The sequence below is a fragment of the Polypterus senegalus genome, chromosome 3 (assembly GCF_016835505.1).
Source record: "Polypterus senegalus isolate Bchr_013 chromosome 3, ASM1683550v1, whole genome shotgun sequence".
NCBI classification, from domain to species: domain Eukaryota; kingdom Metazoa; phylum Chordata; class Cladistia; order Polypteriformes; family Polypteridae; genus Polypterus; species Polypterus senegalus.
In genome coordinates, this window is record NC_053156.1 from 247,770,595 (window position 1) to 247,842,683 (window position 72,089).

General features: G+C 38.8%; 1 protein-coding gene across 1 annotated transcript; it reads left to right on the forward strand.

Annotated features, from left to right (window-relative positions):
* The first annotated feature begins 33,338 nt into the window (after window positions 1-33,338).
* LOC120526045 (ribonucleoside-diphosphate reductase subunit M2) lies at window positions 33,339-37,841 on the forward strand. Its single transcript, XM_039748893.1, has 10 exons — window positions 33,339-33,662; window positions 33,807-33,881; window positions 34,897-35,043; window positions 35,132-35,248; window positions 35,344-35,477; window positions 36,066-36,160; window positions 36,412-36,545; window positions 36,751-36,855; window positions 37,191-37,304; window positions 37,448-37,841. Exons 1-10 carry the CDS (start codon window positions 33,573-33,575, stop codon window positions 37,598-37,600), a joined length of 1,164 nt encoding a protein of 387 aa, XP_039604827.1. The 5' UTR covers window positions 33,339-33,572; the 3' UTR covers window positions 37,601-37,841.
* Window positions 37,842-72,089: the final 34,248 nt, after the last annotated feature.

Below are 72,089 nucleotides of genomic sequence, written 5' to 3' on the forward strand. Positions count from 1 at the left end.
CATAAAAGCAAGTGCAAGCCACAGTCCTTTGTGGTTCATTCAAATGCACTTGGGAGTTGGTGAGTTTATATTGTGATTGGCTGTACTTTTGATTATTTTGTGTATTTCTGGATTCTTTGACTTGTGCTTTGACTTTTTTAAGTTTGTTTGCTGGATTTCCATTTTGGACTTGTTTGTCTTAGAATTCCTTTCCTCTCATGGTCTTCAGAGCTTCACTGTTAATTGAGCTTTTTTTTTAAAAACTCCTTTATTTTTAAAGATTCTCCATTGCCCTCTATGGTACTGGCTGTGGTTTGTGACAGGTCTTCCCAATCTAGTGGACATTTTTGGGATTGTTCAAGGCTTGTGTGCTTGGGAACTCTCAAGTTTTATAGCAACTATTTTAGTGGACAGGTAATCTAAAGGTTGTCAAACCATTTGTGGCAAATGGCATTGTTAGAAAATATGGAAAGTGCTAAAGAAGTGTTAGTAAGATGGCCCCAAGAGGTCCAGGGACCATAGCCAACCCCAGAGGTAGTTGATACAATATCCCAAAATTAGTTCCTGCTCAGAGGTTAAGTCACTATGGGCGTATTGAATGTGGAGTTGGAATTGGGAACTAATGGTAAAGACTTGATTGGCAGCAGGAAGGAATCCCCCAGGAAGAAGAGGAAATGGATAGAAAGAGCAGGAGGAGACATTAATCAAGGTGCTGTTGAACAAGATAAAGATGAGACTCTTTGCTTGGCAGAAAGTGACAGAACTTGCTTTAACTCTTTGAGGGTTGAATATTTTTTCCAAAAAAAAAAAAGTTTCTGAAAAGCAGTGGTTTCACATAGAAATCAACATAAAACATCTGTTGCTGCATGCTGTGGCTGCCAGTTTGCCAAGAATGTGCGGCAGGCTTGCTGCCAGGCTGTCTTTGCATGGCTGGGACACGGTCGCAATGCATTGCAATCTGGTTTCTACCTCTTATCATTGTTAAGTGGCAGTCCTCACTGGCGAACAATGCCAGTACAACGATTAGCTGGTGACCAATCGGCTGAAGCTGGAACCTCACATTTGTTTTCAATCACTTGTATCAAAATCGGAGCCTGACAAGTCATAGTCCAGTTCAGAGGTAAGAGGCACACAGAGTCATCCACAGAGTATTTTGCTTTACGCATTTGCTTTGTTCTCTCGCCAGATGTCAGTGCCATTTTTGCTGTTGTTTGTGCCTTGCTACTCATGTGAGCACTGGAAATCTCCGTCAAATCAACGAATCTAACTTTCCTTCTAGCAACGAGAGCCCAACTAAAACATAACGGTTGCTTTTGTCTCAGTTTACAGTCGATTACCATCATCAACTCCTCCTTTTGACGAAAGTCGACATCAGCCCTGAAAGAGTTAAGATGGCTTAGAGTGATTGAAGGGTTTTGTTCATTTATTTGTATTGTGTTTGTACATTCTGCTTCCTGTAATTTGTATCCATCCTTTATTTTTATTTAGTCATTACCTCATCTTATTAGTTACTTTTTGCTTCCTTGGCATCATCTAAGTCTTGGGAGAAAGAGGTGAAGACACCTAAATCCCACCTAGAGAACTAGGGTTTATTTTCCTTTTAATCTTCCTTCCTTTGTGTGCATTTTGGGGAATAAAGCCATTACACAATAAAAACTCATTTAAATTAAAAGTATGTATGATATAAAATAATATGAATAAATGGAAATGAGGCAAAATGTATAAATACAGTGGTTTCACTAACAAAAAAATTTAAAACACAAGACAAAGACAATTCAGGACATACAATAGTTATGTGGCTGTTAGGCTGATTTATGGGACTGCATATTTAAAGTTAGCACTTATAGCACCGTCCTTCCTCATCTCCAGACCTCAGCTTTATTTCCTCAGTGCAGGCAAACTCTTATCATAATTTACATCCTAACTCCAACAAGAAACTTTCAAGTGCCTGTTTTGTGATTCCTACCCTAACAAGCTCATACAAGTGGTGGAGTCATCTAAAAACCACAAGTCTGGCTCCCCAGAGAAGGCCTCGTTACAGGCAGCCTGGCCCCACAGTCAAATGACAGGCTTCCTGACAGCACAGGCTCCAAAATGGGACTAAGGCAGGCAGTGTGGTATAATGATTAAGGATTTGAACTAAAACCTTGGGGGTTCAAATCCCATTAATGATAATGTGTGATGAAGAGTGTGTTATTTTATCTGTCTGTGCTAAAACTGGAAAAACAAAGCAAATGTAACCAATTATATCTCAAATGTTGTAAGTTACCTTGGATAAAGGCCTCAGCCAAATAATTGAATGTAAATGTAAGGGTTTTAGCAAGCAAAATACAAAAAGTCCACAAAAATGAGAGAGGAAAACAGTAAAACATCTAGCTCCTAGATAAATAATCATAGTATATTTGTATTCAACATTTATTTAAGGAATTCTAAAAGAAAATTCTGGTTTCCATTTTTCATCCCTTCACAATATAACAACATTTATTTGCAAATTTTCATACACAGGATGTAGCTCAAAGTGCATTACAAGATGTCTGTAAGAGCCAATCTTAGAAAGTTAAAGTTTTGAGTCAAACTCATATTAATGTTTGCTTAATTTGAATAGAATATGAATTTCTTTCATAGTCATAACTTATGGTATAGTCTTTTCCCCCTATAAGTTAGCAAGAGATAGAACCTTCTTACTATAACTGAATAACAGTGTGATAATAAGCTCAGATGTTTTTTAGAACAGGTCCCAGTACATAGGGACTTAAAAGACTCATTTTAAACTTAGAAATGGGAAAAGCATACAGTTTTCTGACCGTTTTGAAATGGTTCAGAAATGTTAAGTAAATAGTAACAATTTGAGATATAACAAGATTAAGCTTAGAATTGAACTTTTCTTAACATTAATTTTCCCTTTTTTCCTATTTTAATTTTCCTTTTTTTGTGTGAACTGTTTTACTTTAAAACTTAACTAAACTTTTAAAAAACGAAGATATTTGGTCTGTGGAATAATTTCTGCACGTCAGGATTTTGTTGAATCCCATTTTTTGAGTTGAAGCTGCTGAACTTTGGTAATTTTGGGAAAATGCAGCTACAATGTCAAAGAAATAATGTACACAGTACTGAAGTCGTATATGGAATTTGAAGTGTTTTGCTGCTAACATTTAATACATGTGGTACATTTTGCATTTCTCGTTCTGGGTTAAGGTGACACACAGAAGCAATCCTTTTGTGTACACTTCACTTTTATATATTTAGACAGTGCCACCTCTCCAGTTTTACACTGTGTGCACAGATTAGAACAAAGTTTGTCTTTGTATCATTAGTTTGAGTGTTTCAAGAATTTGATTTTGTATCTGAAGCAATTCACAAAAATAACTTACTCTTTACCACAAACTGCTGGTGTTACAGGAATTGTGGTCATAAGATGCTTTTCTTGTGCATAATGATGTTATGTACATGGAGAAGCCAAAGTGCCAATGATCTCCCTGGTGATGCCAATGGCAGGACATTCACCCTCACTACTGAGTGTAAAAGAGAAAGAACATAATGGTTAAATGTATACACCAAATAGTTGAAAAGCAGAAATCTGCTTCCTAATATTTAGTAGGGCAAACAAACAGTACAAAGACACCGAGTGTCACTGCTATCCATTCAAGTAGTGGCTGATGTGACAGTTGTGATCTTTTATGTTATAAAGTCAACAAAGGGCTAAAGGTAGAATCATAGGGATGTAAATATTGCCCTTAGTAATTTTTAAAATATTGTAAAGCGTGCATTAAAACTTAAATATGTAACATGCAATTTCAGCTTATTCACTGCATGCCAGTTTACATAATTTTTTAAGAGCAGCATCATTACGTCACAGGATGCCATTTTCTGAATATCATCACAAAAAAAAATATAATATTACAGGAAACTGAAGATTATCCTGGCAGCACAAAATGCTGCCATGACTAGAATTACTTTAGAATTTTTTATAGCGGCTCCTCGGGGTCTAAAAATAATTGAAACTTTATTTTGGAGAGGTTAAGAAGGGAAGGAATCTAGTTGTCACTTTGTTTTTTGTATCTGATGCATTTGTAATGATGTTGAATAGTAAATATGTTCTCCCATGGCTCTGTCTTGTTTTCGTTAGGTATGAATTCATGGGTTGCTAGGCCACACCTCCAGGAAGTCACACCGAATGACATTATATGTGTGATGACTCAAAAGCAAGCAGCACACAACATTCAACGTCCAAGTTTGTGGATACAGCCTAATACCTAACATCTTTTGTTTCAGCATTTAATAGAATCTATAGTTCCCTTTTTCCCTGCCCCTTGACTAAGACTTACATCTAGGTTTTGGCTTTGGCGCTATTCATTATTTTTGCTTTTAGACATTCTCGCTACGGTTCTCTACTAAAGATTTTTGTCTCATGAATTAGACTGAGTTACTAAATACTATCTTACTGGTTTTATCTTTGACTAGTTCATTTTTACAATCCTTCTTCTGATTCCATTTCTGTTCAAGAACAACTGCTGCTCTGTCCAGTCAGCACAACAACCAACCTTGGATTGGATGCCAGATTTTTGCAATATACTTATTCATGGCACAAAAATTCTTAGTGGTCAGTCTAGCTAGTCTTTGCAAAGGGTCAGGGGCTGAGGGCAAAGTAACCTGCATGAAACAGAAAACATTGAGCTGCCTTTTCACATCACAACAAACAAGCCTGCATTTTTATGTGTGTGCAACTTGTGATTTGTAAAGTTTGTAACAGTATTTTACCTGTGAAGTTGTTACAGCGCTCTGAGCACGCACCCTGTGAATAGTGCTAGACAAAAATAAATTGATTTGACGTGACCTGACTTAAGCTTTTTCTGGCTGCTGAGTAACTACATGCTCCTTTCACTCGTCATAAAATGGCTTACTTAGGCTGAGGCTGGCTGGCAGGCTACGTGGACTGGAGTACCACTTCAAAAATGTCACATCTCCAGTAAGACTATACTGTTTGCTTTGCTAGAGGGTTACACAATTTTAGCCACCAGAGCTAGGCCTCCCTCTTTTATGACAGGGATAAGCATGGCCTGGAAAAAGGCCTGTTATGAACAAGAAGCTTTAAATATTTTTGTATTTTTAATACTATTTATAGCAGTGAAACATTAGACAAACAGCAGTCTAGTTGAATATTCACTATTCATCTACATGATATATTTATGTTTTCTAATTAAACAGTTCAAAAACTGTAGTTCATTTTAATTTGTGTGGCTGACAAATTGCACCATCTCTTCTGCATGTGGATTTGTGCTGAAGCTCAGACTTTTGAAATATTGCTACTCAATATTTTAAAGTACATTTAGCAAAATCAATTTAAAGTGTGAAATAATAATTAGATCCTCTGCTTGATGAAACAAAACAATTTTTAAACATGGCTTTAAACAAAATAAATCAAAATAAAAACAGATTTTCATACTTGTGCAAAACTTTGCCAAACAACATATTAAAAAAGCACAAAGACCTTATTGTAGGATCACAATTCTGTTGCTCTGTTCTGGTCAAAGACATTAACTTCTTTCCACATGAGCTGGCTGAATGTATTATATATTATGTAGAGTTTAGGGTCAGTCTGGTACACCCCACCCACCCACTGTTGAAGTTGTTGGTGGTCCAATAGAAGGCCTAATTTACACCTCATAGGCCACAGTAACCACCCACCTATAAAGGCCTCTGGTAACCAAATGATTATTGCCTTTATCTTTGTGGTGAATATTAATGAGAATTTTAGTGATGTGAACAAAGAGTAGGCACTTCACCCATTTATTGCCTCTTTTAAGCTTCTGTGTTTTGTAATTGTAATGCCCACCCTTATTTCTTAAATAATAGGTGCTTTAGTAATTGAAGGAACCACAGAATCCATTGAGACATTTTCCCATTGCTTTATTACTGTTAAAGCACCCTATTTTTGTGGAATACAATTCTACCTCCTTCACAACTCTAATGCTGGATTAAGATGTTTAGCAAACACATTGATGGATGGAGGTAATAATTAGTATAAACTAAGATCCTGTGACAGTTTGGTCTGGGATATCTAAGCATATTAATTCAGAATACTGTCTACTTACTTCTAGTGCTTCCATTCAAAATCCAAACAACTCTTAAAAGTCCGCAAGAAAGGAAATTCATCGTCATTGTCTGAAGTAGGAGGTTATTTCAAACTTTGTAGATCAGAATTCACAACTGTTGTGCACCTATTGAACATGTCAAATAAAAATGTCCTGTTCGCATAAGAAGTGTTCTAAACATTTGCTATGCAATTAAATTTTATTTAAACTACAGGAAGCCCGTATTTCCCTCAAGAAAATAGTCCTTTTAGGAAATCTTTGTGGACTGCAAAGTCAGCAAGTCTGTTACAGCACTCCTGGGAAACATGTCACCTCTTCAGCTGCTGAGAAGACTTCATCTCAATTCAAGTTCTAAGCACCAACTACATTCACAGCTCAAACAGGAAGAAAAAGAGAGGGAACACTGTCAAATAAGATACTGGTAGGCCAGCTAAAATCAATATTACAGATACATTGAAGAAAAAGAATCTCACTTTTAACACCTACACAAATGACGCTAAAATCTTAAAATGTGCATACTATGTAGAATCAGGTACATTAGTGAAATCTTGGACACCTGCTCATCACAATAGAAGAACCACATAGTACACACATTGATGTCACCAATTGAGCACTGACGACAAAAAACAAGACAATTCAGTATATTTAGTTACCATACCACCCACAGTGGAATCAAATGAGTTGACTCAAATCTTCTTATGTAATACTCTACCATGGCTGTCCGTTTGTCTGTCCAGGATTTTAAATCACCTGCAGCTCGCGAACCGTTTGAACCATTGACCTGAAATTTGGTACGCATATAGTACATTTCATGGTGATAATTGACTTCCAAGACTATTCATCTTTTTATTTTTATTTTATTGTAGAATCAACTCTTGGCAGTGGCCAGCAGGGTGGCCGAGCGTTGCATGCGTATGGGCGTCGTTCTCATCCCTACCACCTTCGCTGTCACTTCCCCTACCTCTTCATATCTTAAATCATTCTTGAGGCAGATTGAAGTTTTGAGTGCCAGCTTAAGTGAAAAATTAAGGAAAACGTACTAAGTAATTACAATACAAACACTGACTTAATCAGTTTTTACGATAAAAGTTGCAGACAAAAGAAGAGAACAAGCAGGCCGCTAGGGTGGTGAAAAGAAGCGAGGCTCAGGAAGCAGCAAGCGCATCAACCTCTGAGCAAACGAATGTGGAACTTACATAGAAAGAGCATGGAAACTATGAATGTTCAAGCCAAGTGTATTCATTGCATGTTATCATGCAGTGCACCGCTATTGGTGAGGATAATGATGCAGAATACTGCCCCTAAGAGATGGAGTCTAATGCTGAATGCTCCTCTATGTGTTATGCATGTTTTCTTCCTCTTTTTAACAGAATGCATTCTTCAAAATAGGCAGATGCTGGAAAATCATTAACATTTTATAAATGTAGTCAAGCCATTCGCGCATGCAATAACTTCTCATGTAATTATTATATACCCAATTACCAGTTTTGTTTATAAAAAAAAACTAATAGGTCAGAAGGCAGTATTTGAAGAATGTGTTTAGAAAAATACAATTCTTTCTTTGTGAAATGGCCGTGGAGGCTTCAATGAACTTCAATAACTTCTAATAACAAACTGCAACACATTACAACACATGCACTTGACTGTGCACCATGCAGCGTAACAACATGTAATTTTTCTCCCCTAGATTTTACATGCCTATATGCCTTATGCCCCCACCTTGAGTCCGTCCTTTAATCACCTCTCCCAATCTGCTGCTTAGTGAATGCACAGTGTTGGTTTTAACTATTATATATGACATTCTTTAAGGATACTCTCCATAAAATCTAAGTTTGATCATGAGTCTGTCTAGAACCCAGGTTCTCATACTCAATTCTGGAGGATGAAAGTGGCTGATTTTTTAACCTATGTATTATTCACCAGCAAATGTATACATTGAATTTATGTTTTCCTTATCAGCCACTTTGTTTCTAGTCAGAAGTCAGAAAAATGATCCAAGGTATGTGTGTGTGTGTGTGAAACGTGCAAAATGTCAAGAAAGGAGAATTTTCTCTTATCACTTTAAGCATGATAAGCATTCTAAATTTCTTTATGCTCTTCATTCTTACATATTACATACATGTTTGGAGAGTCTTATCCATAAATTAATTTCAGTGGGGGAAAAGAGACCTGAATCATAACACTGTCTACAATCAATTGATTAGAATTGTTATAAATATGTGTCAGTCATTCTGAAATTCACACTGTTGGCTATGGCTTTGTTTGATTCTGCCTAATGAGGTGGTGTTTCCAGCAGAAATTCAGTATGAAATGAACTTGTGACAATTGTTATTAATAAAATGATTTTGGTGAGATGTATGAACACACTGTACCAAACCTTTATCAAAAGGTGAATATTTTACTTGCATGAGTTAGGTTTTTTATGTTATTTTTTTAAAGTAAGGCCCACAATAGTTCAAACAGTTCAGATACACGGGATACCATACATAGTAAAATTACGCCTTTGCTTGCCTCTCTGAAACCACTTAGAGAAGTTGCTCTTCTGACTTTCTCTTATTTAATCTCTTAATTAAACCAAGTAAAGGGGGTGTAATCACATTCAGGACTTTACATGGGATTTAATCATACTGTACTGTATACCAAATATGTCAAAATGTCTGTGGCAATAAACGTAAAATGAATGGGTGGAGAAGTCAGTGGGCATGTTTGATTTATAAACAAAACTCACAATATATACCTTCTTCATCAGTCCATACTGGTGTGGTGTCATTGACAAAAAAGATATTACTGTTAATAGGTTATGATCTTTCAATGAACAATGTGGCCTGAAATTAGCAATATGAACATAATCTTGAAAAGTTGCTTTATTCATCAATCAATAAATCATTAAATCAATTAATTTTCAGGTCATATAGCTCTCTACATTGAACACATCATTGATGGTGCTATACAAAGCAATTCAAAGTATCAATATATAAAATGAGATTATTTAGTCAATGATAAATTACAATATATGGATATAAACGTTGGAAGGGCTGCATAAGTAAATGTGAACTGAGAGGACATGGGATTATGAGCAAACAATAATGTACAACTGGTTTCAGGTTATTTGGCACAGAAGACTCACATTAGGGAATGCCATTGATAGGCACTGCTTATTAAAATTTAGCAGAATATTTTTAAGGTTGAGTTTTAGTAAATTTGGCCACTGATATAGCTTTCTTTACAGACCTGTAGAGAGTATTACCAACAGAAGGACAAAAAAACTAAATGTGAGCATTCATATTTATGGTAAAGTCTCAGATCAAATCAAATTTTATTTGTAATATACAATTATAAACACAATACAATATATAGTTAAATGCTTAGCTGCTAACCTCCAAGGCTATGTATTAAAGAAGAAGAATAAAAGGAGAAAAACAATAATACGCATCTTTACAAATGTCAATAGAAATCATTATGCTAAATGAATGCAATAGTATGCCTTGCACCAGAATTACAAAAAATGTGACAAACAAATGATAATTAATAAATAACAACTTAAATAACTCAGTATAAGAGAAATAACAAAAGGAACCATGTAGTTTTCTCATTCAGGATGTGGATGGACTGTGGAAAGAAGCTCCTGTCGAATTTGTATGAGCTGGTCTTCAGAGATAAGTGTCGTTTGCCTGACGTCAGTGTAGAGAAGCGGCTGCTGTTGGGATGGCTGGTATTACTGATAATTTTCTTTGCCCTGGTCTGACATCTCTTGTTGTATGTCCTAGAGGTTAGAAAGAGTACACCCAGTGGTGCATTCAGCTGACCACACCACTGCCTATATAGCCTTGTGGTCCTTCTGCATGCTGTTTCCAAACCAGGCAGTAATACTTCCTGTTAGAATACTTTCAATGGTGCAGGGTTTGGGGCAGCCTGAAATCTTGCATTCTTTATCAAGGTTTCAATGTATTTGGACCAAATGTATTTCGACCAGATAAGGTTCTCTGTGTGGCTCACACCATATGTCCTTACCTGGCCCTGTGCAAATACAGTGCCATTTCCAATAATGTCTTACAACAACATTTCTCAACCTTTAAGTATTTGTGACCCGAGTTTTCATAACAGTTTTAATCGCACTCCCGCTAACATTTTTTTGAAATGTAGATGTATATTTTATTATACCTACTTAACTTTTATCGACATTTATCTAACTCTATATTTATTGTTCTAGTATCAGAATGTAGTTTAAGTTAGTTTTTTTGGTTTCAACAGATGTTTTTTTCATATTTTTGATTCTTGTTTTCTTTTTTTCACATCTTCTTGCCCCCGTTTTTGTTACTTCACGCCCCCCTAGGGGGGCCCGCCCCACAGGTTGAGAACCACTGTCTTACAATAAATACATGAACTTCAGACTTTACAATATTTGTTGCAAAGTTCATTGTATAACACAAATGAAGCCACACATGTAAGAACAAATTAGGCATTGCCCATTCTACTAGACCTTTGTAGCACACCAGGTCTGTTTAGAAAGCAGATTTAACAGGGATGCAGGCATCCAGCTGTGCCTTCCCCCACCTACATTCCAAATTAAGTGACTGATCTCCAGCTTGTCAAAGGATCTGTCTGTACCTCAGCTCATAACAAAGGTGTAAATCAGAGTTGCACTGACATCTCTCCAGAAGTCCCTCTGCAGACCCTCTTAAGCCAGAAGATGCAAAATGGACTTAAACAAAGACCTATTATTCAAGGGATGACGACTAAGATAGTCAGAAGAACTTTCCTATTAGAAGACACTGGTTTTGTAACTGGAAGTGACTTTAATCCAAGCAGGAGAAAATCCAACCTTCCTTTAAAACCACATGTATCCCATCTCTCAGTAAGAAGAAGCAAAGAATTCTAGAGAATAGGGTGAAACAAAGAGAAGCTTTTAGAATTGTGAATTGCATACACTCACTGAAATTCTCTTGGGAATCCTAGAGAACTCTGTGACTCTTCCCAGGTGCACTCTGGGCACATTCTCCAAAATTACTTTCTAAAATCTTTTTTCAAACTAAAAGCTATGAGGTGCTTTTCCTAGGAGAGCAGAATTTGACAGACTTTTTTTCCTTTGTAAACCTGAAGCTGAGACCCTATTTGTCAAGCCAAAGCTGTGTGCTAATAGTCTGTCAAGGCTGAGGGGCCATCACTTCAAGAAGGGAATTTCAGCATCAAAACTCTTGGGTCAGAATAAGTAATGTCTTTTATCTATGGAGTGGTAAAAGACAGCAGAAGGTGAGTTAATTTAGCAGCACCATAGCACTGACAAAGATCATGCAGCAAAGAGAAAGTGTACTCCAATGTATGAAGAACCTTCCACTTTAACTCAGAGCATCAAGAAAGCAACAGCTCCAAGCAACATTATTTACCTGTGCCAAGATAAAGTGTAACTCTAAATACCAATAAACAGCCTATCTATAGGTTATATGTTTGTCTGTTTAGTCTGTCTGTCTGTGTCCAGTCTTACATGTCAATATACAGTTTGCATGCATTTATCATACTTCTATAACCATTGTGTTTCTCAATAAATTGTATTACTATTTTTTAAAAACAAGTGTGCCTCAGGTACCTTCATACAAGTCTAAAAGCCGAAGACCCACATCCTACAACCGAGAAATGTAAGGTAAAGAAAGTAGAAGCCTTGCTGAATTATTGCATTAAATCTGTATTGCCAATGGCAAAACTGATAATTAATTAGCCAGGTTAAAAATTTCTTTTCCAAATCCTATATTATTATGGTGTCCTCCTGGGTGACATCTTTATTGATTAGTAATCATCATAAATCCTAAATATATCATATACATCATATTAAGAGTCCTGAGTTAGAATCCAATATCGTGTCATTGCCCATGTGGAGTTTGAGTTTTCACTCTGTGTCTGTATGAGTTTTTCTCAAGGTATTCAGTTTTCCTTTCATGTCCTAAAGATGTGCAGATTAAGGCAACTCTAAATTAGTTCCAGTGTGAAAATGGCTGCATGAGTGGCAGCCTGTCCAGCAATTTTTCCTGCCTAGTGCTCTGTGCTACTGGAACAAACTCCAGCCCTCTGCAAACCTGAATTAGATTAGGCAGGCTTTATCATAGGTAGAGGGATAGGAAGATTAAACAGAAACAGCATATACTTTATATATAGTTATTTTCAATCAAATTACACTTGTTCACTGTTATTCACATTTTTCAAACTTTCAAAGTGAGAAATATTTACACTTTTATTACAGGTTCATTTAAAAATGTTGGGAAGTCTTCTATTATTGCTTCAGTACAAAGATTTAGACTCTTTGCTTGTAAAACGCTTCAATGGCCATTGGGAGTATGTTTAGTTTTACTTAAACTTGATCTCTGCATTCACAAATGTCTGAAACACTACAAGGTTCCGGGAATCCATATTTGCTCTCCACGTGTAATGACTAACGACTAACGTCTGCATGCTTACATTCAGGATAGCAATGTCTTCAAAGACTGTGGCTAAGGTAACCTTTTTTATAAGCGAGTAAACTAAAAAGGTTTTCTGAAACGGTTAACTTGCAAGGAATTTCCCTCATAAACTCTACTGGTGCGGAAACTAACATAGGTCACCCGACAGAAACATCAGGGTTGCCATGGTTATGTTTTGCCAGGCTATAAGGACACAATCCTGTGTTTTTTGCAGTATGCGTGAACTGTCATGTGGGTTTCTAAACATTGAGGTTTATCAATTGCTGTTTTTTTTTTTGGTCAGGGAATTCATATAATTATGAACAAAAAATATTTTTATTTGTTGAGCCTTGACAAATTAACCACTACATCTGCCCCCAGACCAAGTCAAAGGAAGAATTAAAACAAGCCCCAGCCATTGCCTATATTCAATTAGATAAATGTAGTAATCAGACAAAATGCACTGTTTATTTTTTCTTTTTTTATTGCTTTTCACTGATCTAATGTTGATCAACCAGAGAAGAATGTGGTGTGACTAGTAGGAAGCGTTACAGCAACCTAAACCCCATACACAAGTCCCAGGGACATATGCAAGGTTTATTAAACAAATTCCTTATATAGATGTCCTTCTGATGGTGGCACAAGCACAAAACAATTCTTTTTTTTCTCTTTCTTTCTTCTCCTCCACACCTCCCAGGTATGTTTTGTCCATCCTCCACACCCTACTCCATATCTCTCTTAAGTGTAGTCGAGTGCTCTCTTTTAACTCCAAACCCAGGAGTACTTTTGGTGCTTAATCTATTGCCCCCGGGAAGCACTTCTGCATCAGGCAGGACCACCACAGTGTTTGTAACATCAGTATCTGAGAGCTCCCCCGGTGATCCCTACAGAATCCAATAGGGCAGGCCCATGGGACCACAGCTCCCATGCTGCCCTGCCAGCATCCACAGTGGGGTTACCAGACAGGATGCTGACCTTTCAGGTTTGCGAGTCCAGCACAGATGCCACACAGTGATTGTTAGGATACCACTCCCGGTGTAGCCAATGTAACATCCTTGCACCTCTGCATTCAGGCTTGGAATGGAGATATCGCTCCCGCCCTGGCCTTCCATTATCAAGGCCTCCTGGCCAGTTAAGGAAGTGGTGTCCATACTGGCTGGAGACACCAGTTTGTCCTTTACAATGGTATTTAACCTTCTCGCATCCCAAGTCATTTATTGATATTATTACTGAATTGTTGCCAATTTAAATATATAATTGTTTCCTAACTGGAAAAGGGTATTGCTTAATAGACAGCCCACAACATGGTGGAATTGTTGGATACTGGACTTTAAATCAAAAGTTTTAGTCCCCACTTCCCAAACTTTTTTAATGTTAAGTGAGCCTGCCTCCTAATTTGCCTACGCTTCAATGTTGTTGGAGAAATTAGCAGGACTTTCCTTATGTTTAAAAAGTGGACCTTTACAAAGAGTTTATTTTTCAAAGATGCTTCATTTTTATCTTAAAGCAGCTGGTTATTTTAATTGACTACTAAAAATGTACCTTGTTCATTAATGCTTTGGTGTTTGCTTAAGACTTACCTGAATGTTAGATAGTTAGTTTACGCAGAAAGTATAGCTGTTGTGAACGCTGGCCCCAGCACAGACAGACGGACGACATATTTTGCTCCACACACTGTTTATTTACACTATATACAAGTTATGCACTCACGCAACCCCAGTGCCTTCAGCACCGAATCCCCCCAAAAGTCCAGGGCCCACAGTCACTGTGCCTTTCCACTGGCCGCCTCCTGTCCTCTCTCCAGCTCCGTCTGCTTCCTCCCGACTTCCACCAACTGACTGGATGGAGGCGGCCCCTTAAATAATGCCCCGGATGAGCCCCAGGTGTTTCCGGCCTCTTCTCTTTAGCCACGCCCCAGCGTGGCGGAAGTGTCGGCTGCTTTCCTGGCGGCTCTCCGGGCGCCACCCAAAGTCTTCCCCTCGGCACTTCCTGGTGTGGCGGAAGTGCCGGGCTCCCGGGATAATTAGGCACCGGGGCGCCGCCTGGCGGTGGCCACGGGTCCCTACAGGGCTGGGCTTCCAAGCCCTGTACCCGAGGCCCCCTGCCTAACCAGGACGGACGCCCCCACTCAGTCTGGAGGAGGCACACGCCCTCCTCCGGTCTTCAAGCGTCCGGCGGGCTCCATCCCCGGCCAAAGACCACACAGGGTAAACCGGCATCGGGGCGCCGCCCGGCGGTGTCCACGGGTCCCTACAGGGCTGGGCTTCCAAGCCCTGTACCCGTGGTCCCCTACACAACCAAGACGGACGCCCCCTCGCGGTCTGGAGGAGGCACAAGCCCTCCTCTCCTCCTCCTGGGCGTCCCGGCCAGGCTCCAGCCCCGGCCGGGGACCACACTGTTCTATATTGTCAATGGTTATAGAAACATGCTATGGTGTTGGCTCCTATTTACTATGTTAGAACAAGGAGCTGAATAAGATGATTTTAGAAACATGACTTTAGTTTTATGAAATATGAATGTACACTGTTCCTGGGTATCCAAGCACACCTCACTATAGCCCCCTTGATTCTAATGGCAGAAGCATATGAGCTGTGAGAGTACTTTTCAGAGATGAGATTGGCAAAATTGTCTTGGAGACAAGATGACCACATCATACCTAGATTAGCTTTATAAGATCAGTAAAAGCTAATCGGAAAGGAAGACAGAAAAACCAATCCAAGAATGCTCTGACTTACAGCTGACACTTGAAGCAATGCAGGAAAAGTGCCACCTAGAAAAGACTTAACATCTAGCAGTACCACGTTGTATGGTGGCAACAATTTATTTTGTTTTATGGCACTATCTATTTGATCTATAATGCATGAATAAAAGTGTAACTTTCTTTTGTTCGTTATGGTGATCTATCATATTGTGTGAGGTTACAGGAAGGGAGAAGTGCTGAACTACACCACTGGACTGTGTGGTTAGAGTATGAGATTGGTGGCATTCTGTTAAGGTGTACAAAATAAAGACTGTAAAGGAGAATAGGGTCACCCTAGGACCCTCCAACAGCAAAACAAATCTAAATAAAATTTGTTTAAACATCTTGTCCAAGTGTCCATTAATGTTGCAAGCTAACTTATCTAAAGTTATCTCTCCAGTATGCAACGATTATAATAATAGAAATAATCACCCATCAATCTCCAGAGACACACTGCATGTGCCTGCTGAAAGTGAGTTTACATTTCAGCAGCGGTTCTTACACTTTTTTTTTCTCATGACCCAATTTTGCCTTTTTTGTGTCTTTAAGGCCCAGAATTGCTACTGACACTTATCCCCCGAGGGGATGCTTGTTTTCATGGAACACTGCCAACACAAGTCGTAGCGGAGTGACGGGGTTTGCTTAAATGGCCCAAGGAAACCCAACACAAGGCACTCTGCAAACTGTACATAACCCTTGCCCATTAAGTACTTTTGTGAATCAACATTCTGGCTGACCCAAATTCATACAACAAATGACCCATAGTTTAAAAACCTATGCATTACAGTATTAAACTGAATGCTAAAGCTCTATCTATAAACTACAGAATACTTAGAATAACATTTAACACAACATTCCCAAACTCATGTAATCCACTTCAGGGCCATGGAGAACTGGATCCTATCCTAGCAGCACAAAGTATAATGCAGAACAGAGCATCAATCTATTGTAAAGAGATTCTAAGAACAGGATTCAGCAGCATCAACCACTAAACCATTATATTGTACAGATGCGGTGCCAGTTTAGCATCACTTAATAACTTAACACTTATCTTTGGGTGTAAGAGGATAACCAGAATACCTGGGAGAAAAAAAACAAACCAAATGCAGGGAAAACAGGAAATCTCCATACTGGCATTGAGAACGTTGGGGATGAAACCCAGAACGTTCATATTGTGACATTGTAGTATTAATCACTATGCCATCATGCCACTCTATTCATGTAAAACTACACAGCTGTGAGCATTTTAGGTTTGTAAAAATGCAGAAAGATTTGTTTTGCTATAGCAGCTTTTAGCACAAAGGAGTCTATTCATTGAAAGTTTCTTAATTACAGCATGGTTTGTTTACATAGCAATTATAGGAAATCTGCCTTCATATGAAATTTTCTTATGTATTTAACATGCAAAACCACATGCGTAGTAGTGGATGAGATAGGGGAGCTCCAGAAAAAGAGAAACAAATTGTTTTTCCATTGCTACTTTACACTGATTACAGTGAAAGCATATTAAGCAGGCCATTCTATGATAGTCAACATAGTATGAAACCCAATAACTCAATGAATTATTCATTGGATAAATTAGAAGGCTCCTGTTTGGTGTTTGCATGTTCTCCTATCATTTACTTGGAATTTTATCCACAAACCAAAGAAAGGCTAATAGGCTAACCAGTTTCAAAACAATGGTTCAACATTGTGTACAATGAGTGTACTCCATGATGAACCAGTGTTCTTAAAGAGTTGGTACCTGCCTAGAGTCCAGTGCCTCTTGGGTAGGCATAAGAAGGGATGGCTCTGACTTTTTTGCTTCCATAAGCAAAAGTGAAAATGTCACACCTAAACTATAGAAGGCAATTTCTATACATATTATTGCAGATCATAGTATGGTTTCTTCTTTAGTGTTTTACATGAGTTGCATATAGATGTTTGATCAAATAGCAAGACATACATGCAAGTCTTTAAGTACATGGATGTCATATTGTCAAGAATGGGGGAGGGATGGTCCCCTGTTGGAGATACAAATGAGTTGCATATGGAAGTGAATTGCACATACTGTATAGCAAGGGGTGAGGAGGCAGGAGGGAAAAATCAGGGGCTAGGTTCTTAACATCTGAAGCCACCCTCTCGTGATAGCAACTGATACATCTGCTTTACTTAACAAAATGCCTCCCCTCCCGCCAAAACCCTGGAAGAACACCTAGTTCACATACGTAAATGGGCATAAGCACTGAAACTTTACACAGATTAACAAGGGGCCAAAATGGATGGAAAAAAGAATTAATTTACGTGTTTTCAATAGCATATTATTAACAATACAGAAATATGATTGCTTTAAATTATGGTAGCTATCCATCAGATTATTTGAAACCAATAAAAGCAAAATCTTATGCAAACTTAAATTAACAAGAAACATTCTGTTGTATAAAAAAGTAGATATTTACAATATTTCTTTGTTCCTGGCTCAGTAGGATACAGTCACTTCAGCTTTAAACAAACTCAGTTAAGTAAAGGACTTTGGTGTTGGTTACAGCGGCATTTCTCATTAAAAGCAAATACAATACAGTCCTATCAGATGTTGTGCAAAATAAGTAATAAGGTTCGCTTAGCATTTTAACTTATTATTAAAATGATTATAACAACCCTTTGTATTCAGAAGCTTATTCTCCAATTTTCTATAATATGTCCAATGTAATTATCTAGGAAAAGATTCCTTTTTGCAGTTTGTGAGATTGTCTTCATGCTACAAGCCACTTTTGACTGAGTAGGTGGACCAGTTGGCCCTGCAGTGTCCTCTACACCCTTGAGTGTGTGTATCCACATATCCAACCTGAAATTTCCATTCAAGTGATGGGGAATAAAGTTCATGACCTGTATTAAAATGAAAAGTGCCTATTATTCTTGAAAGAGTTATTGAAGGAACAGGTATGTATGTAGAAAATTGTTGTTGCTGACCAGGAAACACCTGGCCACATGACAATTTGCACTGCTACTGGTCATCCAGTGTGAATATTCTACATATTCTTTCTGTCATGTTGTTGCATATCCCTTTTCACCTTCTGATACTAAACTTGATGTGTTACTGTTTCAAATTAGGCAGTCCATGGTCTGTATTTTTCATAGTGTGTAGTAAGTGGTTGCAAAGCCTCATTCATTATTTAGCGTTTAAATTGTTCTTCTTGTATTTTGTCCAATGATGACAGTATCAGAGGGAATCACAATGATGAGATGCAGATCAAGAAAGGCCAGGTGCTGGCATTGTACTGCTTGATAAATTTTTTGTGTCACAAAAGGCGAGTGAATTTGCATGTATCGTTAAGCCACTAGCAAAAGTGGGACAGTTATTACTTAGGTAAGTTAATAATAATACATTTTATTTATATAGTGCTTTTTCCCATTCTCAAGGCACTTATTTAAACAGCAGGGTATATTTAACATTGGGCACAAATATTTCTGCATAAAAAACTAAACAGATAATAAGGAGATACAAAGCATTAAATAGAATAAAAGACAATAAACCAGAGTAAAATACTAAATCCAATACTAAAAGAAAAGCCTGAACAAATACCATCATTTGTGATATAACACACACACACACACACACAAATTATCCTGAGCATCTGGACAGAGAGGTAAACTGACAGAAGGGGCAGAATGTCAGGTTAAGTTAAAAGCCTTCCTGAACAGATGAGTTTTAAGTTGTTTTTTAAAGGAATGAATGGAGTCAGCTGATCGAATTAATTTAGAGGCGTCATTCCAAAGTCTGAGTGCTATACAACTAAAGGCCCTGTCATTCATAAAGTGCAGGTTGGTGTGGGACACAACAAGATTGCCAGAATCAGAGGAGCATAGTGATGGAGAAGGTCACTGATGTAGTCTGGTGCAAGGCCATTTAAAGCTTTGTAGGTTATAATAGAATTTTATTTTCAATTCTATAAGACACAGGAAGCCAGAGAAGGTGAAGCAGGATGAATGTTATGTTCTTGCTGTTGATGGTCTGTTTTAGGACTCTTCTAGCAGAGCTTTGAATCAGCTAGAGCTGTGATATAAGATTAGAAGTGGCACCTGCCAGTAAGGAGTTACAATAATCAATGTGGGATGTGATAAAAACATGGACAAGTTTCTCAGCATTAGAAAAGGAGGGGGATTAGTGAACATGGGATATGTTATAGAGGTTAAAGTAGGAAAGTTTCTTAATGTGGTTTATGTGAGTAGAATAAGAAAGGGAGGAATCAAAAATGACGCTAAAATTCTTTGCATTAAAAGAAGGTCTGAGAGCACCGCCAAGAGTGACTGAAAAGGAACTCATTTTCTTAAGTTGCACTTTAGTGCCAATTTGCAGGACTTCTGTTTTGTTCCAGTTTAATTTTAAAGAGCTATGCTCCATCCTGGTATTAATTTCACTGAGGCAAGTTGTGAACTGAGAAAGCTCTGATGAAGTTTCACTTTTAACATTGAAACAGAGTTGAGTATCATCTGCATAAAAATTGCAATTCAGTCCAAAGCTATGAATAATATGGTCAAGGGGAAGCATATAGACATAGAAGAGCAGAGGACCGAGGACAGAGCCCTGAGGAACCCCTTGTGTGACTGGCACTGTGCTGGATCTGCTGTTGCTAAGATTAACAAACTCTTGCCTGTCAGTCAGATAGGACTTAAACCACTGGAGGGCAGTGCCAGAGATACCCAGCAGGATCTCCATCCTGGACAGTAGAATGTCACCCCTAAAGGTGTCAAATGCCGCTGTAAGATCTAACAATATTAATATGCTGGTTTGTCCAGAGTCAGCTGCCATAAGCGATTGATTAGTTACCTGAAGCAGAGCAGTTGTACAGCTGTTCTGCACTCTGAAACCAGATTGAAAGGGTTCCATCAGATTATTAGAGGTTAAGTAATTGGTGAGTGGGAAATAGGCTGAAAATCAGCATCAAGACTAGACTTCTTTAACATTGGGGTTACAAAAGTGATGTTTAAAGTGGCTGGGACAAAGCTAGTACCAAGGGATGTATTTATTCTTGCTGTAACAGTCGGGATTATGGCATGAAGGCAGGATTTAAGAAGTGTGGTGTGGATGATGTCCAGTACACAAGTAGTCAGCCTCATTTTACAAAGCAGGTCATTAACAAATGCAGATATGACTGGTGAAAATTAAGAAAAGGAGCTGGATGGAGTGGGAAGACCAGGAAAGATATAAACAGAAGATGGATTTATGTTAGTTGAATTTTTTATATCTTTAATTTTATCACAGAAAAAGGAGAGGAATTTTTCACAGACTTCAGTAGAAGAGGTGACTGGAACAGATGCAGGTTGAAGTAGTTTATTAACTACAAAGAACAAAACCCTTGGGTTATCATGGTCACTTTCTATTATTCTGCCAAAATGCACGTTCTTGGCTGCAGTTAGTGCATCCCTGTAAGCCCTTTGGTGGTCAAAGAAAGCCTGGATGTGCATAGTGAGGCCAGTCTTAAGTGATATTCTCTCAAGGCGTCAACCAACTGCTTTTATAGACTAATTCTGAATTGTACCATGAAGAAGAACGTTTAAAAGAAACCTCCTTATGTTTTAAAGGAGATGTTTTATCTAGTGCTGAATGAAGGGCTGAGTTATAATAGTTAACAAGGTGACTATCTAGTTTTGATTTAATGTTCACCTAAGTAAATTCTGCACACATTTAGGGAAATTCTGAATTTTCATGCCTGAAATGCCACTGGCTGGAACCATGGTTAAAGGCATTTGAGAGCTTCCTTGTTCTATGAACTTATATCTAATTGATAATGTCTCTGATTGGCTCTTGTAATGAATGAAGTGTGACTAGCTTCCATTTTGTTCAGAGCTCTTCACTTGTCACTTTTGTAACCCTGAGCTGTAACACTAACGATAACTGCAATGAATTGGACAGCCTGATTTAGCTGTAATCGTAAACCATCAAAACAAGCTTAAACGTAGACGACTAGATGGGTGGAATGGAATAGCATGTTATGCTGATGAGTTAGCAAACTTTGGTTTGTAACGGGAGAACATGATGTTTTCTAGGAAACCTTCTGGCGTACAGTACAAGAAACTGAAATGTCTAATCCTGAGGAGTGTGAGGTTATTTAGGTAAACTGAACTACAAATTTAGTCTGAAAGCATAGTTCAAAAATTTACTAAACCAAAAAAGTTAATGGAAGCCACACAACTTGCCTGCATGTCAGAGTGTCCTATCTGTTTGTGTTCATACCAATAAGGAATATCTACAGTAGCTGAGGCACCAAACTCTAAATGGAACTCATTTTGAGATAAAAAGTCACAGTGGCTGCTGTTTCTGTCAAGTTTTCTTCCTTTTTATTGAAATTATATATTTATTAATCTATTTTCTTTGATTTGGAACTAATATAAAGTATGGTGTTAGAAACAGTCTGCAGTGTTACTGAGCATGTGGCTTTACACATTTCATTTCAACACTCAGACTGTATTTTTTCTCTCCTGTGCTTCTGTCAACAAGGCCTTTCTCTGATTTATGACTGGATCCTCCTGTTCCTAACAATAAAGCTAGTTTCTGATATGCAGACACAAGTGCACATGATGTGATATTTGGAATCAGCAACTAACATGAAGTAATGTACACCAGTCTTCGCTCTTCAAGAATTGATGGATTTTCTGGAACGATTTCTGTATAAATAATGAAACTCATTGTCTCAAATGAAGGAACAAAACAACACCATGTACAGTCCTCATGTGGGAAAATTCGCGATATCATGATACATCCATCCATTTTCTAACCCGCTGAATCCAAATACAGGGTCACGGAGGTCTGCTGGAGCCAATCCCAGCCAACACAGGGCAGGAACCAATCCTGGGCAGGGTGCCAACCCACCGCAGGACACACACAAACACACCAAGCACACACTAGGGCCAATTTAGAATCGCCAATCCACCTAACCTGCATGTCTTTGGATTGTGGGAGGAAACCCACGCAGACACGGGGAGAACATGCAAACTCCACGCAGGGAGGACCCGGGAAGCGAACCTGGGTCTCCTAACTGCGAGGCAGCAGCGCTACCACTGCGCCACCGTGCGGCCCACATCATGATACAAGTTTATGAAATTAAGTAAAAATGGTGATCATCTAGTATATTGTTATAGAATAATTACTTCACTCATTCATTTTCCATAGAATTTACCCAGTTTAGGGTCATGAAGGATCAATACCTAACTTGGTGGTACTTAGCAGAATGTGAGAACCAAACCTGGAGAGAATGCCAATGCACCACAGGGTAAACACACCCACATACACACACACACATGCATGAGGTCAAGGTAAATTTTTCAGTCTTTGCAGTGTGGGAAGAAAACCTACACAGAAATACAGCAGAGAGGATATGAAAACTCTACACTGGTAATGCCTGTGCCCGGGATTCAAACTCAGGTCTCAGTCCTATGCATGCCACCATACAAAGAACTGAGAATCTCAGCCAAACAAACAGTATACTTAAAAAACTGCAGGAGTGATAGAAAATGAAATCAATCTGCTTGAGTGGATGCTTTATCATTACAGGATCACAGACAGCAAAGTTCTAACCTTTGCAGTAGAAGGTGCACCACATAAACCAGTATTGGATGGGACAGAAGACCGGCACAGAGTATAATTCATATGGTCATTCGACATTTACTCATACTAGGTCATTTTAAAGTCACTAGATACCTTACTGTGAAATACTTGTCTTTGAGATTTGAGAAGAAATTTGAGTAACTGTACAATTCCCTTCAATTGTCACAGTCAGAATTATCAGATTTTCTAGCAAATTAGATAAAAGGTTCTGTGTGGATAAATAATACACACAATTTTAAAAAATAATTAAAAAAAAAAGTTATACAACACCCAATATCCTGTTTGAATAAGTAATTGCCCAATTGCACTCACAAGCTGGTCATGTCAACATTAAGAACAATAGCTCCAACTGAATATTTCTTATAGTTCATAAGTGATGAGTTGATGTCAGTGCTTTGGAGGGGTTTGATTGACTCCTCTTTGGTGAACTGCTTCTGCTCAATAACTTGTGAGGTTTTAATTATTTTTCATTTCGGGTCTTTTTACAACAACTCACAGGGTTTTAATGTAGACATCCTTGTGTGATTTGGACATTTTTATCTTTACTTCATGACCTACCTATGATATTCATATTTGGCTCATAGTTGAATGGCCAGTAGTAGAGTCCAATTTTCATTACTCCTTTAATGATTGCAAATCTCCAGATGATATACAGTATGCTCATCATCATGCTTGTCCACTGGAATGAGCTTCATATTGTGGAACAGATAATTCACTTTTACTTAATGATATAAGATGATCTATATTAGCTACATATCTGACTTTTCACCCATCTGTCCACAGAATATCCTGCCAGAACTTAAAAGGATCATCAAGCTGCATTATGTCTGTGTGGAGTTTACTCACTTTTCCTTACTTTCACCTGAATTTTCTTTCGGTATTTCAGTTTCATCTGACATTCTAAAAATATGACTTAATGTCTTAAAGTGGCTTCATGTGTTAAAGTGTGAGTGTATGGATGAATGTGCCCAGTGATGGACTGGCATCCTTCCTTGCATTTGGCAGCACTAACCCCTCATCCTTACACTGAAATAAATAGGTTCAGAAATGTATGGTTAGCTGCATCTGCAAAATTGATACCTACAATTTTTATTTTACCATAACATATTTATTATTTTTCATTCCTAAATCGGTATGTGTTCATATAGCCTGTGTCGACACAGCTCTTAATAAGTGTTCTACTGCATTATTTCATTCAAAGCTGCAGAAAGTAGTATTTGTATGGTGGAACCTTCCCAACCTTTTAAAAATATATTTATGACTGAATGCCAAAATGTTGACAGTGTTAAGTTTAAAGATGCCATGATAAGCTTCTGCTGTATGTGAACCTGAACTGGATTAAGTGGGGTTGGGAGAATACAATCCAATCCATTTTTTATTTCAAATTTCATGATCCTATTACTATTTAACTATGTTTGCTATCAAAATGGTTACTTCTGTTCATCCCCACTGTAATACTGTATTGTATACAGTATGTACATTTCCTTTATTGTTTTACATTCTGACTTTAGGCCAATATATTTGTAGCATATACCTATAGTGTACATAACATCCTACATTTTTTCATAGTTTTGCCTTTAATAGTACCACTACAGCCTGCCTTTATGTTTAAGTATTGACTTATACAGTTTGCTTTTTAGAACATCTTGACAACAATCAACAACATCTCAACAAAAGACACATAAAAACACAGGTAAGAGTGGGCTATTTGACTTGCCCACTACTAGCTGCTGTAAAAAATTGAACTGAATGAGAATTACCCAGAAGAAAGTCAACAGTCAACACCAACTCTCCATTGGAATAAAAAAAAAAAAAACATGTCCAGTGTTTTCTTTACAAAAGTCTAGTGAGGAGTTGGCAAGGTCGGTCCTGGATAACCGCAGTGGCTGCAGGTTTTTGTTCCAAACCAGTTTCTTAATGAGAAAAAAATTATTGCTGATGAAACACTTATTGCTTAAGTGACATTTTGATGCTTCATTTTAGTGGTCTTGTTTGTTAAGGTTCCCTACCCTTGATTGCTTATTTCAATCTTAAACAGCTGCATTCATTGTTTTAATGGCTCCTTATTAGCAATAAAATGTAAATGACAAAGCAGCCAGCATTTCATCTAACTTGTTTTCAATTACAACTGTGTATGTTCAACATGCACTGTTTGATTTAATAGAACATGTAGTAGAAAATGTGACAGGCTGAAAATTCTGTTTTAGGTTTCAAATCATTTGGATGATATCCTTGGAGAGGAAAATATTTACGATATAAGAAGCTTACATTTCAGGCTAACAAGCCACAAAATTAAATAAGGTGTGAGACTGGCAAGGATTGCTTTCTAATTCAGCAGTTGGGTTGGAATGAAAACCTGTAGCCACTGTGGCTCTCCAGGACTGACATTGCCCACTTCTGGTCTAGTCGATTAGTACTGATATAGTTTCCTGGCCTTGAATTGCATGGATTAAAAGTTTATGCTGACTCCCTGGCCAAAATATATCCTTCCTCGACTACATAACACCAGTCCAGGTACAGATTCCCAGTTTTCTAACAGAACAAGTTTGACCATGATATCATGTTTGTCACTTTGTCCTCAGTCTTTACTATTTTTTCTTAGAATTTATGCCCTCGAATTAACAGTGAAGCCACTTTTTGAACTCTCCTGGTGATGTCTTTGCAGTATATTGGTTAAGCTTGGCATTTCTTCTTTCAGTTTATATTATACTGGGATGCAGCCTATTTGCTGACATGGACCAATGCACACTAATTTGTAGGTCTTTAAAAGTCTGGGCCTTTAGAAACTCAGTGTCTTTCAACACATTTTTACAATCTACATGTTTTTTTCACGTATTCACATTAACCCCCATTTCACAGAGTTTAACCACTGACATATTCTTTTCTGGTAATACTAATTGCCTCCATTTTAAACAGAAGCCTCTTGTTCGGAATTACATTTTGAAAATCCAACTAAGTAATAAATGTGTACCTCTATCCAATTCACTTTATTTGTTACCTCCTTAAAGAAATCAATGACATTAGTCGGTGGAGCAGCAACTGCTCTTAAACCTCTGCCGGTGTCTTTCAAAGAATGCCCTTGGTCAGTAGGCATCTCTATACTTAAACTCCTTATTCTTTTCTGAATAACATTTGCCAAAAATAACATAAACATCCCTTTTTCAACAGAAAGGTAATATTTCGTATATTCCATTTAATGAATTATCTCTAATGTCCTAATGGATGGCATCGCACTGATTGATATCCATGTGTCCACTCCTCTTTAAAAGCCAACATTTTAGTGAAACAGATGGCTGATCAGTTGTTCCTCCCTTTATGACAGCTAAGGTATATTGAGGTGTTGTCACTTCTTACACATTTCTGTTAACAACTGACATACCCAGAAGTATTTTATCACATTCCTGCGTCTCATTTCATCTTGCACTTAAAACATGAGTATTTTGATTAATATTATTTTTCTTCTTGTCTTATATAAATCTGTACATTACTCCTAGACCCACCAATTCCTGTCTGCATTTATGGATATTTCCTTACATCGTTTTTTAAATTATTTTTGATCTCAAGTCTTTGTTATCCACAGCTGTGATGACCTCATCAGCTAACCCTGAGATGTTTCCTGTATGCTTGCTCTGTACATAGTTTAATTTTTAACCTACCTAACATTATATCTACAATCCTTGTTTCAGCATAACTACTCTCCCCATTTCCAAATAACTTCAGTTCAAGCTTCAATAATTAGCTTGTCTCCAATCACAAACCAGACACTATCCACCTTATTAAAAAGATAAGTGTCTGTGTGTCTGTCCAGTTATTATGTCTATTATTCCAAAAGATGGCACATCACAAACACGAACACTGCTTTTACGAATCCCATACCAAATGGCATATAACCAAGATATGTGTATTGCATGGTGCAGTGCAAATGTTAATGCTGTGGTCTAGTTTGATTACTTTGATACATTTTTGAAGGGTAGCACAGCTAGTACTGAATATAACTGTGAGTGACATTATATTGAATAATACTGATTGATTGAAAACCTAAACAGTTATAATTTGATTTTCACTCACTGCTCAGTGAAACAGCCAATCTCTGTCTGTTTAGAAATCTCCTGTTCTCCCCATGCCTTTCTGAGTTTCTCTGATTCTCCTGTCCCACCCCTGTACCCCCACAACATCCTAAAGACTTACATGTTACAATGTGTTAACTAGCAACTGTAAATTGCCCTGGGGTGGATGTAACAATATACTAACAATCTGTGGATGGTTGATTCCTTCCTTGAATTTAATGCCACCAGGATAAATTTCTCTGAGAACTTGAACTGGACTATGCATGTGTGGATAAGGAATTAATATTCTCTGGTTCAGGATTGATGCAAGAGGCAAGAGGTATATTATGACTGTTCAGCAGTGACATCTAGTGGCAGATTGATGTTTTAATATTTACTCTGAGGTTATCTCTGTCTTTCCATGACACCCCATATATTCCAGTGCTCAGATCATGCATAAAACAAACTCTTTACCTGTTTTAAAACTAACAGTCATAACAATCCTGACCAGGCTATGCCCTCTGTTAATCCTTACTGTATTTTGACATCTATTTACATTTCATTCAGGATATTGTTCTAAATTCTAACTAAACATCAAGACACTTGCATGCTCTTCTTAATTTTTTAATATTTTCTTGAAATTTACTTTGATGTTATTTTGTAATGTAATTTGTACTTTTGTTTCTCAGTGTTGCATTTTTGTGTGGTTTGTCAAGTATTATGGAATAGTGACAAATATAAAAGATGTAATTTGAGATGAGTGACACTGCCAGTCAAAAGTTTGAACACACCTAGAAATTTTCATGTACCTTATTTTTATCAAGATATCATTAAACTGATTTTAAAATATAGCTTAGATGCTACTAGTGTTTTGAATGTCTATTACTGCTTGTAATAATTTAATGCTATTTAATAACATAATTATATTTATTTATTATTCATATAGGACTGCATTTTTAGCCAAGTTTTAGTGGAGTGTCCTGATGGTAAATTCCCTTAGCGTATCCTTAATTAGTCTAATGGTAATTGGATATTAGAGAAAACTGCTGAAGCCTGCTATTCTGTTCACTTGGGTTGAAAGTGAACTCAACTAAGGCTGAATAGGCAATGGCCTGAGGCACCACGACTCTGGGGGGCACCAAGGCAAATCCACGCTCTCCCTGCCCCTGTTCTTCAATTGAATGATTGAATGTCAGTGTATTGCATTGTGTGTAACTTAAAGGGGACCCAGCAAATTTCAATTAACCAATATCAATTTCCTCATACCTTCAAGGTGGGCCCCCCACTTGACTAATATGTCAGGTAAAAGTAATTATGCATCATGAACAGGAAAAAGACGCCAACAACAATGAGTGCCATCAGTGATTTTGTTCTACTGCAATATTTTTTAGAAAATTATTTTAAAGAGGCTGCGGTGGGCTGGCTCCCTGCCCGGGGTTTGTTTCCTGCCTTGCGCCCTGTGTTGGCTGGGATTGACTCCAGCAGACCCCCGTGACCCTGTAGTTAGGATATAACAGGTTGGATAATGGATGGATGAATTTTAAAGAGGCAAATTTCTCAGAGTGGGTATCATTAGTTGATGTTTACAATTGAGCTGACCCTTGGTACTGGAAATCCTAAAGTTCAGTTCTGGGTTTAAAAATGGCTAAAATGAAATGGCTTTCTCAAGAATCATGTCTGCCTATTGTTTTTTTTGCAGATTGTAGGACATTCCATGTGACAGACTGCCATACAAAGGTGTCTATTACACTCTTGAGAGAAGAGGGCAAACTGAAAAAAGAAGGGCATGACACAGATGGACAACTGCATGGGAGGATAAGAACATCAAAGTGTGTAGTAAGAGAAACAAAACACCTGACAGAATGTCAGTTGACTTCTTCATTAAATGCATGCCAAATATCAGTGTCCCCTGTGACAGAGAAAAGATTTATCTAGGATGCTGGCTGATTAGACGTAGAATCTCAAAGAAAAAGCCATATCTGAAACTGGCAAATAAAAATAAAAGGTGAAAATGGGTAAAAGAACACATGAATTGTATGGAAGAAAACTGAAAAAGCATATTATTGTCAGAATCTTTGCCATCCATCCATTATCCATCCCGCTATATCTTAACTACAGGGTCACGGGGGTCTGCTGGAGCCAATCCCAGCCAACACAGGGTGCAAGACAGGGAACAAACCTTGGTCGGGTGCCAGCCAACCAAAGGGGGCACACACACCAAGCACACACTAGGGACAATTTAGGATTGCCAATACACCTAACCTGCATGTCTTTGGACTGTGGGAGGAAACTGGAGTACCCGGAGGAAACCCACACAGACACGGGGAGGACATGCAAACTCCATGCAGGGAGTGGAGTGAACCCGGGTCTCCTAACTGCGAGGCATCAGCGATACCACTGCGCCACCGTGCCGCCTTAAGGGAGATCAACATTATTAATATTATTTAAGTAATTGGACTAATTGTGCAAGGTGGTACTGTGAATTCTTGTGCAGTTCCTTTTGTAGTTTTCATGAAGACACAATTTTTCTATTAACATGAAGGAGAAATAAAGTATTCTTAAAATAATGAAACACAAAGCAGGGTTCTGAGCAGAGATTAATTAGAAATGTACATTATGAAACAGTTTGGTGAAAGAGAACATTACAAAACCTAAAAAAGGAAAACAAAACAGGAAAATAATGGACATGTAATAGTACCTGAAATAGGTAAGAATGAAGCAAAATCTTTAGGGATTTTTATAGATATACTGTAGATACTGTGGTGCACTTGGAGGACAATAAATGAGTTTGGGAAGGTGTAGAGAATTACAAAGCCACCTCTGCCAGGAAGTGGTAAACGGCTCTTAGCTGTCAAGAGAACGTGTGATAACTCTGGAGGAAGCTACTTTACTAAACTGCTTTCAACAGGAAGAACTGACTAACAAAACTAAATGACTTAAACCACAATGATCTGCTTTAGTGCAAATCATTTAAAGGTAACATAATGCAAATATTAACCTTTAAATGTAGAAAAAATCTATTACAAGTCACTAACTTATTTACAAAAATGTAATAAATGGCATGAATTGCATATGTTAAGAAAGGAATAAGACACTACTTAAGTACTTAATAGTACATATAATATAACAAAGCCTTTGAATGTTCCAAGACTTAAGTCAGGAAAACAATCAAATCTAGTTTTTCAAACAAGACAACTTCTGAGAGACACTAGAATTAGGAAGTGATATAAAAGGGTATTGGGCTTCCTCCTAAAAGAGGAAGATGGGGGAAGGGAATTTATAAGATGCTAAAAAGATGCAAGTGAGAATGAAAAAAAACAGAAATTAATACCCGGGGAGATGAAAGGCAGAGGAAATGAGGGCTGCATTAAGAAAAAACAAAAGGCATGACGGAAAGATCATCCTCATGCGCGCTTTTTGGAGAAGTGTCTCATGGCCTTAGAAGAAGCAGAAAGGTTTACTGATTAGATCCTTTACAGATCAAGGGCAGTTAATGCATACATATATATTAATCTAATTGGATAAATTACTCTTCTGCAGTGACCTCCATTCAAAAGCTCTTTATACCCACAAAATTGTTTAAATGTAACTGTACCAATAGACCACCATGCCTACTATAAAATGATACATTTTAAAAAGGAAAATCTAAACTGACAAACAACATATTTTGTTGATCTGTTGCATATCATCAGTGGCATACTGGTAACACTGCTGCCTTTCAGTAAGGAGAACAGGGTTTGTGTCCTGAGTCCACCCTGTGTGGAGTTTGTATGTTCTCCCGTGTCTGCCTGGGTTTCCTCCCACTGTCCAAAGACATGTAGGTTAGGAGAATTGGCAACACCCTAGTGGTGTGTGTTCACAATGCAATGGTTTGTTCCTGCCTTGACCACTATGATAGCCTGGGATAGGCTCCAGCACCCCCAACTGCAACCCTGGTCTGGATTCAGCAGTAAGGAGACCTGGGTTCGCTTCCCCGGTCTTCCTAGCATGGAGTTTGCACGTTCTCCCCGTGTCAGCGTGGGTTTCCTCCAGGTGCACTGGTTTCCTCCCACAGTTCAAAGACATGCAGGTTAGGTGCATTGGCAATCCTAGATTGTCCCTAGTGTGTGCTTGGTGTGTGGGTGTGTGTGCCCTGCTGTGGGCTGGTGCCCTGCCTGGGATTTGTTTCTTGCCTTGCACCCTGTGTTGGTTGGGATTGGCTCCAACAGACCCCCGTGACCCTGTAGTTAGAATATAGCTGGTTGTATAATGGATGGATGGATGGATGTTAGACGATACGGAATCGTGGGAAATAGTCGCTTACCCGTAATATTCAAGCATTGTGACAGAGTTGTGTGGCACCTTACTTATGATAAACTTTATTTCAAGCGTACTTGGATGGATGTTACCTGTTTCTATCGTTACATCCTCATTGTCTTCAACACTACTGATACTATACATGTTGCTAATGCTATGATGCTTTCTGTATGGAACCTGCTTGGAGTTCTCCGTTTAACGTCCCGTAGTTTCCTGACTCTAAGTGTGCCCGGATGGACCTTGTTTCCCGTCTTGCACCAGATCCTGCAGGGTGTAGGCTTTGAAACCCGTAATCTAGAACTTGAATTCAAAGAACGTGAATGTCTGTACATTACAAAGAAAATCCACTATTTTCGTGTACTTCTATTCTTTCGAATTGCCACGTTTAGAAATAGAAAAAGAAGCGTTATCTGTGCTGTTCCTGCACACCTCCCACCGAAAGAGGGAGATGTCGATCACATGGTGCTGCTGCCAAAAGCTGCTGTTTCAAAGCAGTCCTTTCATGATCAGTCTTCTTGTTGTCAGTTAAATGGCCAGTTGGCGCTTTTGTTAAAATAAGAAAAGAACAGTTGCCTAATAAATATATATGAATACTTATATACTTAAAAAGGACAATACAGATATTTGCAATGTATGCTACTGTCACTATTCCCTAAAGAGAAGAACAGGGGCGCTGCCTGAACTTGTTCTTTTTGGACGAATGTTTTGCTGCCTTTGTTCCAATCAGGAAATGGAAGCCTGCTCTATAAAAGAATGCCGTTTACGCGGTCTTTACTGTATATGGGATGTCACCTGCAAATTCAACCCCAATATTTATTCGCAGATACACCTGGGGACAAGTATAACCACTTGCATGTTTGGATTTTCTTGATGATCGTCAGTTGCAGTTACCCCAGTAAGTTATCCTTTAATTCTGAAGTTCTTTGAATGGGGTGGATATTAGTGCTCGCCTTGTGGGAGAGACCGCACTGGTTTTATCGCAGTACATGTTATTAGAAAAACTAGAACAAGTTCCTTCTCCTCGATCTATTAAAGGTTTGATGGGTTTTATTTATAAATGAGAGGTTGTGTCCGCCTTAAGCAATAATTCTGGCGGCAAAAAACTACTACCCTACCCCCATCATACCCCCTCCCCCACGTTAGTATAACTATAAACGCACAGCTGCACACAATAACAAAAAAAAATCACCGATTATTTGATGAAAATAAAAAATAAAACCCCAAAAGATTATTATTGTATACAGACGGCTGAGAATCATGTTGAATAATTTCTACGAGGAAATCTTGACCAGAAATGCTTTATTTTGCAACTAGTGAATAGCCTTAAGGATTGATACTTCATAATTAGCAACTGAGCTCAAATAAAAAAAAAAAAAATCAAAGTCGCAAATCCTATTACTTTGTGGATAGTGCAATTTATGTATTTATTTTAACTTTCTCTTATAACCAAGAAACGGATGGACTACACAAACAATTAGATCAAAGGGAAAATCCAGATGCAGTGTTTTAATAAATCATATTTTGAAAACGGCTATTTTTCAGCGAATACTGCCTGCCTTTGTATTTCTATCATTTATTTTATATGGTGCATTATTATCAAAGCACCCAGCCTTTGATTTGGTGAGAGGGGGTGAAAAGTGTGTCAGCACGTTTCGCGCCGACTACTCTTAATTATACAGATCAGGAATAACTTCGCCTTATTTTACCTCTTATTTTAGAAAACGTACATTAAATAACAATAGGACTTATAATGTTACAAAAATCCTTATTATGCAGTATTTCATTTGCAATTTTATCCATTCTCTTCACCGCGCTTTAAAAATTATATAATGTAAGTGTAGTCGTGTTAGTGTGACAAAGATGAAAAAGAAAATATATCCCGTCATTAAAGTAAGGACTAAACACAGTGATGTGGATTATTAAGTAGTAGTTTTGGGCGGACAGCACTGTCCAGCTTTACCTTTGAGTTCAGTATTTCCTTAATTTTGAGGCGATATTTTAATTTTGCACATAAAATATTTCGCAGTGTGAATGTCTTCTTCATTTTATTTATGTAAAATGACAGTCAGCAAGGCAGTTGTTTTCCTCGGCTAATTTCATTTAGCGCGTAAAATGCAGCTTTCTCACAAAAGTCCTCGAATTTCCCGCAATCTTGATGCTGCCTTCTGATTGGATATTTGTGAATCCTGAGTGTGATTGGTCGGAGAAATCCGGCGCCAAGAGTTTGAGTTATAAATAAGCGCTCACCAGAGCGTCTTTATTTCAGTTGCCGGTTTTGCTGACAGTAGGCTACACTGCCAGGACTTCAGTGTCATAAATACTTTACTCCCGCTTTTTTTTTTCCTCCGTTTATATTTTTTCTGCGTAGCAGTTCTGTTCAGCATCTTTAATTCACGTAGTCAAAAAATGCTCTCTGCTCGCTCACCTCTTTCTACAAAGAACGGCAACCTGTCTTCCAAACTTGAGAAAATCGCACTCGTCGATAAAGAAAACACGGTAAGATCATTTTTATTTAAATTATCTGAAGCCAGTTTGTGATATAGGGCGATAGTTAAATTACGAAGAGTGGTTGACCGCGCGCGTTAGCGAGCTTTGCCAAGAGGGTAACTTTTTTTTTTTTAACCTTGTTTTGTCTTTTAGCCCCCCAGTTTAAACAGTTCACGAATTCTAGCATCGAAAACTGCAAGAAAGATCTTCGAAGAAGCAGAGAGCACGGTAAGTGTTTTTATTTTTGGCGGGGATTAAAGTAAATGTGTATATAACTAGATTAAAAAAAATCTTTCAAATGATGACGGAATCCTGAAGCCGCAGTTAGTAAAAGCCCTCGCCCCGATATATAAACTTTAAATGTGGGCCTTCCATCTGTATCTGAAAGCGCGTGAGGCAGGCGGGGAACTGGGGTTGCAAGCTTTTCCCAGACTTCTTATCAAACTTCCGGGAACATGGTGCTATTCGGGTGGCTCGGATGAACACTAACTAGGGCAGGTAAAAAAGAATGTTCTGGGTGAAGTATGTTTTAAATCTTGTGCAACATCCATTCTTTTTCTTAACCCGCTTTTTCGGGATAGTGTCGAGGGGCAGACATTAGGCGTTGTAATAGATTTATACTCAAATTGCCTTGCACTAGGAGGTAAATAATTTCAAAGCACCAGGCATCCTGCAGGTTACCATATCATTCATGAAGCAGGTTTTGTTTAATTTTCTTTCAAGCATTTTGGTATCGGATTTTTCCAGTTATTGCTCTAATGCTAAATAGCAGCAGAATCTGCAGTAGGAAATTTGCCAAGTTTTATTTTGTTCTGCATTTAAGGACAATGTTCGTCCTAACACATTTTATGTTGCAGTAATGCACCCTTCCTATATTTCACGAAGCCTTGGCAAATTGGCCTGCAGTTCCATTAGACATTTGCTTTCATAATTGCGATTGATTTTGTTTTAATTGCCAGCTGTTAACTTGAAGGTACTTAAGCTGTTAAATAGCAAGGTATTAATTCCGCTGCTCATGAGTGAGGCAGAATATATTTGATCCAGGCATATAGCTTTGAACACTGGTAACTGTATAAGTTATGAATGCAATCCCTTGAATTTTTCTTGAATCTGTTGATCTGGGCTATTGTGTAGCTGGGACCTGTCTGTTTAGACTGCCTAGAATTTGTAGACGCCTTATTGAAATTAATGCAACATAGTTTGCCTTGGCTATTACATTAATTTAGGTTTTTTTTTGTTTCAGGTGAAATCTAGAAATCTGAAAAGCTCTGTTCAAGAGGAGCCCTTGCTGAAAGACAATCCTCGACGATTTGTTATTTTTCCCATTCAATATCATGATATTTGGCAGATGTACAAGAAAGCAGAAGCTTCTTTCTGGACTGCAGAGGAGGTGTGTTGACTTGTGTCCAAATAGTAAACAAATGATGATTGGTAAAAGTGTACAGGGTGTTTTTTAAAAAAAATAAATTTACCTTTAGGTGGATCTTTCAAAAGATGTTGCACACTGGGAATCCTTGAAACCGGATGAAAGATATTTCATTTCTCATGTCTTGGCGTTCTTTGCTGCTAGTGATGGTATCGTTAATGAGAATTTGGTACGTATATATATATATGTATATATTTCTGCATGTGTGTTGTATGAAAGTGCGTGTTTCATTTTAAGTTTTTAACCCAAATTGACTATCATCAGGTGGAGCGCTTCAGCCAGGAGGTGCAAGTGACTGAAGCTCGTTGTTTTTATGGCTTTCAAATTGCTATGGAAAACATCCATTCTGAAATGTACAGTCTGTTAATTGATACCTACATTAAAGACCCTGTTGAACGGTAAGGACTGTGTTTTGTCAGATTGTATTGGAGTAATTTTCCTTTAAAAGAATGTTATGGGTTGTTCTTGATTGTCTAAGGTAGTGTTGTACCTTACTTTTAATTATCCCATTTGTGCTCTTTTGAGGTCTGTGGTGGCAACTGAATAACCTTTTTCTCAACCAGCATTCAACCTGGTACTTTTTAGGAAATCCCAGACCAGTTAAGGGATTGAGTTTCTTGCACACCCAGGGTCTTCTGCTGTGCAGTGTTTGGAACATATGTAATTCCCAACCGATATTGACCATACCCAGATCAATAATACTTAGACCCACTCCTGGAGCCAGACCCAAGATTTAACATTTGAGTAGTATTTGATGGTTAAGTCAACTTGGTCTAAAGGGATACCTTTGCACTATACCTATACTTTTCCTACACAAAACCCAACAGGTGGGGTCTGGCATGTGGCTGAAACCTACAAATGAGACCGGTCCCAACATGCACGTACTGTAAAGAGCAGTTTCACACTGGTCAAGATTGTTACTTGGTGTGAGTTTTCTTTTAAACCTTGCATATATCTATTAATAATCTATTGCTTTACTTTTATAGGGATTACCTTTTTAATGCTATTGAAACATTGCCCTGTGTGAAAAAGAAGGCCGACTGGGCACTGAATTGGATAGGAAACCGTGATGCACAGTATGGTATGTTTTTTTTTTGTGTGTATGTGGTGTCTCTTCAAAACCCCACCATAAGTTTCAGTGTAAGCATCTAAAATCTGTTTGGCAGTTGGTTTTTCTGTATAAATGTGGAAGCTTTTATTCATATGCTCAAATTTCAGTTTTTTGAGAATGGCAATAGTTTTAGGTTGTGTCCAAGAATAGTGGATTATCCACTACACAATTTTTAACTGACAGGCTAAGTTTTGAAACTTGCGGTCTTTGTTTTCATGTAGGTGAACGTGTTGTGGCTTTTGCTGCTGTTGAAGGAATCTTTTTTTCTGGCTCATTTGCTTCTATTTTCTGGCTGAAGAAGAGAGGTCTGATGCCTGGACTGACTTTTTCAAACGAACTTATTAGCAGAGATGAGGTTAGTTGTGGTGTATTTTTGCCCTTGTCTTGTCTACTTTGATTACATAATTGAGTCTCAAGATGTTTTATTTGTGCTTGCTCCATTTATCTTAATCTGAATTTATGCCATATGTTAATAGTATCCAGGTCTGGACAACTGGTTAAGGGTGGTGTTTTTGGGGCTTTTTTTTTTTTTTTTTTTTTTTTTTTTTTTTTAAATACAGGGCCTCCATTGTGATTTTGCATGTTTAATGTTTAAACATCTGGTAAACAAACCCTCTGAACAAAGAGTAAAGGACATCATCATGAATGCTGTACAGATTGAACAGGTAACTTTTTGAGTAGTAATTTTAAAAGCTAACAATGTTAGCATTAATTCTGAAAATGTAAAGGTTTATCAAGATGTATCCTACTTCCAGTAATAAGCCAAACTAAGCTCTCCTCTGCACTTGTCCAAGCAGTTCTGGAAGGTCACTAGTAAATTATGCTGAATGAAAGAACATAGTAAATTCTCACTGTTAGGATGGTCAGTTGGATCTGGAAATTTTGTTCCTTGTCAGGACAATTTTTAAAACTGCATTGTTGATTAGTAGGTCAAACGGTACCCTTCAAACAAATGTAGCCCTTGTTTGACTTATTTGGGTGCTTTTTTCCCTCTCTCTAGGAATTCTTAACGGAAGCTTTGCCTGTGAATCTTATTGGAATGAACTGCACTTTAATGAAGAGGTACATTGAATTTGTGGCTGATAGATTGATGCTGGAGCTGGGTTACAGCAAGGTAAGCCTATCCCATTTGAATGGGAATGTGGTTGCATTGCCTTGGGGAGGATTTCTTTCAAAGTGGTGGAAAGCCTACAAAGTGGAGATTTAAGGAGCTAATGCTAAAAATGATCACTGACATGATGTGTGCTTTTTTTGCAGATATATAATGCTGAAAATCCTTTTGATTTTATGGAAAACATCTCATTGGAAGGAAAAACTAACTTCTTTGAGAAGAGAGTTGGAGAATATCAAAGGATGGGTGTGATGTCCAAACCAACTGAAAATACTTTTACTTTAGATGCCGATTTCTAAAAATGGTTTTTCAACACTTCAAGTGCTGTGACATGTTTTTGCTATGAACTTTGTTACAACATACTTTACACACTTAAGTGTAAACAAGTCAAAAGATTTCGGAGTATCTGCCCATGTTTACGTTTGCACAGGCTTTCCCGGTGTGTCACTACAGATTGTTTCTGTAACATTTTTATGTGTACAGTGTTTATTTATAGATTTTATCTGCACTTTGAGAATTTCATTAAAATTTTTTAAGCTACTTGTGTGTACACTTCATTGAAACGTGGTTAACTGTTAGGTATTTTTTATAAAGTATGGCATATATAGTATCTAAGATAAGTATTGTCGACGGATTCATTGTTTATACATCAACCTGGGGTCTGAATCTTGTTTTGGGTATTTTTCTTAGTGAGCTTGTCGTTCTCTGCATGGAAAGAATTTGGTGCCCAGTCCATTGCGGCACTAATTGTGTGAAGTGTGCATGTTTTCATGGGGGGGGGGGTTCTAAATCTACTTGGGGTTCTTTACATATTCAGCCAAGAATTAAGTGGGGTTATTCTTGGATGAGCATTTAATATGGCTGGCATCAGAAGTATCAATTACTGCCTTTTACCTGCTGCCATTGCAAAGAGGCTTTAATGGTGGCCTATAATTTAAGTCAAAACCATAAATGCAAAACTTGAGCCATCTTGGCAGACTATCCAAAAACTTAAAGGATCAGTTCATGGAATAGGTTTTTTTTTTTTTTTTTTTTTTCTCCCCCCTCCCAGTTTCTAACGTGTGTGTGTAGATTTTATATATATATAAAATATATATATCTTCTTTACAAGCCTGTTAAAGAAGCCTTGGCCCAATGTAATTGGATCAGATGGAAAAGTTAAAGTGATTTATACAAATATTTTGTTGTTTAGCCAAGTGAGTTTGGAAGTGCACAACTACAGTTTATTGCTGCTGGTTAAGCCACATTTTGTTATAAAAGGAATGAAGCATGGCTAAATGTGAAATCTGCCATTTTCAGTCATCAAATAAGAAATATAGTATGGACTACATCTATTTGCAGTAGAACCCTCATTCCTTGGGGCTAATTTTGGATCAGAATTTAACCAGCTGTAAGTTGGTGTTGTCTTGCATAGCTTGTGAAGCAGGCCCTAAGATTGAGTCTAATGTAGTTCAGAAAACATTGAAACTGAAAAACACGTCAAACAGGAAAATTTAAGATCTTCATAATGGACTTTTTGATTGTTGGTCATTCAAATCTTTACTTTTTGGAAGGAATAAACACTCCATTTACATGATCTCAAATTGTTCTGCAGTCTTATTCTATTTGGCTCTGGCTCTTGTGAACATATCGGTGAAACAGTTTAGGAATGTTTGATGGAAGGGTGATCAAGATGTAATAAATCCAGGCTTTTAAGTTCTTGGTTCTGCCATTTAACAAGTGCAGAATTTAAGTATTTTTTTTGGTTGGAAATTGTAAATGTTTTATTACTTTAACAAGTTAATGGCAATAGACTGTGGCAGGTTGGACATTAATTTCATGTCCTACATAACTATGCACTTTTTATCATTGATCAGTGCACAACCATTATCTTTTGATCACAACACCCTTTATTTTTTTTTTTTTTTTTACAAAGGCAATATATTTTATGGGACAATATTCTTATGACCTTCTCCCAGGGGTCAGATGTGTTTGGGATCACCTCACCTGAAGGACTTAAGGAATTTTGTCACAGTTTTCAGGAACTTGCTACTACTGAAAAATAATGGCTATAGTGCATTTTTATACACAGGATGTAGCTCCAAGAGCTTTACAAGGTCTCAAAGAAATAGTTACAAGAAAATAAAACCAAATTAAAATTAGGTAAGAATAGTATTGAATAAATGAAAATATATCAATCAGCTTTCACAAAATAGATACTGTATATAATTAGTAGAAAGGTATAGTGTCATTTTAGAAGTCTCTAAAGATGATTGCAATGATAATGTCAACTGTTGGGAAGGACAGAAAAACAAACCTCCAGATAAGCTGGAGAGAAAAACAAACAAACTAGGGGTTCTAAGGCCAAAAGACCAGCCTGTTCCCACTGGGCATTTTACCTAACACATGTACTGAAGTTGTTCTTTATTTCCAGGCTTCATCCTACAGGATTCGATACAATGGGTCTCGTTCATAACTGTGGTATCCACTTTCATTTGAGCATCACAAATCACTGCAGAGAAATGTAGAGATTAGTAATGATTGCACTTCCATGAAGATTATGATAATTTATGCATGTACTGTATAGTATATTAAGAGTACAACTAAAATGTGTTTACGAAAAAAGTCTACTTAAAAAAGTGGGTTTTTAGTAGGCTTTTAAAATGTTCCATGGTGTTAGCCTGGCATATCTCCATTGGTAAAGTATTTCCAGGATTTCTTTGGAACTCATCTGTCCATGCAGCTTCTCTTCTGGGGCAACTGTTATGTTCTGAGTACTTTAACTTTTAAAGAAAATGACCCTATTATAACAACAGCAGAGGTCGGAAAAGTATGTCCTTCTTATTTAGGGGAAAGACTACCACACATACCACAGTACAGTCACCTAACAGAACACCTTATGTCACACACGATAGCTACCCCATGTAATAGATTACAGCATTCCTTAACACTTCTGTATCGTGTCCATTTATTGGTTATGCTGCCACAGCTGTCATGTTTTCTTCTATGAGGACTAAATGTCAGATGTTGAATTTCTCTTATTTATGTATTTTAATTTCTGTGGTGGGTTGGCGCCATGCCCGGGATTGGTTCCTGCCTTGCGCCCTGTGTTGGCTGGGATTGGCTCCAGCAGACCCCCGTGACCCTATGTTTGGATTCAACGGGTTGGAAAATGGATGGATGGATATATTTTAATTTTTATTTTACCCATCGTGTTTGAATCACAAGGATTTTAAGACATAAACAGCTTGGATGGGAAACTGAAGAGCATCCATCCAATTTCGAACTTGCTAATTCAGGTCAGATTAGTGTGATGACAAGGTCTATTCCAGCTGCCCAGATTGCAAGGTGGGAACTCATCTTAGATGATGGAAGTCAAATTAAACGCACTGTTACACACACCTGAACAAATTAATAAGTAACTAAACAGGTACGTGTTTGGGGTGTAGGCAGAGAATGGAGTACCTGGAGAAAAACCCAAGAAGATATATGAAGAATAGGCAGACTCCAACACATGCAGTGACCAGGCTGTGAATTGTACCTTGGATTCAGCAGATGGAAAGATGAAACTGCAGAAAATTAATTTGTGTGTGTGTGTGAAAATTGGTATAAGCTCTTTGACTGTCTTCAGGTTCCAGCTAAATAATACAATACAATACAATACAATTTATTGTTCTATAGCCCAAAATCATACAAGAAGTGCCACAATGGGCTTTAACAGGCCCTGCCTCTTGACAGCCCCCCAGCCTTGACTCTTCAGGAAGACACGGAAAAACTCCTAAAAACAACCCTTGTAGGAAAAAAAATGGAAGAAACCTTGGGAAAGTCAGTTCAAAGAGAGACCCCTTTCCAGGTAGGCTGGGCATGCAGTGGGTGTCAAAGAGAAGGTTGTCAATACAATACACAGAAAAGAAGAAATCCTCAATACAGTATAAACATAAAAAGTTTACAAGTATGGAGCAGAATTTAACAGTAGAAAATAACTAACTATAACTAATTAAATAACTAAATAACTAATTAGGTTAGGTCAGGTTGGAGAGCATGCACTGGTGGAAATTGGGCTTCTGTTGGCTGAAGGAGAAGAAGAGGGGGGAGACATGTCCGGAGGCAGAAGGAGAGGAGGAAAGTAAAGTAGAACCGAGGGAAGGAACTTTGAATGTTGGCAGTATGACTGGTTAGGGGAGACAGTTAGCAGATATGATGGAGAGAAGGAAGGTTGATATATTGTGTGTGCAAGAGACTAAACGGAAAGGGAGTAAGGCCAGGTGGATTGGAGGTGGATTCAAATTGTTCTATCATGGTGTGGATGGGAGAAGAAATGGGGTAGGAGTTATTCTGAAGGAACAGTTTGTCAAGAGTGAGGTGAAAAGAGTGTCAGGCAGAGTAATGATTATGAAGCTGGAAATTGGAGGTGTGATGATGAATGCATATGCACCAACCATTGCAAGTTGGGTGTGCAATGGGTGAAAAAGAAGATTTTTGAAGTGAGCTGGATGAAGTGATGAACGGTGTACCCAAGGGACAGAAAGTGGTGATTGGAGCAGATTTCAATGGGCATGTTGGTGAAGGGAACAGTGGAGACAAGGTGGTGATGAGTAGGTATGGTGTCAAGGAGAGGAATGAAGAAGGTCAGAGGATAGTGGATTTTGCCAAAAGGATGGACATGGCTGTGGTGAATGCGTATTTTAAGAAGAGGGAGGAACATAGGGTTATGTACAAAAGTAGAGGAACATGCACACAGGTAGATTACATCCTATGCAGAAGAGCTGATCTGAAGGAGATTGAAGAACAAGGAGATTGAACGGTATTTTTTTTCCATGCATGAGTGGATGTTAACCACATTTTCCACTGCAGTTACTGCAGTAGCCTGGCTAAGAATAACCTAGTCCACTGTCATTGTACATTGTACAAAAAAAAACAACATTTTAATGTGCACACAAGTATTAATACAGGTTTGCATGGCCCCATAAATTGATAGTTTTCAAGGGGGTGGCACTAATGAAGAGATGGAATCGCATTGCAAGACGGATGCAGTCAAAATATAGAACCTTTTTATTGAACAAATTTTGCAAACAACCTAAACTATAATTTTGACAACATATTTTAAACCATCCAAATAAAATTGATGAGCCACAGCATGAAGTTATAGGAGAGAGTAGTGGAAGCTAGGTTAAGAAGTGAGGTGATGATTAGTGAGCAGCAGTATGGTTTCATGCCAAAAAAGAGCACCACAGATGCAATGTTTGCTCTGAGGATCTTGATGGAGAAGTTTAGAGAAGGCCAGAAGGAGTTGCATTGTGTCTTTGTGGACCTGGAGAAAGCATATGACAGGGTGCCTCGAGAGGAGCTGTGGTATTGTATGAGGAAGTCAGGAGTGGCAGAGAAGTACATAAGAGTTGTACAGGATATATACGAGGAAAGTGTGACAGTGGTGAGGTCTGCGGTAGGAGTGACAGATGCATTCAAGATGGAGGTGGGATTACATCAGGGACCGGCTCGGAGCCCTTTCTTATTTGCAATGGTGATGGACAGGTTCACAGACAAGATTAGACAGGAGTCCCCGTGGACTATAATGTTTGCTAATGACATTGTGATCTGTAGCGATAGTAGGGAGCAGGTTGAGGAGACCCTGGAGAGGTGGAGATATGCTCTACAGAGGAGAGGAATGAAGGTCAGTAGGAACAAGACAGAATAAATGTGTGTAAATGAGAGGGAGGTCAGTGGAATGGTGAGGATGCAAGGAGTAGAGTTGGTGAAGGTGGATGAATTTAAATACTTGGAATCAACAGTACAGAGTAATGGGGATTGTGGAAGAGAGGTGAAAAAGAGAGTGCAGGCAGAGTGGAATGGGTGGAGAAGAGTGTCAGGAGTAATTTGTGACAGACGAGTATCAGCAAGAGTGAAATGGGAAGGTCTACAGGACGGTAGTGAGACCAGCTATGTTATATGGGTTGGAGACGGTGGCACTGACCAGAAAGCAGGAGACAGAGCTGGAGGTGGCAGAGTTAAAGATGCTAAGATTTGCATTGGGTGTGACGAGGATGGATAGGATTAGAAATGAGTACATTAGAGGGTGGGCGGCACAGTGGCGCAGTGGGTAGCGCTGCTTCCTCGCAGTTAGGAGACCCGGGTTTGCTTCCTGGGCCCTCCCTGTGTGGAGTTTGCATGTTCTTCCCGTGTCTTTCCTCTGGGCAATCCAGTTTCCTCCCACAGTCCAAAGGCATGCAGGTTAGGTGTATTGGTGATTCTAAATTGTCCCTAATGTGTGCTTGGTGTGTGGGTGTGTGTGCGTCCTGCAGTGGGCTGGCGCCCTGCCTGGGGTTTCTTTCCTGCCTTGTGCCCTGTGTTGGCTGGGATGGGCTCCAGCAGACCCCCATGACCCTGTAGTTAGAATATAGCGGGTTGGATAATGGATGAATGGACATTAGAGGGTCAGCTCAAGTTGGACATTTGGAAAGCAAAGTCAGAGAGGCGAGATTGCATTGGTTTGGACATGTGCAGAGGAGAGATGCTGGGTAAACTGGGAGAAAGATGCTAAGGATAGAGGTGCCAGGTAAGAGGAAAAGAGGACGGCCTAAGTGAAGGTTTATGGATGTGGTGAGAGAGGACATGCAGGTGATGGGTGTAACAGAACAAGATGCAGAGGACAGAAAAGTCTTTTAGGATATTTATGAGACTTTTAAGATATTTTCTGCTTTCCTGCGGCAGTGAGAGCTGTGCAGGTCATCTGGAGAATGTAAAGAGCAGCCGATGATCTGCTGGGCAGTCTTTACGATCTGCTGAAATGTTTTCCTCTGCGCTGTGTTGCAGCTGTAAAACCACACACAGAGGCAGTAGCACAGGATACTCTCAATAGAGCAGCGATAGAAGGACACCAGCAGTTTTTGGGGGATGTTATGTTTACTAAGGACTCTCAGGAAATAAAGTTTCGGCTGAGCCTTCTTCGCCAGCTCTGCTGTGTTCACACCCCGGGACAGGTCTTCCATGATGCGGACTCCCAGGAAGTGGAAGACTGACACCCTCTCCACACAGTCCCCTCTGATGTAGAGTGGTTTGACTTCTTAAATACTAAAGAAATAACATCCCCTGCCATACACTTCACATCATCTCTATGTAATAGAATAATGTGGTCTGAGCTCATTTAGAAGGCCATTTGGAGATTATCTTACTGATAGGCGTCCTAGCTGACATGAGTTAGAAACACAACACCTTATAATAAAATAAATTAAAATAATTAACTGCATAGCTACAACCTTTTTTCATAATGTGTCATTTTAAATATGTTATCCTATCAGCATAAGCCATGTCACTTTATTTTTACTTTAAAATTATGTCACTCTAGTACCTGTGACTTTAGCATTATTGTATGTGACATCTACCTTAACTGTACAGTACTGGATTGTAAGATTACAACCCCAGTGTACTTACTAAATGTTATTTTGCATAGTTTGTACTTAAATCTAACTTGCTATCACTCTTGACTACTCATACTTAAATTTCCCTCAGGATCAAGTGTACACCTGTCTGTCTCTCTGTCTGTCTGTCTATCTACTCTCTTCAAGTCAGTATTCATTAGATGTAACTTTGACAGCCATGACAGTTTTGTGCCTGTGTGCTCAGGTCTCTATTAGCTTTACACATACGTCAGTCAGTCAGTCATTCTCCAACCTGCTATATACTAACTACAGGGTCACGGGGGTCTGCTGGAGCCAATCCCAGCCAGCACAGGGCGCAAGGCAGGAACAAATCCCAGGCAGGGCGCCAGCCCACTGCAGGGCACACACACACCCACACACCAAGCACACACTTGGGACAATTTAGGATCACCAATTCACCTAACCTGCATGTCTTTTGACTGTGGAAGGAAACAGGAGTACCCGGAGAAAACCCATGCAGGGAGGACTCGAGAAGTGATCCCAGGTCTACCAATGCACCACCATGCTGCCCTTTACGCATATGGACAGTATTATTTTTCTCCCTGTTTTGCTCAAACTCTGTCAGTGTGCATGGAGATCATGAGAGGAGCAGCCACACATTCTCAGTTGGATTAAGGTCAGGGCTTTGACACAGACTCTCCAGGGGTCAGATTTATAAGACTTGTGAACCTCTTTTTGTGCATTTGCAGCTTTCCATAAGGATTCATAAAAGAAAACTTGAAGGCAAATGCAGCCAAACCAGCTAAATGACAACTTGCACGAGCCAAGCCAATGTGACAAACCAATTTCACCTCAAGAGTGATCAAAATAATGTACAGACTGTATTTTAGTTCCCTTTTAAGAGGGCCAATGCTATATATTTACACTGAAGAACATTTTTGTTTTTTTGTCAGTTTATACCAGCTACCTGTTAGCACTTCTCAGAGAACTGACCAATTAGTAAGGAATATCTCAACCAAACTTCACTCCATCACGACCGCTGTGCTGAAAGCCATTAACCAACCAGTAAGGTGCTACATCCAGTTTTTGTATGGTGTGAGTGTACATAAAGAAAAACATTACATGTTTTTGCCAACTTAAAGAGGAAATTTAGCAGAAGTGTGAGGTTCTGCTAAAGTAATCAGAGCAATTCACTGTACTCATTATCACACACATGTGCATGGGATTCAGCTAAAGGGTCTGAAAAGTGACAATTCCATGCCTGACCAGGAGGTGGCGAGGTGCACTGACTTTTTCTCTCAATCCTCTGCAGACCATTCACAGGAAACTCCACAGGGTTCCTGTGCCCGTGGCTACGTCACTTCCTGTCCTGATGACATCACTTCTGGTCCATTCCTTTAAAGATGCCATCTTTGCCACATGTCTTCAGTTCTGTTTTGAACTTTGAACCAGACACAACTCTTCATAACTGAACCCTTTTGCAGCTAGGGCATAATACACTGGTCCTGCCCCAAACCTTTTTATGTCTTCTTTCCATTCTTGTGACATCATTGAACAATAAAGGCATCTAGCAGAAGTGAAGCTGTTTTTGTTAACCATAAGCATTGGCACTCCATTAATGCTCAAGTCATCAGAATGACACGTCTGGTCTGGTGGCATGGTTCAACATAACATTCATTCATTTTGAGGCAAAGTAGCTTTGGCATATGCAACAGTACTGGGTGTGGTGAAAGGCTTGTTGGCGAGGTAACTGGCTGAACCCTCATGTTTTCATTTGGCCTGTACCATACATTGTAACAGCAATCATGTCATTACATGTGCCAAGTAATAATGGTTTCCTGATCAGATTTTGGCAACTTATACCTTTCCCTGACCCCAGAATGCAGAGGAAAAGTGCTATAAAACTGCACATGATCTTCAGTTGTTTCAGGGCAGCAACCAACCAGGGCTCAAGGCACATTCACATACACACATTTACAAAATGATTGTGTTTCAGAAAGATAAATTGCATAGAAATGTGTGTACACCAGGTTTTGTAAATAAGATTCTTTGGTGTACACATTTTTCTGAATTAAATGTTCACATGTTTTTCAAACTCGAATCCACACAAAGTTTTATAAACGAAACCCCATGGACATTAACATTGTTGTTTTTAAGCCATTCTTACAGTATGTAGCTTTGTCTTTACACTTGGGGTTGTTCTCTTGCTGGAAATCAAATCTTCTCCCAAGTTGCAGGTTTCTTGCAGACTGCATCAGGCTTTCCTCCAGGATTTCACAATATTTTGCTGCATTAAATTTACTTTCTACCCTTACAAGCCTTTCGGGGCCTGCTGCAGAGAAGCATCCCGACAGCATGATGCTGCCACCACCATACTTCATTGTGGAAAAATGCATGTTTTTTGATTATGTACAGTGTTCAAATATGAATTTTATTCAGCTGACTAAAAAGCTCAATTTTTGTCTCATCAGACCGTAGAAGCTTCTTCTAGCTGACTTCTCCCACGTACCTTCTGGCAAAGTCAAGCCAAGATTTCATGTGTGTGCGTGTGTGTGTTTTAATAGTGGCTTTCTCTTTTCTACTCTCCCATAAAGCTGTGAGTGGTGAAGCACCAGGCCAAAAGTTGCTGTCTACACAATGTTTCCACTCTAATCCACTGTAGCTTGTAACTCCAGAATTATCATAACTCTCTTGGTGGATGGAGGTTTTATGGACTGAATTTCTAGGCACAGCCAAGGTGTTGAGGGGGTCCGGTTTGGTGGACTCAGGATTGGGTCACTGCTTTTTGCAGATGATGTTGTCCTGTTTGCTTCATCAGGCCGTGATCTTCAGCACTTTCTGAATCGGTTCGCAGCTGAGTGTGAAGCGTCTGGGATGGGAATCAGCTCCTCCAAATCCGAGACCATAGTCCTCAGCCAGAAAAGGGTGGAGTGCCCTCTCAGGGTTGGGAGAGAGATCCTGCCCCAAATGGAGGAGTTCAAGTATCTCGGGGTCTTGTTCATGAGTGAGGGAAGAATGGAGCGTGAGATCGTCAAGGCGGATTGGTGCGGCGTCTGCAGTGATGTGGGCTCTGCATCGGTCTGTCGTGGTGAAAAAGGAGCTGAGCCGTAAGGCAAAGCTCTCAATTTACCAGTCGATCTACGTTCCTACCCTCACCGATGGTCATGAGCTGTGGGTAGTGACTGAAAGAATGAGATCGCGAATACAAGCGGCTGAAATGAGTTTCCTCTGCAGGGTGTCTGGGTTTTCCCTTAAAGATAGGGTGAGAAGCTCGGTCATCCGGGAGGGGCTCTGAGTAGAGCCTCTGCTCCTCCGCATCGAGAGGAGTCAGATGAGGTGGCTCGGGCATTTGAGCAGGATGCCTCCTGGACGCCTCCCTGGTGAGGTGTTCCGGACATGTCCAACCGGGAGGAGGTCCCGGGGAAGATCCAGGACACGCTGGAGGGACTATGTCTCCAGGCTGGCCTGGGAACGCCCTGGGATTTTCCTGGAAGAGCTAGAAGAAGTGGCCGGGGAGAGGGAAGTCTGGGCCTCTTTGCTCAAGTTGCTGTCCCCGCGACCCAACTCCGGATAAGCGGAAGAGGATGGATGGATGGATGGATGGTGGTCTCTCTCACTGATCTTCTTCTCAATTTCTGTGGAGAGGATGCTCTAGGTAGATTTACAGCTATGCCATACTTTTTTCATTGTTCAATGACTGATTTAACCTTATACTCAGTGAATTTGATATGTTCTTGTCTCCATTCCTTGTCTTGTGCTTTTCAATCACCTTTACATGAGTTTCTTGGAGTGCTTTTTTTTTGTTTTTTACTGTGCAGGATAGGCCACTATACTAACTTACTACAAGCTGGACTTGCAAGATAAGGTTCATGGAACTAATTCTGTGAATTCTAAAACCAGTTGGCTGCACCAGTGATAATTTAGGTGTGTCATATGAAAGGGGGAGAATAATTATGTGTTCGGTTATTTTGTGTTTTGTGTTTGTTATTTAATTTAGATCATGTAGCGGAGATATGTCCGCAGTTTAACATCAAAGAGTCTTTTTCTATTGATCAGTGTCAGAAAAAAAAATTAGGTTTACTGTGATTCAATATTATATAAAAATAAGATGTGGAAACCTTCAAAGGGTTGAATACTTTTAATAGCCACTATATATCTTTGCTAAATATGAGACCCCATTAAGCAAATTTCATTCAGTCATATTGAAAAATGTTTCCTGAGAAGCTGCATCGAGTTTCAGTTTGTCTTGTAGTTTTTCTTATGATTTCTCATGAATCAATGCTTTCCCTGTCCAGTTTGACAGTAATTCATCTGTTTTTTTTCTGAATGTGATGATTCCAGTTTAGGGTTAGAAGTCTGCCAGCTAGAAGGGGATGCCAGTTCATTGCAGGACACAATCACTCACACTGGGCCAAATGTCTTTGAGCTGAAGAAGGATACTTAGAGAAGGCCTCTACAGACACAGGGTGGACATGTAAACATAGGCCAGGCAGGTTTTAGTACAGTCAGTAAGCACCAGTTGTAACTACTGTGCATAGTGCCCACAAATTGTCATTCTTACACCATTTCTGAATAAAAACAAACAAATAGACACAGCAAGAGTTATTGTGATTTTAATGCAATAGTAACAGCCACCCCACAGGTGCACACCCCCACTAAACCAAGCCCTGTCCTATGAAATGTGGGATTTTTGAAAAAGAAGATCTACAGCCGGCTCTGCTCAAAGTACGGAGCAAAAAAGAAAAAAGTTAAAAACTTTGATATTAAAGACTTGGTTGGTGGTGAAAACCAGGTGGCCACCTGGCATTAAATTATGCCACCATTTCTTTTTAAATGTTTTAATGTTATGGCTGGATGACACATTCATCCTGGCTGAAAGATCATAAAGAGACAAATTAAAAAAAGATGTGGCATTTGTAATTGTAATGGGGATAGAAAATTGTGCCTTTTTAAAGTTAATTAAATATAACTTACAGTATTTAATTTGTGTTTTTTTATTTTAGTGTATTTTTATTTTAATACTAGCTTGCTACCCCATCTAAGATCAGCCGAAATCTAACTAATTAATGTAGACCTCAGTATTAACATTTTCAGTGCACCATCTATTGGGATATATTTTGTAGCAATAAAATGCATTGAATTTGTCATTCCAACAGATGGTGCACTATAAACATTTGTAGTATTAAAATGCATTACAACAAATGTTTGTGAAGCCCCATCTGTTAGAATGACAAGACAATGCATAAGCCTTTTGGTATGGGAATCATAAAAGCAGTATTAATGCTTGGGATAGGCCATCTTTTGGAAAGACAGAGACATAGTAATTGGGCAGACACACAAATACACAGACATATAATACAATACAATACAATTTATTTTTGTACTGTATAGCCAAAAATCACACAAGAAGTGCCGCAATACAGACACTTATCCTTTTAATTAATATGGTTTATTTAGATAAAATGCTGCTTTAAGTGGATAGAGTGTGTGCCATGTGCTCATAAGGGCGAGCTAGCATTGTGTTCTGTAAAAGGGACAGCAGGCATTAGAGGGCCACAGGATTAGTGACTCAGAAGTGTGGATATTAATAGCAATGGGTTATAAAAGAGTGTTGAAGTCTGGGATGCATGAAAAGAGAATAAATAATTCTCAGAAGATATGCAAATATAAAGGCAAATGTTGGAAGAGTAATATTATTTATTAGAAAGTATACATTTAAGCACGGATAAATTAACCATTGGGGTATATGTGTGTAAGAAGATGTGAAATGGGACTCTCTCACAATTAGCTAAAAGTAACTTAACTGACAAGAAACAAGACCCTGGGAATTTATCAGTTTTCCTATTTTTCACTGATGTAAGCCAACTAAAAATAGCCATATAGCCATAGTATAAAAGTACACCTTAATTGGCTTGACAGAAATGCCATACAGCTTGTAAGATAGAGAAATCTGAGATACATTGTAATTGCAGGCAGTTTTGAAGATGCAATGAAACATCATGCTGTCAGATCAGAAAAGTACAACACCGCCTGGAAAATGAAAATGCACTCCCACGGAGAAGAGGAGAAAGGCTGAACAATGGCGTGTACTTTTAAAGAATGTCTTAGCTGGACGAAGAAGAAAGAATCCTTCAATTTCTTGGTTTTACTGATGCAAAGCTTGGGATATTGATATGAATCATTCAGGTTGTGTTTCCCACTAATTTGACCTCTGGTATTTGATGTCTAGTTTCTCTGCAAATAAACACAAGTAATAATGGAAATACAACTTGGATATTATCTCAAGGAAACTGTCTTGTTTACTGACATTACCTGCCATGAGTGATGAGTGTAATATGGTTCAAACTGTTCTCGTTCAAGTAATTCATATGTTTTGTGAGGAGTGTTAAGATCGCAAGATGTGTTTGTTCAGGTGAACTCTTTCAAAGGAAGCAACTTGGGAGCTGAATTATACTGGATGCATCTGACTCGTACTGCACTGGTTTGGTTTTATTTTTATAGACTTTATTGACTTTGCCTTGACTGGGTTCACAGCCTTGGGGACAATTGAATCTTTCTATGGTTCACGGGATGAGTCTTATGAAAATTTATTTGCACCGTGGCGATATAGGAGCTGGGGATGGTCTTCTTGATTATAATAGATATACAGGATTGCTCTTGATTACTTCTATACATGCTTAACAACTAAGAAATAATCTGATTCTATATTTACCTGACTTGCGGCTCTGCGGTGATCATGCCTGTAATAACCAGGGTTATATATATATATATATATATATATATATATATATATATATATATATATATATATATATATATATATATGTGGCTGTATATTAGAAACTCTGAATTCTGAAATCTTCATGCACATCTTGTAATATCTCCTACTATGCTTCTTCTGCTTCTTGCTATTGCCTCTCATCTCTGCCACCCTACTCTGCCCATCTCATCTTCTCTGCTGTGCTGCTTCTCTGCTACTATCAGATAAGTATTGCTCTGTACTCTGCTAAAATACTCTCATGACAAACTCCTCCATAATTAATTAATAGTTTGTCCAGAGCAAATCCAGAGCAAAAAAAGTGTCTTTTAGGATTTAATGTCCTAAAAGACTGGTATTGTGCAGCTCCTGAAATATTTACAATATGGGTCAGGTTGCCACCACCACCGGGCTGCAAATGAAAACTTCAACAGCAGCATTTGTTCAGGAATTATGCATCCTATTCAAGGCTTTGGAAACAGGAGTGTCAGTGTGGCAAATCTGCAATTTGTAAACAGAAACTCTGATCATGGATCTGTACACAATGAAAACTCATCAGCTAATATTGCATTTTTTAATTCAAGATCTCTTAATGGAAAAATGCTGTTGCTATTAGAATTCATTATCTACTCCAACCTTGACATACTTTGCCTAACAGAAACCTGGCAGAAACCAAACAATTTAACATCTGTCACGAAGGTAACACCATCTTTGCCAAGCCTCGCAACTCAAGACAAGGTGGAGGAGTCGCAGTAATTGTTAGAGTGGAAATAAATATCAAAAGAATCCCTTGACTGCCGGTTATCTTTCGAACATCTGGCTCTTATGACATGAATACCTGTCCTTGCTGGACTGTTTTGACTTGGTGCAACATGCTGATTTTCCTACTCACTATGATGGTCATATATTTTACTTGATCTTCACATCTGGCTTATCTGTAACAGTGATTTGGGACCCTCTCAACAAAGAGCAGTACTTTTCACTGTCTCGTTACCTCAATCTCCACTTACGAGTAAATGTCAAATTTCTTTCAGAAACCATAAAAATATCCGTGCTTCTATCCTAGCTAATTTCATTCCTGATCTTTTTCTGTCTTCACCTATTCCATCAACACTAGATAGTCTTGTTGACCACTATAACACAGCCCTTCTTTCAGCGCTAGATAGAACAGCTCATTTATAACATGAGGAGGTTTTTATTTTAAGAATTCTTCTCTGTGGTACAATTCAGAGTTAAGGTCTATGAAAGCAGCTGGCCGACACCTTAAGAGAATGTCAAGTAAGACTGGCTTCACCATGCATATCCAGGCTTTCTCTGACCACCAAAAGGCTTACAGTGATGCACTAACTGCAGCCAAGAACACACATTGTAGCAGAATAATAGAAAGTGACCACGATAACCTTAGGGTTTTGTTCTCTGTAGTTAGTAAACTACTTCAACCTGCATCTGACCCAATTACCTCCTCTATCAAAGTCTGAAAATTCCTCCACTTTTTCCACAATAAAATTTAGCATCTAAATAATTCAACTAACATACATCTGTCATCCATTTATATCTTTCCCTGTCTTCCCACTCCATCCAGTTCTTTCACATCTGCATTTTTTAATAACCTGCTTTGTAAGATGATGCTGACTATTTGTGTCCTGGACCACATCCTGTCCACATTTCTTAAATCCTGCCTTCATGCCATAATCCTGACTGTTACAACAATAATAAATACATCCCTTGACACTGACTTTGTCCCAGCCACTTTTAAAATTGCTTCTGAAACCCCAGTATTACAAAAGTCTGGTCCTGATGCTGACAATCTTAATAATTTTCAGTCTATTTCTCGCTTACCTTTTCTCAAGCATGTTGTAGTCTACCAACTCACAAATTACTTAACCTCTAATAATCTGATGGAACTCTTTCAGTCTGGTTTCAGGGCACATCACAGCTGTAAAACTGCTCAGCTTCAGGTAACTAATGATTTACTTATGGCAGCAGACTCTGGACAATCCAGCATATTAATTCTGTTAGACCTCAGTGCAGCATTTGACACTGTCAGACATGACATTCTACTGTCCAGAATGGAGAACATCCTGGTTATCTGTGGCACTGCGGTGGTGGTTTAAGTCCTATCTGACTGACAGGCAAGAGTTTGTTAGTCTTAGCAATAGCAGATCCAGCACAGCGCCGGTCACACAAGGGGTTTCCTCAGGGCTCTGTCCTCGGTCCTCAGCTCTTCTGTGTCTATATGCTTCCTCTTGGCCATATCATTTGTAGCTAAGGACTTGGTTATCATTTTTATACAGATGACACTCAACTCTATTTCAATGTTAAAAGTGAAACTTCATCAGGACTTTCACAGCTCACGATGTGCCTCAGTGGAATTAAAACCTGGATGGAGCAGATGTCTTTAAAATTAAACTGCAACAAAACTCCTGCAAATTGGCACTAAAGCACAACTTAAGAAAATTATATCCTTTTCAGTCACTCTTGGCGGTGCTCTCATCAGACCTTCTTCTAATGCAAGGACTCTTGGTGTCATTTTTGATTCCTCCCTTTCTTATTCCATCCACATAAACCACATTAAGAAACTTTCCTACTTTAACCTCTATAACATATCCCGTGTTCACTCATTCCTCTCCTTTTCTAATACTGAGAAACTTGTCCATGTTCTTATTACATCCCACATCGATTATTGTAACTCCCTACTGGCAGGTGCCCCTTCTAATCTTATATCACAGCTCCGGCTGATTCAAAGCTCTGCTGCAAGAGTCCTAACACAGACCATCAACAGCAAGTACAAAGCACCCATCCCGCTTCGCCTTCAGCGGCTCCTTTTGTCTTGCAGAATTGAATATAAACTTCTATTAAAAACCTAATGACCTTACACCAGACTACATCAGTGACCTTCTCCATCACTATGCTGCTCTAAGATTCTGGCAATCTTGTTGTGCCCCACACTAACCTGCATTCTATGGGTGAAAGGGCCTTTAGCTCTATAGCGCCCAGACTTTGGAATGACCTCTCTAAATTAATTCGGTCAGCTGACTCCATTCATTCCTTTAAAAAACAACTACAAGCTCATCTGTTCAGGAAGGCTTTTAAATTAACCTGACATTCTGTCCCTTCTGTCAGTTTACCGCTCTGTCCAGATGCTCAGGATAATTTATGTGTGTGTGTGTGTGTGTGTTTTTTTTATTTCACAAATGATGCTATTTGTTCAGGCTTTTCTTTTAGTATTGAATTTAGTATTTCATTCCGGTTGATTGCCTTTTATTCTGTTTAACACCTTTGTATATCCTGTATCTATCTGTCTGTTTTAATGTTCTATTCAGGAAACATCTGTATCTAATGTTACATACAGTGGGTACAGAAAGTATTCAGACCCCCTTCAATTTTTCACTCTTTGTTATATTGCAGCCATTTGCTAAAATCATTTAAATTAAATTTTTTCCTTATTAATGTACACACAGCACCCCATATTGACAGACAAAAAAGAATTTTTGAAATTGTTGCAGATTTATTAAAAAAGAAAAACTGAAATATCACATGGTCCTAAGTATTCAGACCCTTTGCTCAGTATTTAGTAGAAGCACCCTTTTGAGCTAATACAGCCATGAGTCTTCTTGGGAAAGATGCAACAAGTTTTTCACACCTGGATTTGGGGATCCTCTGCCATTCCTCCTTGCAGATCCTCTCCAGTTCTGTCAGGTTGGATGGTAAACGTTGGTGGACAGCAATTTTTAGGTCTCTCCAGGGATGCTCAATTGGGTTTAAGTCAGGGCTCTGGCTGGGCCATTCAAGAACAGTCACAGAGTTGTTGTGAAGCCACTCCTTCATTTTTTTAGCTGTGTGCTTAGGGTCATTGTCTTGTTGGAAGGTAAACCTTCGGCCCAGTCTGAGGTCCTTAGCACTCTGGAGAAGGTTTTTGTCCAGGATATCCCTGTACTTGGCCGCATTCATCTTTCCCTCGATTGCAACCAGTCGTCCTGTCCCTGCAGCTGAAAAACACCCCCACAGCATGATGCTGCCACCGCCATGCTTCACTGTCGGGACTGTATTGGACAAGTGATGAGCAGTGCCTGGTTGTCTCCACACATACCGCTTAGAATTAAGGCCAAAAGTTCTATCTTGGTCTCATCAGACCAGAGAATCTTATTTCTCACCATCTCAGAGTCCTTCAGGTGTCTTTTAGCAAACTCCATGCGGGCTGTCATGTGTCTTGCACTGAGGAGAGGCTTCCGACAGGCCACTCTGCCATAAAGCCCTGACTGGTGGAGGGCTGCAGTGATGGTTGACTTTCTACAACTTTCTCCCATCTCCTGACTGCATCTCTGGAGCTCAGCCAAAGTGATCTTTGGGTTCTTCTTTACCTCTCTCACCAAGGCTCTTCTCCCCCGGTAGCTCAGCTTGGCCGGACGGTTAGCTCTAGGAAGGGTTCTGGTCGTCCCAAAGCGTCTTCCATTTAAGGATTATGGAGGCCACTGTGCTCTTGGGAACCTTAAGTGCAGCAGAAATTTTTTTGTAACCTTGGCCAGATCTGTGCCTTGCCACAATTCTGTCTCTGAGCTCTTCAGGCAGTTCCTTTAACCTCATGATTCTCATTTGCTCTGACATGCATTGTGAGCTGTAAGGTCTTATATAGACAGGTGTGTGGCTTTCCTAATCAAGTCCAATCAGTATAATCAAACACAGCTGGACTCAAATGAAGGTGATCTCAAGGATGATCAGAAGAAATGGAAAGCACCTGAGTTAAATATATGAGTGTCACAGCAAAGGGTCTGAATACTTAGGACCATGTGATATTTCTGTTTTTCTTTTTTAATAAATCTGCAACAATTTCAAAAATTCTTTTTTTTGTTTGTCAATATGGGGTGCTGTGTGTACATTAATGAGGGAAAAAATTAATTTAAATGATTTTAGCAAATGGCTGCAATATAAGAAAGTGAAAAATTGAAGGGGGTCTGAATACTTTCTGTACCCACTGTATACCTGCTGTTTCTTTATGAGACTCTGTGAAATGCCTTGAGCATGGGAAAGGCACTATATAAATAAAATGTATGGTTATTATTAATATTAAAAGGTATGTATTGTAGGGTGTAAATATAAATTAAGGCCAATAATTTTGGTGTTCCCAGGATTAACTAGTCAATCAATTAAAAAGAACTGGGAAGGTTAAAGCGCCTTTTGTTAACACATTTTCATGATAAAACATTAATGATGCTTTAAAATTACACAACAACACAGAAGATATCGAGTGGTAGAGTATTCAGGGCTGCAGCCTCGTAGAGCCAGGGTCCTAAGTTTAAATTTTAAATCTGGTTGTTGTCAGTGGGGAAGTTGTATGTTCTCTTTGTACCTATGGGTACTTTGGTTTTCTGATGTGTTAGTGTGTTAGATTAACTGGAAATGCCAAATTGGCTCAGCATGATGCTGAGCTGCCAGGATAGGCTATACCCTGCTGTGGCAGTGCCATGAAATACATTAAGCTTGTTAGGTTTATCTTAGCAAATGTTGAATTTTAGAAAATAGAAGCTTGATAATGGACCAGTTCTCGCAATCTCAGAAATGAAAACACATGCATTCACTGATAACAGAATAAGAAAAACAGTGGCAGTTGTGCGAAAGCTAAATTTCTGAATTTACGTACCAGATGTGCCAAAATGCCTACCTATGATGAATACCTTATATAATAATAAACTGGTTGTCATTATAATTCTCCCCTTTTTTAATGTTGAAATTTAATCAAGAAATATGAAATAACCTTAAACAGATTACTGCCACCACTAATTGGCAAGCAAATCAACAGCTTGCATTTGGAATTAAAAAAAAAAAATGACAGCACCCAACTTCATCACTAGATGGCAGTATAGCAGCACAGGAAACCTCTTGTCTACTTTTTCTGGCCATCTGAAGGGAAACCCCACGTGTAATTGTTAAAAAGTACACCCAACTGAAGAAAGTTTTTAAAAATGTCTCGGAGTGGAATTGATTAAATATGTATTTATGCACTTATTCTGTGTGCTCACTGTACCCTGTGAAATACACTTGTTTGCATTTCCTTCTGCTTTATTTGTTACTGCCTCAGAATGATTTTTTTTCATGCCCAGTGTCACTGCCTTCCTCTCTCTACTGATTTCAGCATTAATTCACATAACTAATTTTAAGCTGCCATTGGAATTCTCAGCAGATTTTTAAATGCGGTATTACTGCAGAACAAAGAAGAACTGCAACCCATTAGTAAACTGTTTAAAAAGGTTACTTTGTACTTTTTAGAATAATTTTATAAATGCTCACTTTCTACCATTTTTAAGTCTATATTTCTCATAACAGCTGCCCAGTTATCAGTTCAATGCAGATGTGCATCTCATTGTCTAGTCACCATCTACAGTATTGTTTTGCACTGAATCATGCAAAAACAAAAGACATAGATAATAAAAAAATGAAACATTATCCTTTTTCACATGTGTGATTAAGCTCTTTAGCTTGAATAGTAATCAAAGGAAGCTGAGGTTGTTTTACAGCTAAAATGGAAAAATAACAAGCCAACTGACAGATTTGCTTAATGTAGAGTGTGCTTTATGACAGCACAGGTTGGAGACAATGATGAAGAGAACCGCAAGTAAAAGAAGAACAGCAACATAAGAAGCGTGTGATTATGGTATGAGCACCAATGAATGGGTGACCAGGGACAACTGCGCAATTAGAGAGCAAGGCCTCCAATTGGTTCTAGGGCTGACTTGACAACTGCTTTGCTTGTTTTTTTCTTTTTTTTTTTTTGAACAATTTATTTAATTGCATATTAATTGCCTGTCAGTTTCTGACTTCACCGACATGCTATGCATAATTGAACAACTCAACTTCAATCAGAAATCACCCACTAAGAGATTTTCTGTAAGTATTTCTGGTAAGGCAGTGGATTTCTTTTTACTGAAAATATCTGTTAAAATGTCACCCGCTTGTTTCAGTGTAGGTTCTACAAGATTTGTAGTTATAAGTGCAAATGACCCAAACTCCAGCTCCTGAAGTAGAGTTCTCAAGTGCACATTCTATTTTCCCAAATGCCTGATAGTGGCGTTAAAAAGCCAGACTCCATTGTGTGTGCCTAATGCTATATTTCAAGTTCAAGTTCAAGTTCAAGCACTTTATTATTATTGTGTAACACAACAAAATTACTTTTTGTGACAGCCCCAAAGTGCAGTTAAAGAAAAGTCAAATAATTCCAAATATGTCGTATACAGTGTTAAGTAATCAAGTAACCAGAGCAAATTATTATTGCTCAAAGTACAGCAGCATAAATTGTTATTGCACCTGTTAATGAATAGTACATTACATATTCTATATTGTAACAACTGGTAGTTGAGTATTGAAGTTCTCGGAGCTGAACTTTGCTGCGCACTTCACCCAAGCTATCGGCTAGCAGAATACCAGCGCCATACATGCAGCTGTACCTTAGCTCACTAAGCAGGTGAACACTCGTGTCCCATACACCGCACGACCCCGAGTGTCTCCGTAAATAATTGCATAGATGGAATATCTAGCAAGACACAGCTCTGTCCTTTATTACCTCTTTAATAGAGCAGAGAGTCAAAAACAAAGCTTAATACATGCAAGGCCATAGCCAAGGTCATTCATCAAAATATCTTTCTCCATAATGGTAACTGTTACACTTTTATATACCTGGGCTGCAAATGACCCAAGCTCACCCAACTAACTGAAACATAAACACATATAACATTTATAGTGCAAACGAAATCAATTGCCTTGCTTAATTAACACAAAAAGTAAACTCTAACGAAATACCCATAATGCACCATGCTGTTAATGCTGACTGCCGGGTCATTACAATATTGTATTACACATTGCACATTACCAATATAGCTTATTGCACATGTTCAATTAAAAATGATCTCAGACTGAGGAGATTCAGAGTTCAGAAAGCTATTTTTCAGTCTGTTTGTGTGTACACGGATTATCCTAAAGTGTCTGCCTGACGGGAGGAGCTCAGACAAAGAATTTCCAGGATGAGTTTTGTCCTTGAGAATGTTTTTGGCCCTTCTCACACAGCGAGTCTTATACGAGAGCTCGAGTGATGGAAGTTCAGTCCCAATAATGGCCTTTGCTGTTTTTACGACCCGCAGCAGGGCTTCTTTAGCCGCCTTGGTGCAGCTGTTGTACCAGGCCATCATGCAGTTAGTTAAGATGCTCTCTATAGTGCATCTATAGAAATGAACCAGCAGCTTCTGGCGGAGGTCAGCTCTCCTTAGTTTCCTGAGAAAATAGAGGCGTTGTTGTGCTTTGTCTATTATACCCAAGATGTTGTCAGCCCAGGACAGCTCCTCTGAGATGGTGACTCCTAGAAATTTAAAGCTGGAAACTCTCTCCACAGCATCTGCATTGATTGTTTTTGGACTGTGATTGGTCTTTTTAGTGGTCCTAAAGTCCAGAATAACTTCTTTGGTCTTTTTGGTATTTAAGATCAGGTTGTTGGTGTTGCACCATTCTGTCAGATTCTGTTCCTCTTCCCTATATGCAGCTTCACTGTTGTCTGTTATAAGCCCAATGACAGTCGCATCATCCGCAAATTTAACAATAATGTTTGGTTGGTGGATGGGTTGACAGTCATGGGTGAAGAGTGCATAGAGAAGGGGACTTAGTATGCATTCTTGCGGTACACCAGTGCCCAGTGTAAGGGTGGAGGATGTGTGTTTGCCCATCCTGACAGACTGGGGGCGGCTGGTGAGAAAATCCAGTAACCAGTTGCATATGGACGGAGCAAATCCTAGTGCATAGAGTTTTTGGATCAGCTGGTTAGGTATGATGGTATTAAATGCAGAGCTGCAGTCAATGAAGAGCATCCTAACATAGGTGTTGGGCTTTTCCAGCAGCATGTAGAGCCACACAGATGGCGTCCTCAGTTGATCAGTTTGACCGATAGGCAAACTGGTGTTGGTCTAGATCAGCTGGGATGGAGGCTTTGATGTGGGTGATTACCAGTCGTTCAAAGCACTTTGCGATGACAGGGTGAGAGCAATTGGTTGATAGTCAGACAGGTTATCCTTGGTTTTTTGGGAACAGATACAATGGTTGTGGATTTCAGGCACAAGGGGACTACACCTGAGGAGAGACAGAGGTTGAATATGTGTGTAAATACCTCCGCTAATTGGTCAGCACAGGCCTGGAGCACATAAGCAATAACTAATATCAGAAAGAAGTATTTAATCCAGTGGGATCCGCCATATAGATCTCAACATCTCAGCTCAGTCAATGAGGGGCTGCAGTGGGTGCAGGACATTTTGTTTAGTCAAAATGTCTATCTTAATTTAGAACATTTTAATTTTATGCATTAGGCCTTTGCTGGATCATTAACACATGGAGCCACTGTTGTTGGTATGGGGAAAAACTGTCTTTTGGAAATTTAACATAGCTAAACACAACGCATGATAAGATCTCTTTTTAAACAAAGGCTGCAATCAAGCAAGACAATGAAACTGTAAGGCAAATTAACTGAGAGGAAAACAATGTAACAAACTTGTGGTCTTTGATGAGATTGCACTTGGGCTGCTGCAAAGCTTTGTTTGTGCTTATGGCATCTCCTATCAGCCCCAGCACACTCCCATATTGGTACTACGTCTTGAGTTTCCACCCCCTTCCTGAGTTAGAACAACAGTAATGCACATGGAAAATTTCATGAAAATCAATTATGCCGTTTGTGGGTGATTGGCAAACAAACAGACAATAAGTTTTATTTATGTAGATTATAACATAACTCAACAATATTTATTGCTTCACACAGAGAGTCATAGACTCATGGAATACGATACAAAGTAGGGTGGTAGGCAGGAGAATTTTGTGGAGCTTCAAAACTTGATTTGATGTTATTTTGGCAGAATAAGGTGGATAGGATTGGTGAGCTTTTTTGGGCTGCCTGTTCTCAATGAAGTTGTGGTAGAATTCTGTTTTATAGGAAGGAATTGAAAAAAATATGATTGCCTATTCCAAATCATCAGATTTTGCTGTGTTAATTATTGTTAAATGCCATTGTTACTTAGGTAGTTACCCACTAAGGATTTCTCACGTGGAAATATTAGTGAAATAGTGGTGATGTCCATGAACCTCATTCCCCATCAGCTAACCCACCATTGAGTTTATTAATGTGGGAGCATACATCTTCTCTTGTGGCCACAGCAAAATCAGAAAAAACAAAGACATAACGTTCATGGCTTCCACCTGAAAAAGTGATATGGCAATTATGGATTGCAATTAAACACAAAAAGGACACATTCTCAACTCATAAGAGCAGAGAAATTGATAAAGAGGTAGCTTAGATGCTGGATGGGACCCTAGAATGACTTGTAACCCCTGCCTCCTTTAGATCCACTGTGATCTGGGCCATGATGATGTCTCTGTGTAAATTATTCCCATATACTGTGTCTTTACAATTCAGTTTCCACTTGCATAAATAATATAATTTGATGTTTATAACAAATACAATGACGATAAAATCAAAGGTTTAGGAAAAAAGAAAGATTTACTTAAATGATAAAGATAATTGCAATGGAAGCAAAAATATTTCAACAATACAAATATATACAGCATTTTTTTAAACAAGGAGAAATACAACATTTACAGTCACATATATTTGCGCACTAACGTTGCACCCCTGAGCTCATCCACATTCATCACGAACATCTGTCAAATAAATTTTCACATTGGAAGGTCCAGTCATTGTTAGGGGTCATCATGGTCTACAAAGAAAAATGAAACTGGCACCATTACTTATCTGCACTCATGTCAAGTATCAGAAAAGAAAAGAAAAAAAAAAAAAAACAGATGATCTTGAATGGCTTCTCATTTGTATGGAATGGCTGTAGCCTGGTTTACCAATCTGGCCTCCACCATGTGAGGCTCCTTCATACACTGCAACTCACATTGTGAAAACTCCACCCACTGCAGCTGTTGATTGGGCAGCACTGGCATCGCTGTCTCATGGAACACTTTTTTCTTAAACTGGTAAGCTTTCATTTATCCTGTGTCTCTCTCTATCTGTCACTAGTCTTTTGACTCCACACCGTTCGTTAACACTTTCCATTAACTTGTGTCAGGCCTGTTTGTCTTTACACTACACTTCTCCACCTCTGTGAAACACATTCTTTCTTTGGTTGGTTAAAAAGATGGTCACCCTAATGCTTGTCACCCTTTCTACCCTTTATCTCTGCAGAAATTTGCTTTCACTGACCAGTCCATACTTTCCGTTGGCCTGAACTTATCAGCTTTTATTTAGGGTTTTCTTAGTTTGCTTAGTTATGATGAAGTGTTTGACTATACAGGGCTGAATAGATTACAAGGCTGATAATGGAAGGTCCTGCTTTGACCTCTGCAAGTTAATGGAGATTAAGAGGTCTGTCTACACACATGCACTTAATGGGTCTGGTTGATGGGAGTTAATAGACCAGTCGTTCCATCCATCTTCTGTCCATCTCCTGTCCCCTTGTATTGCCCCGTCTCCTTTTCACCTCCTTTCCAACTCTCTTTTCCAAACCTTTTTTTATCCCCCCTCTTGACACTCCCCTTCTTTAATCTAATTAAGTCCCTATTACTACCCTAGCCTGGTTTGGGATAAACCAATCACTAGCAGCCATTAGGCTACTCTTTATACTTCCAAGTCCTGCCTTCTTTCTAATCATTCTTTTTTTTGCCTTTAAATTAACTTTATTAAAACATCTCACAACTTGAATAAGCCATTTAATAAAAGCCATAACCTTAAAAAGGTTAAAACTGACAAATAATGGTGTATTTAATTTTGATAGGAATACATTTAATGTCAATGGCTGGAACAAAAATCTGCTCCCACTTGAGCGCTGGGGTCTGTGCCCATTGGCCCATTTTTAAAGGTTGCAGGGCACTCATCTCAGGGACAAGGAAGACTAAATAGCAACCACTCATTCACTGAGTTTTAAATCAACCTGACAGCATATTTTAGTGTGAGGTACAATGAATAATCATTTGATTACAGAATGATACTTTTCAGCGTGCGGTTAACCACAGATAGATGACATCTGTCCCACAAACCCACTCTGTATATGTATGGTGTTTGCATATACCACATGATGTTTCCCCTTATATTGTAATATTATTTTTTAATTGTATAGCATACTATAGTACACCTAATAAAAATTAAATGAAATTGAATCAAATATAGGGCAGCACGGTGGCACAGTGGGTAGTGCTGCTGCCTCGCAGTTAGGAGATGGTTCGCCTCCCGGGTCCTCCTTGTGTGGAGTTTGCATGTTCTCCCCGTGTCTGTGTGGGTTTCCTCCGGGTACTCTGGTTTCCTCCCACAGTCCAAAGACATTCAGGTTAGGTGCACTGGCGATTCTAAATTGTCCCTAGTGTGTGCTTGGTGTGTGTGGGTGTGTGTGCGTGCCCTGTGGTGGGCTGATGCCCTGACCGGGGTTTGTTTCCTGCCATGCACCCTGTGTTGGCTGAGAATGGCTCTAGCAGACCCCCGTGACCCTGTTGTTAGGATATAGCGGGTTGGATAATGGATGGATGAAAAGATGAATCAAATAAAAGCAATTCAGTCTGTTTTATTAATCTTTCCCAGAAAATGAAAATCCAACTAGGAAGGAGTGTCTAACACAGCATAAGAAGAACAGAAATGAGTGAAATATCTAATTAAATGGAGCCTTCGGTAAACCTAAAGAATTTGCATCTCATTAAAAAATTAGTTGGAACAAAACCCTGCAGTTACTCCACAACCACCTCCTGCTGTGGAGCTGTAAATCATTTTAACATGCAGGGCCTGCATAACTATGTTACTTTTTCTTTGGATTAAAAAGGCATCCCAGATCTTGAGATCATCATCAATCTTCTGCCAGCTCTGTGCCACTCACAAGCACATATGTTCGGCTCTGAAGTCAGGTTCACTTAAGAAGTAAAGCTTCGTGAGCAATGAGCTAGTTGAAAAGGAGAGAGCAAAAGTCTGTTAAACTGACTGACTTAATGATCAAAAGGCAGGAGACAAGGTTTTCAGCAAGAGAATGGAAAACAAGGACAACAGGATAAAGGCATGAAGGGATATAATCAGCAAGTAGACACGACATGTCAAGACAACAGTAACAGGAATCAAAAATGCTGTTGAAACCCAGTCTGGAGGTCTGCACCCAAAACATTAGACTAAGACATACAATGTAATTAAAAAAAAAGCAGGGGAGAGACCTCAAGGGAGTTTGGGCAGCATAAAGAGGCCAAGAACTGATTCAAACAACGACATACAATGAGTTACATAAATGCAATGCAGTATAAAAATATTGGGGGCATACAAAGTACCTGAAGATTTTTGTGAGAGAAAAGGACCAGAAGATAATCAAAAAGCCAAAAAAAAAATCAAAAGAAATAGCAAGATAAAATCAACCAGATTGAAAGAGAGCAAAACATAATCATAAGTCAAAAAGTTGCCGAGGTCAAAGCCAGATAATCAAATCTGATCCTACTTGAAATGAAGCTCAACTAGTCCCAAAGAAAATATGGGATTTTTACATTCACCATGGGATAACTGAACGTGTGGACGTGCCCATATTTATTTATCACATTTCACGTCTCAAGGTGAAGGGACGAGACATGTTCTCTAGATCAATCCAAAGCATTATATAATTAATGAAATTGTAAAAAACCTGAAAACGAAAACTTAATAACAGAAGTAGACTCTATATGTATTATTACATACACGCACATGGGGAACATCTGCAAGGTTCTCAAATCATGAGTAATACTATCCTGCTGCCACTTATACTTTCTCATTTTCCATCCACACTTCAGACACCTGTGAGCTGGAAGACTAGTGACCCAGTTTCTGCTTTCCCCAAAGAGCACTGCCCTTTCATGGTTGGCAACATGTAAATCCAACAGCCGCCAAATGTCAGCGTTTAATGACTGACCAACAGTAGAGCTAGATGGATCGATTCCCCTCCTAGTTTCTTTATCTGGGTTATGACATACTTGTTGCACCCTTGCATGCTATTTTTTTGCTTTTTTTAATCAGCCACATCTTCTTGTCTATTTTCTTCACAGTATACAAACTCTAAATCACACAGAAAAACACACAAACAAATACTTGAATACTACACCACGGAGCTTAAAGGGATAGGCAAGGCCAAAAGACTCAATGAGTGGGATACAAAGTGGACTGCACATTGAGGCTGGGAACCAAGTTGAAGAAACTGGTGTAGTAAAGAGTGTAGCATAACAACTGCCAAGTGCAGACTTGCATAAAATGCACTAATTAGTTTAGCAACCAAAATGGAATATTAACCTTTCAGAGCTCCTTAAGTGGTTGTCAATGAAGATAGCTAATGAATGGAGTGTTGTTATTTTATTTTCTAGTTCTTGTCATAAAACAAATAACTGCATTTCTCATAAGTTGAAGAATAGTGGTAGGAGTTTCTACAGCTTAAATTTATTTTTTTATTCCTTGAGAACATTCAGCAACATCAATGAAGTCAGTGTACTGGAGTCATTATGCAGCGGATTCACAAAGTTTTCAGACCTCTTCACTTTTCACATTTTGCAATGTTGCAGCTAAAATCATTTAAATTCATTTTCCCCACATCAAGCAAGACCCAATACCTTAGAATGGCAAAAGAAAAACAGGATTTTAGAAATTTTTGCAAATTTATTAAAAATAAAAAGCTGGAATATTGCATTGACACAAGTATTCAGGCCCTTTGCTGTGACACTTCTAATTTGGCTCAGATGTATTTCATTCTATAGATCATTGGTGAGATGTTTCTGTACCTTGTTTGGAGCCCGCCAGTGGTTGATTCAGTTGATTGGACATGATTAGGAAAGACGCACACCAGGCTATAGAAGATCCCAATATTGACAATGTGTTTCAGAGCAAAAATCAAGCCATGAGGACAGAAAGAATCACCTGCAGAACTTAAAGATAGGATTGTATTGAGGCACATATCTGGGGAAGGCTACAAAAAAATCCTGCAACATTGAAGGTTCCATTTAAGAATTAAGACCTCCATACTACAAAAATACAGCCTAAATCATTGTATCATGTATTGATAAGTCACAAAAGTACATTGTTTTAGCAACTATAACTGAATTTGGAAACTTCAGCCAGTTGAGATGTTGGCTCACCCATATAAGACAAATCCATGACCTCTGACGATTCTTTAGCATCTTATGACTGAGCTGCTTGCAGTTGCTGCTTTCACTTGTCTTTGTGGTGTCTCTCGTGTCAGGTTTTGGAAGTTTTTGAAACGCTGTTTACTTGGTGGTCTAATAGTGCAGAGTTACTGCCGGAGGAACAACCTGCATGAGAAAAACCCCTAGGAGGATGACATAAGTTAGATACTGGTGCTGAAGTACTGTGTGCAAAGGAGCTGATGAGAAGGTAGGACTCAGGAACTCTGAGGATTCATATGGAGCAGATTGAGAGAGATATTCATGATGAGATGGCCGGAGTTAGGCAGGTGTGAGGCGAAATACAAACTGCATATAAAGTGAGTATGTGAGAAGGGGTCAAGAGTAGATGAGATGTAATTTGAATGTTACAATGGGAATGTTTGCTTGCCCGCTTTTGTTAAATACACCCGGTTATCAAAGGACTCACACCTGCTCATGCTAAGTGGTGTATCTCTGTCTGTGTTGGTCTCTCCCACTTCAGCACCTATTGTAATATTTTAATGAAGGGAGATGCATAAGAAAAAAGATATATGTGTGAAGAAAAAAAAATGTAAGCTACATCAAGCCTGACCCAGTGAGGAAAGTGCAGAGGCGGCCTTTGGGGGTGGCGACTAGGGCAATCATCCCGGGCCCCACACTTGAGGGGAGCCCCGCGATAGGAGATTCTTTAATCACCTTCAGCTCATCATACAAATATGCGAGGCCTCTGCAAGACATTCAAATCTGTTATAGACTGAAATACGGTACATGGTGGATTTCTTCGGAAACCACTCATAAACGAGGACTTGTTACTTTAGAAGCCTTTCCCGGCATCTATACCAATAACCAAGAAAGCTCTCATTCTTTGGATTTCTGTACAACTTGAAGATGATTTGTTAAAATGCTGCATGGATTTGGACAACATGTTACGCGCAGAAGACTCACGCGATTTGGACGGAATTGACTTGTGCGGAGAATTGAAGATTTTTCGAGAAATGCTTCCTGATAACATCAATACAGCTCAAGAGTGTCTTTGGTACATCTGGCCCATTCGAGATTCTTATCCCAACATTGTTGTTGCATACAGAATTATGTTGGCAATTCCTGTGACCGTTGCGAGTGCAGAAAGAAGCTTTTCAAAGGTGAAACTTAACAAAAATTATCTATGATCAACAATGTCGCAAAACACACTGTGCAGTTTAGCTATTTTGTCAATCGAAAAGGAACTTGCCTCAACATTGGACTATGAGGATCTTATCAACGATTTTGCTCAGCGAAAAGCCAGAAAAGTGGATTTCCGTCTGTGGCTATCAAAGCAGCTGTTTGGCAAGTGTTCGTTTTATTACAAGTGTTCTGGTTATTCGTAATTAAATAAATTTGCTGACCCCAGCGGGTTCGGCAGAAACGACTATCATCTAGTTTGTTAATTTTGCGTGCAAAATGTTTCTGAATCATTAATTAAGTTGGTTAAAGGTCACTAAACCAATATAAGAACAATTACAATACATAATGTAATCAAACAGCCAGTGACTGTGGCCAATGGTATACAGTATAGCCTACACTTATGGCTCTCGGCCCTGCATATGACACTCGCCCAAGGCCCCGCGTACTCCTAAAGCCGCCTCTGGAAAGTGGGTGAGCCTGGGCCTACCCAGCCCAATACCAGTCCCATGTCTGCTTCAGAAACATATATAAGAATTCTTTTGCTGAATTCAGTTCTGATTTTAAAAACGTCACTACTGACCTTTTGCATGTCAAGTTCTCCCAGCTGGCTGTGCCTGACTAGCTGTGTGTAGATTAACAACTCCTTGCTGTAAATTTGGGTAACCACACATCGGGCACATTATCTCGCAGTGCTGGAGCACCACTGGGTTGTGTGCTTGTTCCTGTTCATTTCCGTCTTTACACAAATGACTGCATTTCAAAGGATTAGTAAAACTCCTGAAATTTGCTGATTACCATGTTGAGTGGTCTTATTGGCAATAGTGAGTCCACTTATGCAAGGCAGATAGAACATCTGGCTTCCTAGTGCAGTCAAAACAATCTGGACCTCAGTACTCAGAAGACAAAGTTGATTTCAGGCTTCACGAGAAGTCCCCCTATTTTCACTCTTATATTCGGTTCAATAAACACCACCGTGGAGTCCTTCAAATTCTTCTGTATTATAATTTCTCAGGATCTCAAAAGAAAAGCTAACATCAACTCAGTTATTAAGAGGTTCAGAAAAACAAATTTTTGAGATAGTTAAAACAATGTAATTGCTAAATCCATTGCTAGTCCATCTTTACACTGCGATCATTGATTTCATCCTTATGTCTTCTATAACTGTTTGGTTTGAAGCAATCACTCTGACTTGCTCAGACTCAAAGATCTACATAACTCTAATTACAGAAATTCCTAACCAGCACATCCAAACTTAAAGGGGCCTTCCTTGCAGAAAATGTTACAGGGTGCTGAAAGTTAAAGCAACATGACATATAGACAGATAGACAGACTTAATTAGTTTCAGGAGGCCATTTGAACTCTGAATTGTTCAAAGTCCAGATCAATTTTTCTTAATTTTCAGTTAAGATAGGCAAATTGAGCTACAGGTTGCAGCAAATAAGACCATTAAGGACAGCTGCATTTTGCTAATTACAGAGACCCAACATCATCCACTCATTCTGGATACAGCTATCGAGTTAGCAGGCCGCATAAAACACTGGCAGGACAAGACCGGTGACTCGGGTAAGAGAAAGTGGGGGTGGGGATTATGCCTGTATGTCAACAACATCTGGTGGACAAACACTAAGACTGTACACAACAGATGACATTTATGCTTGCTGTGTAAGCGCCATCAGTTGCTGCAATGTTTTCACTGTGCACACAGTCTGAACTTAGAAGTATCATTCGAACTTTGGATCATATTTCGCTCGAATTTAGCTTTCGAACTCTGGAAGGTTCAGAGTTATAATTGTGCACAGTACAAGGCACCACTGTATTTCTAATAGCCCATATTATGCTATTCTACTCACATAAATCACATTAAGAACCTTTCTTACTTCCATGTCCATAGGCTCATTCCTCTCCTTTTCTGATGATAGAAACTTGTGCATGCTTTTATTACCACCCACATCGACTACTTTAACTCCCTACTGGCAGGTTCTTCGATGCAAATCTTTTATCAGTTAGTTCAAAACTCTACTTATACACTTGTTGCACATCTTTCCTTACACAGACGTACAAGAGTGAGCACATCACACCCATCCTGCTCTACCTTCAGTGGCTCCCTGTATCTTACAGAGTTGAATATGAACTTCTATTACTATCCTATAAATCTTTAAATGGCCTTATATCGATTACACCAGTGCACACATTCATAACTATGCTCTTGTCCTTCCACTAAAGTTCTGACAACCATCTTTGTGATTAAAACTTAATTGGGCTCCTTTGGGTGCTCCATTACACCTTGGCATTGGAACAACCCCATAAATTAATAAGATCAGCCGACTCAATTCATTCTTTAAAATAATCAGGGAAGCTTTTAACTTTGAATTTCTGACCCTTCTTTCAGTTCACACTCTGTCCAGATTGCTATATCTCAAGTCTTGTTTTATGTCCTTTTTGTTCTTTGTTGAACAATTTATTTATGTTAATGTTTCTTTTAATGATTATCTGCTGTATTATCTTTGCCTATCTTATGTTTTCACATATTTTGTGGGTGGTACCCCAAGGGTTGGGGCCACCTGTCAATCACTGTCCTATACATCCAGAAGGTCTTCCACGGTTCCTGACTGTTCATTTGGTTACTGTGTTTTTTGATTCTCTGGATTTTTTTGACTTTATGCTCTGTTTTTGATATTGTTTTTGCTTACTGCATTGGGACTTTTGTTGCATTTGATTGTCTTATTATTTAGGGATTTTTGAAGGGATTTCCCCTCTAATGGGCATTTACTTTGGAACCTACATGCTTTAGAACTCCAAGTCACAACACATTTGCTACGCTTGTTTGTTCAGGGCTTTCCTGTAGTATTGGTATTTTTTTTTATTACATTCTGGTTTATTGTCTCATTTTCCTGTATTTATCTTATTTTACTGTTTTATACGGATATTATTTGTAAATGTTGTAAATGCTCGATTGTTTCATTCTGAATTTCTGTAAAACACTTTGAACATGGGAAAGGTGCCGTAGAAATAAAATAAATTATTATTATTAAAATGGTCACTAGATTATGTGTTCTTGAGAATTATTGGTTTCTTACAGATTGTGTTATGTGTATGTATTTAATACATTAGTGTAGGCAAATTCCTTGTATGCATAAATGTACTTGACTAGTAAAATGATTCCATTCCATTTCATTCTGTTGTTTTGTTTTATTGTTTCCTTGATTACAGTTTCTGAGTTTGCTATTCTCCAGTCAACTTGCCCTTGCCTACCTTATGGTTAAGACTTATATGTTTGTGTTCTTACTTCTGGTATCCCTGAAATAAAAATAAAATGACAAGTATCACAATCTTTTTACATAAAAACATTTTCATTGGTCACAGATGGAAAGACAACAAGCTGATACTGCTGAAAGTAATGTGATAAAAATATGATTGAGTGAATATGCTTTTTAAATATTCAGAAGGGTAAGAAATCCCCTTATCTTTATAAACTGAGATAAGTAAATGCTTAAAGGTCAGTGAATGCCAGAACTAAATGGCACATCCACCACTTAAAATGTGAGCAGAGGTAGCATAGTTACCATTTTGATGACTCAGATTGATAGTTGACAGCACTGCATCCATTTTGAAGAATTTAAGTCTGAGGATGGCATTTTTTTAATCTATTTAGTATTTTAGATAATTGGAGACATTTTTATAAGGCTATATTAAGAACAGTATCCCATCCCAGGTTCTGTTTATGTGGAGACCTGTACTGATATCCCAATATCTGTGTGGTTTCCCCTATGTATAGGCCCATCCCTTGGGTATGGCAAATGGAATGGCCAATATGGACCTTATGCTTGTGGGGACGCCTACACAAATTTTACTCCTTATTTTCTGAACATTTTTAAAATTCAATTTAAAAATTTGAATCTTTATCAGTATCCTAAGCAAATTACTGCAGATTTTTTTCTTCCCACCACCCTGTGGTAAGCACCTTATTCCTGTGTGTCTGGTCTCTCTCTGTATTGAGTAGTAAGGAGTCTAGTAAGAAAGGATATTTATAAACTGTTACTAACCCTTCCCTAATCTGTTTCTCTCCTTGGTATTGTCATGTGGCACTTGGTACCACTGCTCTACTTTCAAGTGGTTTGCTTGGCAATGGAAAAGTCATCTCAGATAAAGGAGCACTGGAATCATGGGGTAGAAGGGTCCTTCCATCAGATTGGCTGGCCCAGCACTGACTCAGCTGTAGAATGGCCAGTAGAGAGGAGGCAGCTATTTGTCTGAGGTCTCCAGGACTCTGACTGCGTCTGGTTTGTCTCCGACTACTTTTCTACAATTTGTCTGTAGTTCTACTATTAGCTGATGGGCAGATATTGT

Bases quoted from the DNA above. Each gene is read 5' to 3' on its own strand.
- LOC120526045 (XM_039748893.1), top strand. From the start codon at position 33,573: ATGCTCTCTGCTCGCTCACCTCTTTCTACAAAGAACGGCAACCTGTCT. The intron at 35,044-35,131 runs GTGTGTTGACTT...ATTTACCTTTAG, and splicing joins CTTTCTGGACTGCAGAGGAG to GTGGATCTTTCAAAAGATGT. The intron at 36,161-36,411 runs GTATGTTTTTTT...GTTTTCATGTAG, and splicing joins AAACCGTGATGCACAGTATG to GTGAACGTGTTGTGGCTTTT.